Below are 72,089 nucleotides of genomic sequence, written 5' to 3'. Positions count from 1 at the left end.
GTGTCAACCATATTACATGTCACGTGGTGCATCAAATTAATTAATATTGGAACATTTCAAAACTAAAAATAAGAGATGTAGTATGGAGTCCCAAGTTGTATTTTTCCAAGGGTTACTAGTGAATGTGTGTAAATTCTAGAAGTAGTTCCAATAGAATGTGTGTGCATGTCAATGAATCAATCTCTTCAACTACAATTACAGTAGTAATTAAACTCAACTCAATAACTTTTAGAAACCGAATTAGCATTCAATCCTCAATTGCAATCTAATCCAACAATTACACTCTAAAGCTCATTCACAAAAATATTGAATAGAGGTAAACAAACAATTCCTCCAATTAAGCATTCACAAATTTCATTTGATCACAGCAACAAAAGGATATCCTATACAGATATCAAAATCTAGCTAACTAAATCATCAAAACTAAATAAACTAATGTGAATTAAAGCTTCTAATTCAAAACACAAACTAGTTAGCAAACTAATCAGTAGTTAAACAAGATTCGGATTGCAATGATTCAAACAAATCAGAATTGCAAATAAAATTTCATAAACGTAATTGTAGAGGGCATGAAGTAAAGAAGAAATATCAAAGAAAAGACTACAGATAAGGAATGGAATCAGATCTGAGGATCTGAGCAAATGTGAGAACAAATTAAAGACAAAGTTAAAGAAAATCAAAAGTCTAAAGACATTCCTCAAACCAAAACCAAGCTCCACATCCTTCGCCTCTGCCATGGCACAGAGCTGCCTCAGGGAACGCCCTTGTGGCAATCACCAGCAATCCACTAAATAACCAGCACATTCAGGAGAAGTCCAGAACTATAGAGAACGCCCTAGTTAGCTCAGATTCACCTGAAATCTCCAGCCGACGAAGAAATAGAGCACTCTTGCCAAATCCAGAGACGCGAGGTGGAAATGAAGATGGATCGATCTCTGGAGAACCGGAGAACGCCCCTAATCCTCCAGAGAGAATGGCAGCAACTTAGATCGGAGAACGCCCCTAAATCTTCGCCTGGATGAAGCCCGCGGATAGCAAGATCACAACCGGAGAACGCCCCTAAATCGCTGCTCTACGCTTCGTCTGCTGGTCGCCGGATCACTAGAGGTTCGCCGGAGATGAAGATAAGTGAAGATCAGACCTGGAAGTGGAATGGGAGGCTGCGGCGTCGCAGAGAAGAAGGATGAACAGTGGCCAGAATCGCGAGATCGCCGAGCTCAAGCTTCACTGTAGCTTCTCAAAGGTTTTATACCCCTTTCAAATATGATCCAACGGTCCAGAATCTCCGAGCCTCGATCAACGGTGGAAAACATCCCAGATCTGGATCAAAACTTCTGGATCTTCATCTACGGTCCAGATTTATTCCTCATTAGGGTGGATGAGCCGGATCTTCAATGGATGGCCCAGATCTCTCAGATCTTCAATGGACGGCTATAACTATTCTGGAGCTTGATTGCTTCGTTTAAAACTCCGATCCGAGCACAACTTTGGTTCAGATTCATCCCAATCCAAGAACCTTTATGCCTACAAAATAACAAACAAATATTAGCATCAAATTAAGCCATAATAACATAATTTGCAATTTAGTCCAAAATTGATACAATGTATAAAAATGTAATGTAAATATGGGTTCTATATATGAAAACTACATCAAACCATGATTATATGAATGAGAATAGTATAGTAAAATCATGGTTATCAAATTCCCCCACACTTACTCTTGAACGTCCCGTGAAAGTAAAGAAAACTAGAAATCATCTCCATAGAAAATTCCCTAGCAATACCTAAAAGATAGTAAAAAGAATTTAACTAAGACCATATTAAAGATCACAACAATCATGAATACAATCCAAACAATAATCAGTATGTATGGTAGTTTCAATCCAATTGAAAAATTAAGCAAGTTGCATCTCACAAGGGATTTACCTAATCTATCTCTCACACTCAAGCATGTGTATAAGTGGAGCTCACTCAATGCAACTCACAACATTTTACTACCATAAGCTTGCTTATTTTCTAATTCTCCACCACTATAAACATAGAATACATGAATCAAAAGGAATTTATCATGAAGAATTGAAAATGGAGCAATAAGAACAATTTAAGTGAATGAAGTGGCAAAGGAAAAGGCTTAAATGAAGAAAATGAGAGAATGAGAGTATGGGAGGAATATACTTGATGAGTTGACCATTTGATGTGAAAAGAGATGAATACCATTTGTTTTTAACAATTTAACATATCAAGCTAACCTCCCCTTCAATTTGATGGCAAACAAAGAATCTTGATACTCTTTTGATACACTCTTTGAATGTGCCATTTTTCCTTTCCTTCACTGTGTTTACTGAATTTCCACTTCAATTCTATCACTTCAAAGCTAAAACCATCTCACAATAATTAATCAACAAGAATCCCCTCCCCCACACCTAAAATTTTGCCGTCTCGGATAATGAAACTCAATATGCTATCCAATGACTTGATACCTCTAGCCACTTTTTTTTATATTGCAGATTCTTGTCCATTCTTACTCTGTTTTTGTGTCAATCTGATATGGCAACTGAAATGTCCTGTTTTGAATCATAAAGGTCATGAAGAGAAGACAACACCAAATATACCAAGATATTAAATGTTGTGCATAAATTTCCTGCTAATAAAGAACTTGCAACCACGATTAGGCTCACTCTTTTGCTCAGCAATATCTTTCATTGTTCATGTATGTCTAAAGAAAACAAAGTCAGCAACAATCATAGCTGACACCTATCCTTTACAATCTTCTTGAATTTTGATTAGTATCTCAATGGTTCACAACCGGATTAATATGGAAATGGAACTTTGACAATTCTGTGCTAATCCAGTTGTGCAGTTTCAAGAATAACAACTGCATTCTTCCAAACTTTTGAATAAATAACATCAAATAACATTGCAAAACAGACATTGAACTTGAATTCGATTTCTACAACAGATTATGTTCAGAGACTCATTGGCACAGCTATCAACTTTCCAGAAATTCAATTTCAGACACTAGAATCTGTTCAGTTCAAATTATGCACCAGTGCATTACAATGAAATACTTTAATTCAGCTGACTTCATTTCCAGAATTTCAGCATTCCTTACCTCATCAGCAGTGAACATTCGAGCAAGGAACTGAATTCAGAATCAATTCCATAAATCATGTTTGAACACAAAACAAAACTGTATTTTAATTTTTTTTTTAAGCTTCAACTTCAGTGTTGATGATCCAAAGATATCTCATTGTAATCCATGAAAAATTTAGCTTAGAAGAGAACAAACTGCAAACATCATTTAACATTACCACAGGTTCAAGAATTCAAAGAGTGAACAATAGTCATCTGATTTTAGATTCCAAGGAGTTCATGTTTCACATCAAAAGAATTTGCCAAAGATCAAAAGTTGCAAATTGAATTTGCCACGTGTACTAGGTTCTCAACTTGATATACTTTCTTTGTGCCACTACAAAATGCAATTGGTGTTGATTCACTTTTTGATAGGAAGCTCGGCACAAACCGGCAGTGATTCATAATTCCAAACTCCTTGCTGCAGTAGAATTCCACCACTGCATATTTCTAATTCTAGCCAAGTAATTTTGTTCCCAATTCCAGCATCTCTTCCAAATTTGGCACAAAAATGCCACACTAACTTCTTGGTTTTTCTGTACTGTATATAAGACAGAATTGTAGATAATTCAAACATCCATGATTTTTCTCAACTTGGCATTCTAAGTGTGGGGAATTCAGCTGAACAAAGATTTCATCTAAAGAGGTATGGACTTAATAATATGGTAGTGCCTGGAACTAATTCTTTTTTGCTTCTAGTTTCTTGTCTAGCTTCTGTTCTTGTCTAGCTTCTATTTACAGCATTTCTGTGTTCTGTTTCAGTTTGTTGGACACTTTTACTGAGAGCAATTCAGAAATTCATACCTCTAAATAGAGCCAAATTGAATTTACTTACATCTCTTTGTGTGCCACTTACTCTTCACACGACAACTACCATCAGATTAGTAACGAGTTTCACTGATCAAAGAAATGCTTTTACTGCTATATAGCTTTATCCTCTGATAATAACATTGAATTCATATCAATGATTCAACTTCCATTTCTGATTCCTACAAATCAGCTTCAAAATTGGCACAGCAGCTTCATTAAGGTGCTTTTATACAAGCTCCTACATCCTGCTTCCTTAGAATTCTGCATCTTTTGATCATCTCTGAAATCAGATTCTGTGTACAGCTTCAATGACATTCAATAAGATTCAAGAATTGTAAATTGAATCCAATGGAGCTTAAAGAACTTCATAATAAGACCTGATCTAATTCAGATCATTGACACTGCCAAAGAATTTCAAAATTGAAGTTGAATCCTTGAGTTCATCAAATGCAGTAATCTCCATCAAGACAGCAAGTTGCAGACTTCTAATTTTCAGCATCCAACAAAGAATCATTGTCATACAATTTCCTCAACTTCCTTGCTTCAAATCTCCTATCTCAGTTGAGGATTCCCAATATCCACATTCTCCAAAAGCTATAACAAAGCTCTTGATCAGCAACTCCAACAGAATTTGCAAATTCAGCATTTTCAACACTTTCTTGCCACATAGTCTTGAATGTATCAAGATAGTATCAAGCCTCTAAATCCAAAGCAATTGTAACTTGCTCTTGACATGATAAAATTCAAGAAATTAATTCATTTAGCATACAATCTTAAGAGCACTCATTCATTGCAATATATTTTCAACATTTTCTAAAACAGTAGCACCCCAACCTAAAAATTTTGTCCATCATCAAACAATCTAACTCATCAAGATAGTCAACCAAAACCCTCATTGAAATGGACCAAGCAAAGGTAATCAAAGGTTAAAATACTAGAGGAAAATGTTCAAGAAAATTGTGGGGAAAGAAATGGAAAATATGATGGAACAAAAAATGACAAATATCCTTCCTTTCCATGCATACATATGCTATTATGACTTTGAAAAGAAACTAAGCAAGTTCTAGAGTTTCAATTGCTATGAGTGCATGCCACACAAGAATATAATAGTGTTTAGACTTAAAGTGGTCCTCTCTAGGTATTATTCATGCAAACAAGCCCAATTGATCAAATTGAAATCCACCACCAAATTAATCAATATCATATAAGTAGAGTATCCAATCATGTCACATGACCTAAATTGATGATCAAATCTAAGAAGCTTTTACCATCTTAAAAATATTACTAGAAAATTTCCATGGGAGAATTTATTCCAATTGAAATGCTATATACTAAACAAAATGCAAAACTGAAAACAAAGTGTGGAAGTAAAATGCAAAATGCAAAGTATGTAACTAAAGAAATGCATAAAAATGATTTATTAACAAAGCATGAATTAAAATGCAAAAGAAAATGAAATTAGAACCAACTCCCCTTTCATTCCGGTGGTCGAAGAAGATTTAGCAATAAAATCCACACCGGACATGGAGTAATTGTGGTTGCAAACAATTTCTTTTTATTAATCATTTTTCCTTTCAAGGCTTTTTCCGGAGGTCTGAGGCGGTTCAGTTCAAGCATCCACTCCGGAAGGTTGTGTTCTCCTACAACATCATGAAAAGAAAAAAACTCCCACACGCATGTGGGGTAAAACGAAAATAGGAGAGTATTAGTGTGGGTATAAAATATATCAAAGAATGCATCACAACTAATAAAGTCAACAGTCGGTACCTCAATTAAATTTTCTGAAAAATCACAAGACATACTCACCTTGTCAAGTTGATAGGTACCTGGAGTAGTGATTGTTACCTCCATTTCATCAAATAATGGCTCAAACTGTGGTTCTGGTGATGGTTCATCCTCATGTAGTGATTCTTGGGTGCTTGGCTCCAGAGCACAAGTCCCTACACTTACATCTTCATCTTCATCAAATCCAGGTGATTCTTGAGGTAATGCTTCCAGTAAGCAATCCCCTACACTTAAATCATCTTCAAAAACATGTTCAGAACCTGAATCACTAACAACATCTTCAACAACAATATCAGTAGGATCAGAAATTTACATAATCACATAATCATCACAAAAATTACTAGAAAAATCATGTGAAGTAATGGGAGTAGGGTCAGGTCTGACAGAATCGCTACTTTCCATCTCTCCACTGGAGTTTTGTGTTTTCAGCTGATTGATAGATGATGCAATTTGATCTATCTGACTCTGTATATTCTGTATCCTTAAAAACTGTTGCTCTTGATACTCACTCGTCTGTTGCATAATCTCCTTGAGTTTCCATATTGATTCATCCATTTGAAGTTCGTTTTGTTGAAAAGGTTGTGGGATAAAATTTGTTGAAACTTCTTGAAATCCATATGAACTCTGGTAAGCTGGATATGGCTCAACAAATGATCCTTGTGCATTTTCATACCTGAAACATGAATTATCCACCCAATTAGCATTAAAACCATTATGAAATGATGCATACCTATTTTGTTGATCCATGTTTGGGTAAAATTGATACTCAGGTTGAAAACACTGATAACTCTCCATTACACCTCCAAAATTCTGAAAATATGGATCCATGCTAAAGAAATCTCCTGTTCTTTCAAAACAACACTAACAAACAATATTAGAAGATTCAAAAGCATTAAGTTTCGTACACATGAAAACATGAACAGTAAAATAACTAAACATTTCAAGAACAACCCAACATGAAAATACAAAAGAGAAATAAGCAATCAAATCAATCAAGAAAGATGCTAACAAATAAAATCACTCAACGATCATTCTAAAATAAACACACTACTAGTTAGTTTCTTTCCCCGGCAACGGCGCCAAAATTTGGTGTCAACCATATTACATGTCACGTGGTGCATCAAATTAATTAATATTGGAACATTTCAAAACTAAAAATAAGAGATGTAATATGGAGTCCCAAGTCGTATTTTTCCAAGGGTTACTAGTGAATGTGTGTAAATTCTAGAAGTAGTTCCAATAGAATGTGTGTGCATGTCAATGAATCAATCTCTTCAACTACAATTACAGTAGTAATTAAACTCAACTCAATAACTTTTAGAAACCGAATTAGCATTCAATCCTCAATTGCAATCTAATCCAACAATTACACTCTAAAGCTCATTCACAAAAATATTGAATAGAGGTAAACAAACAATTCCTCCAATTAAGCATTCACAAATTTCATTTGATCACAGCAACAAAAGGATATCCTATACAGATATCAAAATCTAGCTAACTAAATCATCAAAACTAAACAAACTAATGTGAATTAAAGCTTCTAATTCAAAACACAAACTAGTTAGCAAACTAATCAGTAGTTAAACAAGATTCGGATTGCAATGATTCAAACAAATTAGAATTGCAAATAAAATTTCATAAACGTAATTGTAGAGGGCATGAAGTAAAGAAGAAATATCAAAGAAAAGACTACAGATAAGGAATGGAATCAGATCTGAGGATCTGAGCAAATGTGAGAACAAATTAAAGACAAAGTTAAAGAAAATCAAAAGTCTAAAGACATTCCTCAAACCAAAACCAAGCTCCACATCCTTCGCCTCTGCCATGGCACAGAGCTACCTCAGGGAACGCCCTTGTGGCAATCACCAGCAATCCACTAAATAACTAGCACATTCAGGAGAAGTCCAGAACTATAGAGAATGCCCTAGTTAGCTCGGATTCACCTGAAATCTCCAGCCGACGAAGAAACAGAGCACTCTTGCCAAATCCGGAGACGCGAGGTGGAAATGAAGATGGATCGATCTCTGGAGAACCGGAGAACGCCCCTAATCCTCCAGAGAGAATGGCAGCAGCTTAGATCGGAGAACACCCCTAAATCTTCGCCTGGATGAAGCCCGCGGATAGCAAGATCACAACCGGAGAACACCCCTAAATCGCTGCTCTACGCTTCGTCTGCTGGTCGCCGGATCACTAGAGGTTCGCCGGAGATGAAGATAAGTGAAGATCAGATCTGGAAGTGGAATGGGAGGCTGCGGCGTCGCGGAGAAGAAGGATGAACAGTGGCCAGAATCGCGAGATCGCCGAGCTCAAGCTTCACTGTAGCTTCTCAAAGGTTTTATACCCCTTTCAAATATGATCCAACGGTCCAGAATCTCCGAGCCTCGATCAACGGTGGAAAACATCCCAGATCTGGATCAAAACTTCTGGATCTTCATCTACGGTCCAGATCTATTCCTCATTAGGGTGGATGAGCTGGATCTTCAATGGATGGCCCAGATCTCTCAGATCTTCAATGGACGGCTATAACTATTCTGGAGCTTGATTGCTTCGTTTAAAACTCCGATCCGAGCACAACTTTGGTTCAGATTCATCCCAATCCAAGAACCTTTATGCCTACAAAATAACAAACAAATATTAGCATCAAATTAAGCCATAATAACATAATTTGTAACTTAGTCCAAAATTGATACAATGTATAAAAATGTAATGTAAATATGGGTTCTATATATGAAAACTACATCAAACCATGATTATATGAATGAGAATAGTATAGTAAAATCATGGTTATCAGTGACCCTCCTGAAAGAGGAAGGACGGATCAAAGATGAGACTATCAGCCAACTGAAGTGCGCCATCGATCTCATTAAGGAAGATCTAACTAGAGCTCAAGCTCATCTGGCCAGGAAGGATCAAGCCTCTGGATCTGGTAGCAATGTAAATACTTAAAAAATGCTCACCTTGTCAACGAAATAAAACATGTTTTTTGGATTCCGCTCATGGTGTAGCCCCATGTCCTCTTGCTCTGGTATCGTTATGTTTCTATAAAACACCTACATTCCTCTAACATTTCTAGCAAAAATAATAAGGATAACCTGCTTACCCCACCTTCCTCCTACCTCTTACCAGAAGATCTAAAGGCTTGAGCAGCTAAGACGCTTGAGAATCTGCCTGTCAATTTTCATATTTAGCATAAATAATGGAAATATGGTTTACTGACCGGTTAGGCATGAGAACATGGCTTGTTGTATTTTGCCCCGTCGAATGTAAAGGGTACCGACCGAGAGAGTCAGTGAACCGATCGGGAAGATCGTTGGGCGTGAGAGCATAACTCACTTATAACTCGCTCTGGGGCGAGAGTCTGGGACCCGACCTGGATGGTCGTTGGGCGTGAGAGCTTAGCTCACTTATAACTCGCACTGAGGCGAGAGTCTGGGACCCGACCTGGACTGTCGTTGGACGTGAGAGCTTAGCTCACTTATAACTCGCGCTGAGGCGAGAGTCTGGGACCCGACCTGGACGGTCATTGGTCGTGAGAGCTTAGCTCACTTATAACTCGCGCTGAGGCGAGAGTCTGGAACCCGACCTGGATAGTCGTTAGGCGTGAGATCTTAGCTCACTTATAACTTGCACTGAGGCGAGAGTCTGGAACCCGACCTGGACGGTCATTGGGCGTGAGAGCTTAGCTCACTTATAACTCGTGCTGAGGCAAGAGTCTGGAACCCGACCTGGACGGTCGTTGGACGTGAGAGCTTAGCTCACTTATAACTCGCACTGAGGCGAGAGTCTGGGACCCGACCTGGACAGTCATTGGTCGTGAGAGCTTAGCTCACTTATAACTCGCACTGAGGCGAGAGTCTGGAACCCGACCTGGACGGTCGTTGGGTGTGAGAGCTTAGCTCACTTATAACTCGCACTGAGGTGAGAGTCTGGGACCCGACCTGGACGGTCGTTGGGCATGAGAGCTTAGCTCACTTATAACTCGCGCTGAGGTGAGAGTCTGGGACCCAACCTGGACGGTTGTTGGGCGTGAGAGCTTAGCTTACTTATAACTCGCACTGAGGCGAGAGTCTGGAACCCGACCTGGACGATCGTTGGGCGTGAGAGCTTAGCTCACTTATAACTCACGCTGAGGCGAGAGTCTGGAACCCGACCTGGATGGTCATTAGGCGTGAGAGCTTAGCTCACTTATAACTAGTGCTGAGGCGAGAGTTTGGGACCCGACCTGGACGGTCGTTGGGCGTGAGAGCTTAGCTCACTTATAACTCGCACTGAGGCAAGAGTCTGGAACCCGACCTGGACGGTCATTGGTCATGAGAGCTTAGCTCACTTATAACTCGTGCTAAGGCGAGAGTCTGGAACCCAACCGGGACGCCATGAGAAACTCTTCTTGGCTGGTCCAGGAATCGGGATAACAGTGCAGACTAGCCTATGAAGCTTTCTTGAAGTTCCTGCCCGGGTGATATACTCTAGATGGCCGACCAGCAATGCTCTTCGTGTGATGTCTCCTGCACATATCTCAAGCAAATTCCAATTAGATCAATATTTATTTACTTCTTATCTGAGAAGCGCCAAATTCAAATTCTTGTCTTTTCATCTTCCTTCCTCTTTCCCGAGGTAGCCTCCTACTCATGACGCATGGTCTTGCTTTTCCCAAGGCAACCGCATGGCTGCCTTTCTTGTTGACGTATGATCTACGCGCATCGCAATGATGCCTTACAAAAATCCCTTTTTATGATTTCCTTATCACATCCATCATTAAGACCTTTTTAATGTCTTTCCTAGAGAAGAGACACGTGTCCCATGACCGTATAGCATTACTGTAGATGATCAGCACCTTTTAGCACACTACCCTAGATCCGATGACTCAAGTTACCGTGTCCTCTTCCCTTCTTTCGATGTTTCCGAGGGGTCTCTCTTTATAAGCCCTAAAGGTCGTCCACCGTCACCTTCTCATCTTACTGTCGTTCTCTAGTTCTATCACTTATTGTTCTCTCTCTCAAGCTCGTCCCTGATCGTTGTTCGATAACACTTCCCCTCCCCGTCTTCATCTTCTTCCCTACTCTAGTTTCCAATGGCGGAAAGTAACATAGCACCTTGGTATACGTATTACATTTCCGACATAGATAATAGTGATTTGATGATGATCCGGGAAAGTCTGCATCTTCCCAATGAGTATCGACTGTGTGCTCCCAGACCGACAGAGCATCCTTCGTCCCCTCCTCAGGGTTTTGTAACCTTTTTCAAGGATCAACTTTTGGGAGGTCTTCGCTTTCCCCTTCATCCGATTTTCTCTTCTTTGAGTCAGTACTTTCAGGCTCCTCTTTCCCAGTTCACCTCGAATGTTATTCGCGCCATCTGTGGCATGGTCATCCTATGTAGGGTGTACCGAATTTCTTTGACTCCCGAGCTCTTTTATCATTTTTATTTGCTTAAAAGGTCCGAGCCTGGGGTATTTATGGTGCAATCCCGAGTGGGATGCAAGTTTTTCTCCGATATACCTTCCTCCAACAAAGGTTAAAAATCCCGCTTGTTCTTCATCAGACTACCCGAATTAGTGACTTGGCCGACCCAATGGTGCCCTGCTCTTCCTACTCCTTTGGAACTACCGGAGCATCGCCATCAGCCAGAGTGTCACACGGCTTCCTCGCAAATGAAAGGAGTCAGCCTTCTCTTGTCTATAATATTACGAGAAGGCTTTTTGTACTTCTTGGGACTCAGCCCAGTCCCTACCGCCATAGGAGCTCCCCTTGGTAAGATGTTACTTTTCCTTCCACTGGTCTTCACTAACTGAAGTATTTCTTGTTTTCATTGCAGAAGCTGCTATGTTCAGGGCCTACTCGAAGGGATCAGCTCGGATAACCAGCAATCTCCTGCAGGCTATGGGTGTCGAGGTTGCAAGGAGCCTAGCTGCTCCTTCTGCTACTCTCTCTCACGAACCATCGGAGGAACCATCAGCATCTTCCATCCCACTGCCTTTGCTGTCAGGTCAATCTGAAGATGTCCCTGCAGCCCTGGAGCCCACTGAGGAAGAGAGGGCTCCTTCTCCTTCGCCCGACAAACGCCTACGGGTCCAGCGTAAATGCAAGAGAGTTGCTCCCGCAATCCAATCTTCTCCTCTTCACCCACTCAAGCGGGCTTCTTCCCAGTTTCCCCCAGTCCAAGTGGACACACCCAGGGTTCTCGCTCAGGAATCTCCTCCTCCGGTAGAAGTTCTAGCCCCTACTCCAGTCCGGGTCCTGGCTCAGGAGCAGGTCGGTCCTTCTGCTAGGGATCAACCTGGGAGCTCTGCGGTCCCTTCCATTCCTCCAACCGCTCCCTCACCTTCATCTGCACGCACCAGGCCGCGCCCCAAAAGGAACGCTCAAGATTTTATGACCTCTTGGCGCCTGCCCTCTGTGGCCGAACCAGAGTTAGATCCCGCGGAGACTTCTGCAGTAGATGTCCCCCCAATCCGTGGCAAGATCCATCTTCTTGGTGACTTGGCCACCTTTTGGCGATCAGCCAATGATCAATTTTGTACCAGCTCTTAATGGGAAAGTCTAGACCTAGCTTCCCAGCATATTATATCGGTGAGTTTTTCTTTTCTCATCCTACTTCTGACTTAATGTTGATTTTCTTCTTTTTTATTGGGCAGGCTTGCTCCAGCGGCCTATGCTTGGCCCATTTTGCTGCTGACCTGCACCGGGAAATTGAATCTCTGAAAGCTCACATTCGAGAATTGGAGTTGCCACCGACTCCCCGGACCCCTTTTGACCCGCTAAATTCTTATCTATACGCGGTTGGGGAATCGGTTCAGTCTGCTCGAGACTTGGGCCATGAATATGCCAAGAAGCTAAAAGAGCTATAAGCCACTGTGCAGACCAGCAACTCCAAGTTGGCTACTGAGGAGCAGCGTCACAACTAGATGGCGGAAGAGTTGAGGGAGAAAGTCTCCAAACTGGCCACTCTTTCTACAGACCTGAAGGCACTCTAGGAATCCACCAAGAGTATACAAAAAGACCTGGAGGTTGCTCAAGCAGACCTGAGTGCCAGCGCTGACCGGGAGAAAGCCCTTAAGGCTCAGCAGGAGAGGGATAAGGCCACCATCAAATCTCTCCAACCAGATCTTCTGAATGCCCGGGCGGAAGCATCCGCTCTAAAACAGGAAAGCACTCTAGCTCTGGCCACCACTGATAAAGTAAAAGCAGAGTTGGAGGAGTATCGATCAGGTGAAAAGGATCGTCTTGAAGCTTATCGGCTCACTTATGTTAGGTCTCCGGTCTTCCAAAAGAAGATTGGCGATTTCTCGGATCTGATGCTTTGCTACAGGGGTGTGGGAGCAGTGCACCAGCCGTTTGAGCACAAACTTCTTCACTTTGCCCCCCCCCCCCCCAACTGACTTCCTAGACCAGGAGCGCCTGATGAATGAAGTGCCCGACGAAGCCTTCCCGTCCTTCATTGCAGACAGCAACTTCTTGACCCTTCCAGCCCCTCTCCCGAGCGATGTACCTCCTTCAGACCCTCAGCCCTAGTGTAATCCTTTATGGAAATTTAGAATTTAACAGACCTGCTCCTGTGTCTAAACTCGGGGAATTCTTTAGCGAGTATTTCTGTTAAGAATTCTTGGTTGCGTATTTTCTGATAGGCATTATTTATTTTTCATTCCGGGACATGTTTTCCAGACCTACTGGTTCTGTATCCTTGTATCTGTTTATTCCTCTTCCGGCTGTGTGTTTCCAGACCTGGGCTTTGCTTATATCCCGACCTGGAACTCATTTATTTCTCGGCCTCCTATGGGATCCCTCCCTGACCTATGATCTACTTGTCTTTCTGACCCGGTAGTTGTTTTGGTTTTGCTGACGCTCTGACGTCCGGGCTGTGTGTTTTCCAGACCTGGGCTTTGCTTATATCTTGACCTGGAACTCATTTATTTCTCGACCTCCTATGGGCTCCCTCCCTGACCTGTGATCTACTTGTCTTTCTGACCCGGTAGTTGTTTTGGTTTTGCTGACGCTCTGACGAGTACCTCCGCCCTGGATCTTGGCTCGCTCCATGTCCCGAGTCGGCTTTCGATCAGGGTTTGCCCTTAGACTTAACCAATGTGATAAATACAAACAGTATAGCGTAGCCCCTAGCGCTTCGTGATATGGCTTGCTCTTTCCTGAGGCAACTAATGATAGTCCTCGTACTTCGTGCTCTTTACTGTCTCCCACTTCGCTTTCTGTGAAGATCCAATGGCTCACCTTACTTTGATACACTGCACCACCTCTACTACAAGCCGTTGGATGGTAATTTGACCATTTTGTCCTTATAGGTTGCAACTATAAATAGATCATCGCCGCCACATCGTGGAAGCCTCTCTTCTGTGCCTCCTCTGTTTTCTCCTTCTTCTCCTCTGCTTCCTTGCTGCCTCAGTCCTTCTGCTTTACGCTCCCCCTCTTTGTTCTTGGCTTCCACTTATCCTTCTTCTTTATGCTCCCCCTCTTTGCTTATGGCTTCCACTTAGGTTTTCCCCATGGCTTTCCCCAACATTATTTTTCCTCCGGGAGTTTCCAATTTTGAGGGTATGGATCTAGACGATCTTCTCTTTACCTATAAGATCCCTAGAGACATGCACATCATTATTCCCACCATCCTGCACCAGGCTTCTTCACCTCCCATAGGCTATGTTACCTTCTACAAGGAACAATTTGTGGCAGGCCTTAGATTCTCCATTCATCCTTTCTTTTCCGAAGTGAGTCGTTACTTCCGCATCTCTTTGGGCCAACTGACTCCCAATTCGATAAGGATTTTGTGTGGCTTCATGGTTCTATGTGAAGTTTGTGACCTTTCTTGGTCCACCCGTCTATTCCACTACTTCTTCACTCCTAGGCAGCACAATGAAGGTTTATTCCGCTTTCAGAGCCGCACTCGGACTACCTTCTTTTGTCCTATTCCCTCATCTGACCCGGCCTGGAAAGAGAAGTATTTTTGCCTCAAATTCCCTTTTGTTGTGGAATGGCCCACTCGCTGGCAACTGATCCTTCCCGTGATACCTGATCTGGGGGACTATAGTAATGACCCCCTTTTCACAGATTCTTTGGCTCAGGTGGGGTGTTGGCGATTAGACTTAATGAGACTAGTATCTGAAGAGGTACTGTCTTTCTTCAGGCTGAGTCACATCCCATCCTCCGAGTTACCTCGCTCCTTAGGTGAATTCCACACCCTTAAGATTATTTTATCTTGTTTTTTGGTCTATGTATCCCGACCTTGATCTCCATATGCAGCTGACACATTGCTCCGCGCTTTCGAGGTCCAAACTCTCCCTTTGAGTGAGTAGGAAATAATGCGGCGGGGTCGGGTCATCCTGGATAGAAGACTTCTTCCTCATTCAGCTCTCGCTCGGCTGGGAGGGCCTGCTGTTGCCATGCCCCATTCAGCTCCTCGACCAGTCTCTCAGTCGGCTCCCTCTACATCCTGTGCAGCTACAGGATCTTCCTTCCAACCAACCCCCCGACCTTCCTCAGGCTTAGCTGATATTCCCCCCGCCAGTCTGTCTTTTTGAGCAACTTCCAGGGCCTCCTGGCAAGCACGCCTTGCGAGGAATCCTCCCAGAACTACCACTCCCCCATCACTCGACGAGCGCGATCTTCTCCTGGAGGTTTAGACTCAGATGATCAGTCCTTAAGATTCCGGAGAAGATGCCTTCGACGAAATCCAGATCAGGTTGTTGAGGACGTTGGCCCCCCATCTACCAATCCAGTTTCCTACTCTTCCATTCCCCGTGCACCTGCCACCCAGCCTACGACTGAGGAAGCTCCACCCACGTGTGCCCAGGAATAGGCTGCACCTTCCTCTGAACCCATCAATACTCCTTCCCAAGTACCGAGTGAGGCAGCCGGTCCTTCAGAAGTGCCCCAGTCGGATGAATCACGACCGGGCCCCTCTCGCCCTTCTTCCCAAGTATCGGATGAAGCAGCTGGTCCTTTAGCAGTACCTCGGCTGGATGAATCACGACCAGGCCCCTCTCACTCTGCTTCTCATCCCCACCCTACAGCCTCAACTTCACAGCAGCAGGGCTTTTCTTATCGTCGATATTACTCTACCAAGCCTTCTGAATCGGGCTTGAGGCATCAACGAGATGCTCCCACCAGCCGTCTCATGCTGAGAGGCAACATGGCCACCTGCTGGGAGCAAAGCTTTCAATTGATGGAGAATCTGTCCGTGCCTGACCGGATGGATAGGTTTTCTGAATTGTACGTCCAGGTAAGTTTTACCTATTCATGCTACCAACCTTTCTTCTTTTTTCTGATACTCTCTTTCTTGGCTTAGGCTCATGCTGAATCAATGATGATCAATCAAACGCTCCACCTTAATTATCATTGCAATAAGGTGTTATCTGATAGAGTAGCTGAGCTGGAGTTACAATTGAATGATCCCGCCGCGGCTGGCCGCGCTCAAAGGGCTGGAATAGAAACTCTGAAGAGATCCAATGCCCAACATTACCAAGCTCTACGGACGACCAACCAGGAGAACAAAACCCTTTGTGATGAAAAGAATCAGGCTGAGGGTCTTCATAAGCAAAATGTAGATCAGCTGACTCAAGACCTACAAGCTAAAGAGGCCCTCCTTAAGGAGCAGAGCCAAACTATAGAATCCCAGGCCGCTGAACTGCTGACTCTGAAGGTTGAACTAGTGGCTTCGAAGGCTGAGCTATCCCAAGCCCGCTCTGGCCTTTCAGGAGTCTCTTCAGCTCTGGAAATATATAAGGCTGGTGAAGAAGAGCGATGTAGGCAAAGCCGGGAAGTCTACCTTCATTCTCCAGAATTCGAGATTCAGGTAGGAGATCGCTTCATGGTCGTCGTATCTGCTGGCGCGGCTGGGGCTCTGAAGCAGTTATGTGAACAGGGGTATCTCAAATCTGCTCCTCCCTTTAACTTTTTGGATCATCACCGCATTCTGGACGAGATACCTGATGAAGTTTTTTCTGCTTTCAAGTGATTTGTATGTGTACTGGATATAAACCGCACTAATTTCTGTTTAATGTTCTATCATAACTTGTGTTTCCTAAGTGTTAGCCTTTTATGCATGAGCTTTTGCGTATGTTCAGAATGGCTTTGATGATGTACAAAGAATAAAAATAACCCTGGTCAGGCACACATTCATATCGGCTGGCCGGGTCAGTACTCGCGCTCTGGTTTGTCCTACCCTTAATAGCCCTGTGCCTATGTTCGATAAAGCCTAAGGTAGTTAGCACTCCAAGGCCGTTCCAGATTCCTTCCCTAGTTATGTTGCAAGTAGTGCGCACCAGACGCCAACTTTTTAATGACTTTATAGGGCCCATCCCATTGAGGAACTAACTTAGTCACATCCCCCACGGGTTTCACTCGCTTCCAGACCAGGTCTCCTTCTCCAAAGAAGCGAGGGACCACCTTTCTGTCATAATTTTGTCGCATCCTTTGTCGATAAGCGAATAGCCGAGCTGTTGTTTGTTCGTGAATTTTGGTAATGAGATCCAGCTCTGTCAATCATCGCTCAACATTTTCTTCGTCATATAGAATTATTCTGGTTGAGGGCTCCCCAATCTCCACAGGTACTATTGCTTCACTGCCATAAACTAGGTGAAAAGGAGTAAGGCTTGTGCTTTCCCGAGGCGTAGTGCAATATGCCCATAGAATGCTTTACAGCTCTTCTACCCAGTCTCCTCCCACATGATTTAGCTTAAAATTCAAGCCCCGCACGATTTCTCGATTGATAATCTCGGTCTACCCATTGCTTTGTGAGTAAGCCATAGAAGTGAATGCCTGAGTAATGCCGAACTCTCGACACCAGGCCTGGATCTTCCGACCTTGGAATTGTCTCCCATTATCCGATACCAATTTATGGGATATGCCAAATCTGTTGGTTAAACCTAGGAAAACGTACCGGTTCCACTGTATAAAAATTTTTGTACAAGTGTCGAACATTTCCTTAAGTAACCTATTGTGTTCTTTAGAAGTTAAATTAGGAATCGCAGACGGAACTTAACATCATTGATTCCAAATTTAACTTATCTGTTCTTAATGGTTTAGATTTGAATCGCAAGCGGAACTTAACACTATTGATTAAAATCTACCTAAATTATTAATTTCATAAATATTAATTTCCAAAATTAGCTTCCAGGACTGTATGGCGAGGCACATGACCTTCTTGGATATGGGAGCAACCACCACCGCCTAGGCAAAGCCTTTTAAGGAAAGCTAATATTTATTTCCTTAAATAACTTTAGGTTAACCAAAAAGAACAATCGAATCACAAGTTCGAAAAAGAGGAAAACACAAACTCGAAAAACTATTTCGAAAAACTAGATCTAATTACCTCTTGTATTTAGAATTCTTACAAAGAGAAAAACTAGTATGATGCGGAAAATAATTGCTAATTATACCTTCTCTTTGTATGCTAATGACCTCGAGATCTTCTGCCGTATTCCTCGCCTCGCCTTAGACGTCGTGTGGGCGACGATCCTCCAAGATGAACACCACCCAAAAGCTTCCTCCTTCTTCTTCTAAAATCCGGCCACCACCACCACCAAGGAAAAGAGAGCAAAGGGAGAGGAAGAAGGGAGAGGGCCGACCACCAAGAGATCACCCAAGCAAAAGAATAAGAGTTGTGTCTCATGAAGCCCCCTTACCCCTTCTTTTATATTACTTGCCCAAGGCAAATAAGGAAAAACCTTTTACAAAAAATAAAATCATCAAAGAGTTTTTCCTTTTCCCTTTTTATTTTTCCTTTTCTTTCCTCTTGATTGAATCAATCACCAATCAATGGTTATGATCAATCCTATTTGATTTAGGATTGAATTTGGTTTAATCCTATTGGCCGGCCCTTGCTTGGGCACCAAGCAAGGTGGCCGGCCACAATTAAAAGCAAAAATAATTTTTTTAAAATTTTACAAGAAGAAATCTTCTTATAAAATTTACAAGCTCTCTTTCCTAAAGTAGGAGTTAAAAAAGGAAAGTTTCTAAAAATTAAAACCATGTTTTAAATTTAAAAACTCTCTTATAAAATTTCCTTTTTTAACATGGTAATAGAAAATTTAAATTTTAAAACTTCTTTTCCCTTTTTTCTTAAACCATGAGGATGGTTAAAAAAGAAAAGTTTTAAAATCTTTTAAACTCTCTATTTAAACATGTGGCCTAATTCAAATAAGGAAAATTTTAAAAATTAAAATCTCTCTTTTAAAACTTATAGTTTTCTACAAAGAGAAGATTTTGAAAATTCAAAACAACCCTCCCTTTTTGAATTATTATGGCCGGCCCCTACAAGCTTGGTCACCAAGCTATAGGGCCGGCCCCTTTCAAGAGGATGTGGCCGACCATTGCTTGGTCACCAAGCAATGGTCCAGCCCCTTCTTGGACATCAAGAAGAGCCTTACATTTGGATGGATTTGAGGCTATAATGAGGCTACGACAGCAACCTAGAGGAGAAATTGGTTTTGGCCTTCCGATGAGCTTGAGTATCCCGTGTTCGCCCTGAACACACAACTCAAGTTCATCGATAATAACTCATTCCACTAGAGATTTATTACCGCACTACCGCACCAAACCGAAATTACATTATGGGCTCCTTCTTATCATGAGTATGTTAGTCTCCCTGTGTTTAAGATTATGAATGTCCACTAATTAAGTAAGTTACTGACAACTCACTTAATTAATATCTAGCTCCAAGAGTAGTACCACTCAACTTTATTGTCATGTCACTACAAGAAAAAAGCTTAACAACAACGGTTTTTCACCGTTGTCGTAGCCTCTTTCGGACTGTTGTTAAAGGCTGTGTTGTTAAAAGGGGTACCCAAAGACAACAATTTTTAACCGTTGTCTTTGAAGGCAAAGACAACAGTTTTACAACGGTGAAAAACCGTTGTCTTTTCCTTCAAAGACAACAGTTTTTCACTGTTCACTTTGAGCGTCTATCGTTAATAACAGGGTCTTCAACAACAGTTTTAAACTATCTACGACAACGGTGAAAAACCGTTGTCTTTTTTAGATAAAAAATAAAAAAAATTAATACACAATTTTCCAATATTATAAATCATTCAAAATACTAAATTTCAAAATAAAATTTAATATACAATTTTCTAACATTCAAAAATAATATCTATAACATTCTGAAGAAATTTCATAAGCAACCAACAAAATTTCATAAGCAACCAACAAAATGATAACATTATTAAAACAAAGGTAGAACAATATAACACGAGATTTTCTAATCTGTTTTGACTGTTGAACTTTTGCTCCTAATCTGTTTCAAGGACCGCAGCGCTGCTACAGTGCTCTTCATGTATAAGCTCTGCATATATTTAATCTCCTCCAACTCCGGAACCCTCCCACCTGATTGTGCCGGCTTTGGCACTCCATTTTGTCCGTCGCATTCTGCTGAAATTGACAGGTTGTTGCTGGGGAAGAGGTGGTCGAGCATAGCCACACACTCCTTCACGAGTTTGCATAGGAGATCAGTTGTAAAGAATGGCTGCTGCAGCACCTTTTCGATGAAGGGCTGCCTGATAAGTGCTCCTGTTCTTTTGTCATACTTCTTCAGTATTTTCACTAGTCGACAGGTCCGTTCTCTCAGCTTCCCGACAAGATCACCCTACATTAGGACATTCTCAAATTTAAAAGTTGTCTTGACTAGATTCGCAAGTGCCATAGCACCAACAAATGATTCCTGCATAACATCAAAAGTTAAGCCATCAACAAAAGAATAGTTTTGTTAAAAAGATTATATGAATTTACACATACAGAGAATTGATCTTCTCTAGTCTCGAACAAGTAATCATGCTTCCAACTTCTATCAATTAATGAGTAAAAAGTAAATAGATTTGACGTTGTCCTGAGGTTTAATATGCTCATCTAGTAATGATAATGCCAAAAAACTTAACATCACACGCTTGGTTGCAGGAGCTATTCGGAAAAAGGTTTCCATCCTCATCAACATAGTTCCACTAAAATATGCAGAGTTATTACTACAATAACAATAAACCATGTAATTATTGACTGAGGAAATAAGACAAAAGATGCTAATTTTACTAAATTTAAAATGCAAAAAAATCTAAAATTTGATAGAACCTATAATCAAACTCAATCTGAGATTCCTAAGCATATAGGAAAACATTAAAAAAAACATATCAGAACTGTAGAGTAAGCTCGATCACATAAATTGAGACTAGTGTTAGTTTAACTAATTTTTTTCTACTAATTAAATCAAATATATAGCATTCTCACACGATCTCCTTTCTCCTCGGTAGCTTCATCTGTAAGTAATCTCGCATTTTGAACAGACAATAATAACCAGAGGATAAGATCAAAAAAAAAGAGGGAGATATTATCATAAACAACCGCAACTATTATTACAAAGAATAAAAAAAAATAGAAACTCTAGTTGCCGCCATTATGCTAGACCAATGAATCTGAGAAATCTAGCCAACCTGTAAATATGGAGGAAAAAAAGCACCAAGATGGGGCAAAATGAAAAAAATGGACTGGCGATTACACACGCTTAGGTTCCTTGGCGACTTCTCAGATAGTGAGATCAAAAACCCTATAGCGACGAGCGGGATTTGTGATTCTTCTAGGCAAGGCAGCTGTAGCGGCCGCGCGACACAATCAAACTGGCAGACATCACCACTGGCAGTCGCAACAGCATACGGGAGGAAGAAAGAGAAGAAGATTAGGGATTTAGAGAAGGGTCACAACAGTATACTAGACGTTACCAGTAGTAGCCGCAGAATCATACGGGAGGTAGTCGCACCAGTGAGAGAGGTCTCCTAAGCGCCGGGCGAAGGAAGCGAAGAGACTGGTCGATCACCTCAGCGTTGGGATCTACTGCTTGACGATCGAAGGTTTTGGTTCGGCGGTAGAAAGATTTCGGTGGACGGAGTTTAGGGATCGAAGAGGGTTTTGGTTCGACGGTAGATAGATTTCGGTGAGGGAGTTTAAGTTTGCCAAGGGTTTTGTTGGTTCGGCGAAATGTTTGGGCGGAAAAAATTTGACGAAGGGTTTTGACAAATAGATGTTTTGGAAGACATAATTAGATGCGGCAGTTTAGGGATTTAAAAATTCTTAAATTTTTAAAAATTATTAACAACTCACAAGTACATTGTTAATATTTTATAATATTTATTGATGACATATGTTTTTCACACCATTATTTATATTGTATAATAAGTATTAATAGTGTATTTCACACGCGGTTAATATTAAATTTTAACAACGTACTCTGTAAACTGTAGAAAAATTTATTGATAACATATTATTTTTGCACGTTGTCGTTTGTATAAATATTATATTATCCGCAACGCATATAATTGGGTGCGCCATAAAAACTATTATTAATAGCGTGCTCTAATCGCACGTCGTTGATGATGCGCTGCGAAAAATTATATTTGTTGTAGTGGACATGTCAATCAAAGTCGGCGTTGATCGGAGCAAGGCACGACTCAATGAGGCTTCAGCCGACGTTGAGTAACTCTTGGCTGGTGGTTATGTATGCGGGGAGAAGAAGTCGATAGGCGGCGAGGATCAACGTCGGGTTGGGAAGGAGGGGAAAGGGGAATCGGCAGTGGTGACCTAGCCTCACGCGAACAAAAAAACTCTTTGTTCGTGAGTTTTTTTTCGTGAAGTTAAAAAAAACTATTAGTTTTTTGGGATTCAACTACATTCAATAGACAACAGTTTAATAAAACTGTTGTATATTATCATGTAAGCAACGCTAAAAGATAACAGTTTTTTAAAACCGTTGTCTTTGACATACATTAGACAACAGTTTTTTAAAAACCGTTGTCATTTAAAAAAAAATTATGGTGAACAACAACGGTTTTCAATAAAACCGTTGTTAAATGGCAAAAAGACAACAGTTTCTCGAAAAACTGTTGTCTATTAGGTGTGGTTAAATCTAAAATTTCTTGTAGTGTGTTGGACTAGGTCCACCTGCAGGGTTTAACATGACAATCCTTATGAGCTCCTCTTGGGGACATTCTCAACCTAGATAACTAGGACACAGATTCCTTCTATAATCAACAACACACACTATAAGTAATATCATTTCCCAACTTATCGGGCATATTGATTTATCGAGCTAAACCTCACCCTTTGATAAATCAAAGAAATAAATATTAAATATATGTGCTTGTTATTATATTAGGATTAAGAGCACACACTTCCATAATAACTAAGGTTTAGTTCTTTTACTAAGTCAGTACAAAAAAAACATACCTAAATGATCCTACTCAATACACTTAAAGTGTATTAGTGTAATTTATTAGTCAAGATAAACTAATACTTAATTACACTATGACTATACTGATAGTTTGTTCCTTTCTATCTTAGTCGCGAGCAACTGTTTATAATTTATAGAGAACCGACAACATGATCTTTTGAGTGTGACACCACACTCCATGTTGTCTACTATATAAATTAATTGAACAATTACATTAAATAAATACAGGTATTGACCAATGTGATTCTTTTACTTTAACAAATAAATGTTTACAAAAGCTAGGCTTTTAGTATACACTCTAACAAAATCGACATAAAATGTTCTTCCACAAAAATTAAATAACCGCCTGCTCGGTAATCCTCGCCAGAGCTTCGACTTCCACCCACTTGGAGAAATAATCTATTGCCACCAGTAAAAATCACCTTTGACCAGTTGCCATAGGGAAGGGTCCGACGATATCCATACCCCATTGATCAAAGGGGCAAGAGACTATAGAGGTCTTCAATGACGAGGTAGGCAGGTGCATCAAGTTTTGATGCTTCTAGCAGGACAAGCAAGTGTTTACCAATTGCTGAGCATCCTTCTGTAGAGTGGGCCAAAAATACCCGGCCAGCAGCACTTTCCTAACCAACGTTCGGCCACCGGCATGGCTGCCACAGCATCCTGAATGCATCTCTCTCAAGACCTGGTCTGCCTCTTCTATACCCATGCACTTAAGTAAAGGCCTGGAAAATGCCTGCTTATATAATTGATCTCCTATCATGGTGTATGCGTGAGTCTTTTTTCTGATCAGCCTCGCCTGCTCCGGATCTATGGGCAAGGTACCTTGTTGAAGATAACTAATCATCGGTGCCCTCCAGTCGATAATCTCGTCCTGGTTATTCTGCAGATCTATCTAAATTATGAGCAATGTCTGGGCCACTGACCTGTCCAATACCCAAGTAGTTAAGGAGCTAGCTATTTTAGCTAACTCATCAGCACGGCTATTTTCTGCTCGAGGAATCTTGCTGACCGTGACTTCCTTAAAATCTTCTTTCATCTTCAAATAGGCCTCCTGATACACTTGTAGCTTGTCACTGTTGGTCTCAAAGTTGCCACTTATTTGCTGAGTCACTAGCTGGGAGTCTGAATAGATGGTCACTCGGGAAGCTCCCACATGTCGAGCTGCCTGCAGGCCTGCTAATAAAGCTTCATACTCTGCCTCATTGTTGGTAGCTCGGAAGTTAAGCCGCACCGCTAGCTGCAAAATATCTTCTTAAGGGGATATCAGAAGAATTCCAACCCCGCTCCCTTGTCGTGTAGCTAAACCATCCACATAGACTTTCCAAGTTTCGTCTAGGCTAGCTTGATGAACTTTAGTCAAGAAATCAGCCAAGGCCTGTGCTTTGATAGCAGTGCAAGGTTGATAAGTGATATTGTACTCTCCCAATTCAGTTGTCCATTTGATAAGGCGACCAGCCACCTCAACATTGGTAAGAGCTTTTCCCATAGCGCTGTTTGTCAGGACCGTGATAGGATGAGCCAAGAAGTAGGGCCTCAAACGCTGAGCCATCAGTACCAATCCATAAACCAACTTTTCTAGAGCTGTGTATCGAGACTCAGCTCCTTTTAATAGATGACTGAAAAAATACACTGGCTGCTGTACATTGTCTTGCTCTTTCACCAGTACTGCCCCCACGACCTCAGGGGTAGCCGATAAGTAGACCCAGAGTGGTTCTCCTGTGACAGGCTTGAACAGAGAAGGCAAGGTCTCCATATATGTCTTTAATTCTTCAAAAGCCCGGTTACACTCTTCATCCCACTGGAACTTGGAGGCTTTTCTGAGCACTTTGAAGAAGGGTGCCGCTTTATCTGTTGATCGGGAGATGAATTGGGATAAGGTTGTAATCCGTCCAACCAACTTCTGAGCCTCCTTTAAATTCTGGGGAGCTTTCATATCTCGAAGCGCTTGGACTTTCTCCGGGTTGGCTTCAATTCCTCTCTCAGTGACAAGATAGCCCAGGAACTTTCCTCCCTTAGCTTCGAATAAACACTTCAAAGGATTTAACTTTACCCCATACTGTCGAAGAGTGTTGCAGGTCTCCTCTATGTCGGCTATCAGGTTTGCAGCTAAAAGAGATTTGATGAGAATGTCATCTACATAAACTTCCACATTGCTGTCGGCCTGCTCCCGGAATATCTTGTCCATCATCCTTTAATAGGTGGCTCCCGCATTCCTGAGCCCAAAAGGCATGATGGTATAACAGAAAGTACCATCAGCAGTAATAAAACTGACCTTCTCCTGATCTTCTGGGGCTAAAGGGATCTGATGATACCCCTGATAGGCATCCAGCATGCAGATTCTCTCACATCCGGCTTTTGAGTCCACCAGCCGAGGCAAAGGATAACAGTCTTTGGGCTAGCTTTATTGAGATCCCGGAAGTCTATGCAAACCCTCCACTTATTATTGGGCTTTTCTACTAAGACAACATTGGAAAGCTAGGACAGGAATTGTACCTCCCGGACATGTCCTGCTTTCTTGAGCTGGTCTACTTCAGCTCTGATAATTTTATTTTGGTCAACTGAAAAGTTCCTCTTCTTTTGCTTAACTGGTCTGGCGTCAGGAAGGAGATGCAACTTATGCTCCGCTACTTCTGGCTTGACCCCTGATAGTTCTTGGGCAGACTAGGCAAAGACATCCTTATTGCAAATCAAGCACTGGGTCAGGTCTTCTCTCAGCTCTGGTGGTAGGTCCCCAGCTATGCGAGTGAGAGTCTCTAGGCGCTCAGCATATAATTGGACCTCCTCACAGGGGATGAGCTCTTCTGCTATAGGCATAGGCTCCTCCTGGATGGCATGAATAGCCCCATCCTGAGTTCTTTGTGCTTTGCAAGCCTCGACCTTTACCATATTGATGTAGCATCTTCTAGAGACTTTCTACTCTCTTTTGACTTCCCCAACCTGTTCGCCGACCGGGAATTTTATTTTTTGATGGAAGGTGGAAACGGCAGCCCTGAACTCGTGTAAGGCTGGTCGACCGAGAATAACATTATAGGAGGAGGGTGAGTCCACCACAATAAAGGTGCTCCTCTGGGTCCTGACCAGTGGCTCACTCCCCAAAGATATAGCCAGCTTGATCTGGCCCATAGGCTTCACTTCATTACCAGTGAATCCATATAGAGAAGTGACCACCGGCTGCAGCTCACTGGCGTCGATCTGCATCTCTTCGAAGGCAGATCTGAATAACACGTTTACCGAGCTTCCCGTGTCAACAAAGACTCGGGCCACCCGGCTGTTGGCGATAATAGCCTTGATTATGAGGGCATCATCATAGGGCAGCTCCAACCCCTCCAGGTCTTACGGTCCGAAGCTGATGACCGGGCCGATAGCTTATTGCGGACTACATCCTACAGCATGAATTTCTAAGCGATGCTCATGGGATTTGCGCGCTCGGCCTGAATCTCCATCGGTAGGTCCTCCGGAGATCATGCCTATGTCTCGGATAGCCATGTTGCCTCGATTCTCTACTTCGCGGGATTCCCCATGCTCTCTAGCGTGTCCTTGTGGCCGGCTAGGTCCCTCCTGGTCAGCCTGTGGTCGGCTGGCCTGTCCTGCTGGTCCTGCTGGGTTGCACCTTTCTTCCATTATTCGCTGGACCTGAGGTGCTAGCTCAGGGGGTGGCAAAGCCCAGCTCAGCAGCACGTCGCGAATCTCGCGCAAATTGGTAGCAGTCACTGGTGGCATGCGAGTGAGAGCGATGATATGTACAGTAACGCGCTCGCCATGGTCCAGGTCGAGGGACCTGAATGGCAGCTACCCGTGGAACCGGTCGGGCATCCTGACCAGGGTGGAAAGTTGGTCGGGCGTCTCGAGCACATGGGAGAGGTTGAGCAGGAGGTGGAGGTGCTCTCCTCTCAGACTTATTCGCGGGAAGAGGTTTGTCTGTCTTCCTTCTTACCGCCTGAGCTTCCTCTACGTTGATGTAGCTAGCGGCCTTCTCCAGTATCTCATCGAAATTCTTCACAGGATTTCGGATGAGATCCCTAAAGAATTCTCCCTCAGTCAAACCATGGGAGAAAGCACTCATAAGTTTTTCAGGTATGGCCGAAGGAACGTCCTGGGCCACTTGGCTAAAGCGGTTGATGTAGCTCGTCAGTGGTTCAGCGGATCCTTGCTTGAGGGCGAACAAGTAGTGATCTATCTTTTGGTACTTCCTGCTGCTGGCGAAGTGGCGCAGGAAGGCGATCTTGAAGTCGGAGAAGCAAGTGATGGACCCATGCGGCAATCCATCAAATCATTTTTGGGCAGAACCCGACAGAGTGTTCAGAAACACTCGACACTTAACAACATCGCTGTATTGATGCAGCAGAGCTGCGTTCCTGAATTTATGCAGATGGTCTTTAGGATCTTTGCTACCATCATATTCCCCGATAGCTGGGGGTCGGTACCCTTTTGGTAGTTTTTCTTCCAGGATTTTAGAGGAGAAGGGCACTTTCTCTTCTGGTTTCGACCGTCGTCCGTCACGCGGGATGATAGCCTTCCCCTTCTTAGAATCTTTGGGTAACGAACTTTCAACCATAGAAACCTGAGATTGCTCCTTGTGGCTATAATATCCAAGCTCAGGTTGATAGTAACCCTGGCCCGACTCCCTATAAAAAGCAGGCGAAAACTCCAGAGGTTGTTTCCGTTTGGAGCCTCGATCAGAGGCGTGAGCAGGTTCTTTAGAAACCTCCGGTAGCTTTTTTAGGCGAGAGGCGGTAGTCTGTTGTTTCTCAGAGGATGCTCTCTTTTTGGCTTCTTTGAAGAGCTAGTACTCTCCAGCGGTCATGGTCACGTTGATTCTGCCCGAGTCCTCCATCCTCACACACCGGAACAGGCAGGGAGTTTCCCACAGACGGCGCCAAATTTGATCCCGTCCGGAAGCTGAGTCGGATGTAGGCGGGCCTCGATGTACTGGAGGTTGACGGAAAGTCACTGTGGTGTCCGATCTATCTGGCACTCTCCGGAAGGGTTCACACGGGCGGATGACGAAGGGTGATGACCAGGATGATGACGCTAGGGCTCTGCACACACTCAGACGAGCCCACGAGTCGTTAGAGACTAGAAACCAGGGAAAAAATCCCCGGGTCAGGCCCTCCGACGCTCAAGTCAGGTACTTTTTCCCCAGAAGCACAGAGAAAGAACGAAAAGTAAAGACTAGTAAGAAATGACGAGTGAGCGTACCTGCGTAAGGGACAAAACATCCCTTTTTATACCACAACGGATTCTTCTGGAGTCTGACAGGTGTCAGGGAATGTCAAATGTCAGGCTTTGTCTGGCGGTGGGTGACACGTGGCGTCTTCTTATAGGTTTAGGAAGGAATCAGAGTGTTATACGTGCCCGACCATTAGCATATTCTCTGACAGGTGATTATTCTCTGACAGGTGATTACAATTCCTTGGACTGCTTGTCGCGTAGCGCCCGGCCTTCTCCTCTCGTTATCCCTGCACTGGCTCTCGGTGTTTGCTGATCCCGATCTGTACGCTCTGTCTTGTGCCGCAAGGTTGGATGTCCGACCTGTATCCTTGGTCAACTAGTCCCGACCTGTATCCTTGGTCAACCAATCCCGACCTGTATCCTTGGCTGGTCAATCCCGACCTGTATGCTACATCCTGTGCCACAAGGCTAGAAGTCCCGACCTGTACGCCAGATCTGCATACCAACTTGTTTCTGTCTTCTGTTATCCATGGCTTATACGTTCTGACCTATATGCCCAGTCTGTATTCAGACTTGATTATGTCTGCTGTTATCCATGGCTTGTACGTTCCGACCTGTACGCCAGGTCTGTATTCCGACCTGCTTCTATCTTCTGTTATTCATGGCTCATATGTTCCGACCTGTACGCTTGGTCTGCATACCGACGTATTTCTGTCTTCTGTTATCCATGGCTTGTATGTTCCGACCTGTACGCCAGGTCTGTATTCCGACCTGCTTCTATCTTCTGTTATCCATGGCTTATACGTTCCGACCTGTATGCTTGGTCTGTATTCAGACTTGATTCTGTCTGTTGTTATCCATGGCTTGTACGTTCCGACCTGTACGCCAGGTCTGTATTCGGACCTGCTTCTGTCTTCTGTTATCCATGGCTTATACGTTCCAACACTACAAGAAAAAAGCCTAATAATAACGATTTGTCACTGTTGTCATAGCCCCTTTAGAACTTGATCCTATCCGAACTCTGATTCAATGGACGCTGGGCACGTGGCGCTTCCTGGCTGTTAGTGTGGATCTTCGGATGGCGGCACGAAGCTCCGGCGAACCTGCACAGAAGTCGAGCCGGGAAGGGGTTCCCGGCAGCGACCCTCCGACGCTCAAGTCAGGCGAAGCTCAAGGAATAAATAGTGGCTTCAAAACGCGTAGAATGCATACCTCCGGCGAAGAATGAGGGCGTTTATATAGGGCAGCGAAGAAGTGAGTGTACACCTGCCGAGGTGTACACGTGTCCATGGCCCATACCCCAGTAAGGACTTGTCAGTGAGCTTCCCTAACCCATACTGCTACACTCGATGGGACAGCGAAATCCCCTGTCACAGGATTTGGAGCATGGCCTACACGTGAAACATACCTGCTGTCAGAAAAAGACGTCCCCTGTCCTTTTCCCCATTGCTCCAGATCGGGCGTCCGGGCGGACAACAACCTCAACATCCGGCCGGACATATGTGGTGATTTACTTGGGGAGATTTTCCATCATATACTTTGTGGAGACTATTAGCAGTGTTACCTTATGGCTTTGGTCGAGCGTGAGGTCCGCTCGGCACCACGACCTTTTCCACTGAGCGCCGGAACCCTAATTTCGACAGGGTGCCTTTCAACCATCAGCCGACTATTGTCCGATCGGGACGTTCGATTCCACCGGACGGCCGGCCTACCGCCCGGTCGGACCCAGCCCTGTCGTCCAGTCGGACCCGGCCCTCTCCGGATGGACAACTACCACTGTGACTTCTACGTGGCGTTGACTCCACAGGGTGGGGTCCCCTGTTCTTACTACCGGATCAGAACTGTTGTTAAATGTCGTGTTGTTAAAGAGGATGCCTAAAGACAACAGTTTTTAACCGTTGTCTTTGAAGACAAAGACAACAGTTTTACAACGGTAAAAAATCGTTGTCTTTTCATTCAATGACAACAATTGTTCACCGTTGTCTTTGAGTGTATGCCTTTAATAATAGACTCTTCAACAACAGTTTTGAACTGTCTACGACAGCGGTTAAAAATCGTTGTCTTTTTAGCCAATGCCAACGGTTTGACAACGGTTAAAAACCGTTGTCTTTTTAGCCAACAATAACAATTTAACATCAGTTTGACAGTGATTTTTCACCGTTGTCTTTTAACGCCATTGACAACAATTTAACAATAGTTTTAAACCGATGTCTTTAAGTGCTTTAGACAATAGTTTCACATATTTAAACTAATGTCTTTAGGTACAATATACAACATTTTGACAATAAATAAAAAACTAAATCTTTTCCATCATTTTATAACCATTATTTTATTTAAATAATATATCTACAAAATATCATTGATCAAGAACCTACAATCTAAACATCATCATCCAGTGTAAATTTCATTAAAGTACCAAACATCATCATCCAAACATCATTAAAGTACCAAACATCAACATCTAAACATCACCAAAGTTTACAAAACTAAATAGTTCCCATAACAATATATCACACATATATATGAAGTCCAAAATATCTTGTTTTGTTGGATCAAATCTTCTCTACTTGTGCATCTTCTAAACACCCTTATACTTCCTATGAAAATAAAAATCACATGATTTTAATCCAATTCAACAACAACAAGTCTAGCTAGTCTCCAGTTATATAGAGCTTTAGAGTTTGTAAAGTATATAACAAAAACTGGCTAACAAGGTTTGTTATTTTCTTCATTGTGATATACTCTAAATTAAACTTCTCATATAGTATTTTCATATGGTAGATCCTAAAAAATAGACGTTGGTTTCCTATGTTGAAACATTGGCAATTTGTTTCAATTTAACTAAATATTATCATTTTCAAATGCAATAAGATGAACTCATGTATATACCTATTCATAAATATGATCTTGTATGCATTCAGCTATCTCAGAGCGCACTTCATCAATTTCTTCTTGAGAGTACTCCACTTTTGTGAACTGTGAACACACATAAATTATATGATCTTAAAGAACAAAATATAATTAATTAGAAAAAAATAATAACTAAATAACTTCTAATTATTTGAGATGATAAAGATAATATTACTATTGATGGTAGTGTATCCCCCCGATCATTGCAATTTCTTCAGTAATTTGTCTCATAAATCTCATCACATAATAACCACATTGTTTCGCATCTGGTTGCCTAGGAGCCTACGTTAAAGGCAATTCATATTGTTAATGATAAATATACACATTAAAATATTTGATTGAAATAGAAGTACTCATACCTTGATTACTTCCCATTGTACATGCTTTCTTCCTTTCCTTCCTTTGTTCAAATTAAACAATCTTAACACCCTTCATATATACATTCAACATAGTTGATATATAAGTGTTTTACGACTAAATTAAATACATAATAAAAATCATATATAAACTCACATTTCCACAACATATTTCCAATCTTCATCACGAATGCGATAACTTAAAGAATCCAACAAGTAAACAATCTCCTTATGAGGTTTAATGACAGTGAAATTCCAATGGAAACTACACACAAACACAAAATTAGTACATACAATTCACTAAAATAGTCAATTGAAAATGATATTAAAGATGTTAATTACCTATTGCAACTTGGCACCAAAACTAATTGATTAATTGATGCACCACTCATCCTATCTGCTAAAAAACTTGCCCTCTGGTTCAACCGTTCAATTTTACCTATTTTGTCTTGTGTGGTTTTTTGAAAGTTTGGGATGCTGTGTGAATTTACAAATATGAATTTATCAATCTTATTTTCTTTTACCAACTTTTTATAAAGATGCCTGCCAATTGAAATAAAAAAAAAAATCAGAACTACATTAGATATTAAATACTGAACTAATAAAGTATGTGCTTCTTATATACTAAATTAATAAAAGAACAAACAAAGTTTAAGGTAATTCGAAGACTTACCATATGTAAACAACCACACAATTTCTTGAAATTGGCTCCAAGTGATACAAAGAACTAATGTCCTCAAGATGCAAGTTCAATTCATAATCATCTTGAAATACCTCATGATCTAAAAAAATTGACAATTTCCTTCCATTCTCAAGAGCATGCTTACAATAACAATACAACATGCGCAACGATCTTGGCACACTTGATGACAAAGTCTGGTTATTTTCTACATGAGCCGTTTTCTTCATTTGACGCTTCTAATAATTGTAATTGTAAACTTTTTAGATAGGTGCAATACTAAATAATTTCACAGATATTTCCTTTGAAATGTTATCTTAGATGTACCTCATGTCGTAGCATTAGCAGGTGTTTTGGCCAAGCCACATGGGTTACAACAGCATCACCAATAGTTTCACATTCATTGGGAATCGGAACTGGCAAACGTGCTGATTTTTGCATTGCTTCATTGATGGATACACGCATACAATTCTTGGGTAACGGAACACCATGGAGAAAGTGATTAGCTCCATTGACCTCAACAACTGTTCCATATGCAACAATATCTGTGCTAGAATCCAATGACAAAATAACTGATTTACCCTAAAAAATAAATAATTGTGTCATTGAATTATACTAACTCTTTATTTTAATAATAAATATAACCACAACTTATATACCTATAAAGCAACTTCTTTATCCACAACTTGCATTTCAACATCATTAAACTCTTCATAACTGGGGAAAATCTTATCGGTTTTCAGTTTATTGTCATTTTGTTGAGGTAACTTTACCGAGCAACTGCCTTTGTCATCAATATCACTGCCCCATGCACCTTTTTGTAGACAATTGCTTCAAGTTTTTGAATGCGTGTATCTTGTTCTTGAATTAATTTTCTAGCCTCCACCAACTCTCTCTTTTGCTCAATCATTAGCTCTCTATCAACATCGTCAGTCTTCCATCTACTAACATTAAAGAATAATGTTGGAGTGATATGACCTCCAACAGCCCTCACACGTCCACCATGTTCTCTTGAATTGAGTGCTTTGGTAAGAATATCTTCTTTTGTCCCATTTATTTCGAGTGTACCCTCATGCTTCTGTTGTATATAATCATCCTGTCATCCAAATAAAAAAATTACTTTAAAAGGTTTCATTGAAATACAATAATTGATTTTTACTCATAGCTTCTCACAATCTTGTCTATTGTTTTTTTCAACTCTTGGCCATCAAATTTACCTTCTTTATTAACCCCTCCTTTCTTCCAAATAATAGCTCTATTGATTTCATCATCGTCACATAATTCATTTGCCTAAGAACAAGAATAATTGAATGATATATGTTTAACAGGAATGATTACTAAATGCTAAAAAAAACTGTTATACGAATTTTACAATGCCAATAAGAAAAATAAGTCCTATATAATGAGGAATTTTGAAATATACTTACTATTTCTTCAGCATATCGTGCATATCCTTTATGAGCAAGGCGATGGGGGTATATGTTCTTCTTTCTTTTCTCATTCTGTTGATCACTTAGTTTCTAGTCAAGTGAAACATTCCACATATCAAATTTACTAATTAATCATTTACCTTAATATCTACTTATTTTGAAAGAACAAAAGACTAAACTTATAATAAAGTTGTCAAACATGCGAGTCATGACAAAAGAAATCCAATCATCTCTTGCAAGACCATAGCCACTAGGTGATTCATCCAACTCTTCGGGTTTGTCAAGCTTGTTTGAAATGAATGTCTGAGTGAGATGAGATTTAAACTAACATCACTTATTACTTGCTGAATTCAAACATCCCTTCTTCCAACTTGGGGGAACATCATATGTCAGCTATAAAACACAATTGGGAATACAATAAACTTATTAGTACCTGTATTCATCACTGACACCATAAGCAAACACAATTTCTGGAAATTGTTCTAGCATTGAAACAATATACACATTCATTAAATTTAAGGCATTCTCATCATTGGGCTTTTCAAATGCATGTTCTGTAGAAAACCTATCAGAGAGAGAAAAACATATTTGATATGTGATAGAAAAATAGAATGGGGAATGAAATGAGAAGTCTCACTACCTAATTGAGTGTTTGTATTATCCATGCACTATATATGATTTAGTAGTATGATAATAATTCTCTAGAGAAATCAAAGACAGAAAATGACTTCCTAAAAAAGGAACATTGTTCAGCCAAAAAAGTAAAAGCTAGAGAACATATGGTGTATCAGATTATCAATGTTTGACAAGGTGGAAAGGAACATAGTGGAGTTTACAATTGACTTCTGAATTTTAAAAAATTACCTCTTAATTAAATATATTGTGCTCAATTTTTAAACAAGAAGCAAGCCCTACTAGTTCAAGCGAAAGAGTTAATAAGTGATGTAAGATCCCATAAATCAAACCAACTGATGAAATCAAAGTACACTATTCAATGTCAAGCAAAAAAGGAGTAAAGCATGATATAAACATGAAAAGTTAATACAATTTTTAAAAGCCATAAGATGATGACTTGGGAAAGCTACTGACATTTTTGTCATAAAGCTTATCATCTTCACTCTTTCTATGAAGATTATCATCAATCAAATTCTGACCTTGGATGTTTCATTTTAAAAATTTTCTAGTCAATAAGGGTCTGCGTACAGATTCTTCATGTTGCTGATATCTTCACGTAGTGATTGCCCTAAATGTACTAAGGAATGCAATCTATTTTACAAGATAAAGAATGCTTAGTGTGATTATAGAGCACATACTGTTTTACTATCTTTAACTCATCTTTTCATTCATGCCATGATATGACAATTAAATTTTGCAACATGATAATCGACCGGAGTTTCTTTAACTTACTTACATTAACTGATTTCCATATCAATTCTTTAACTTCATTTGGAACTTGCTTCCACGTCTTGTAAGATATCTTGACCTTTTCTCGAGCAAGCAAGCCAATGTAACTTTGCATTTCAATTGCAGCTTCTCCCACTGGTTGTCCAAGTTTATTAAATCTTACCTCCTTTCGAATTCCTTGAACCCTTTGTTTATAAGTAAGCTTATCCAGATGGGTACGACCTCTAGATATTCTTGTTGTTTCAGTGTCTGTAGATTCCAGCATTGTCTTAACCTCTAAACCGTTGTTAGTGGATGTAGATGTAATTTTTTCTTTGCCCTTCCCAATCGTTGCAGGTTGTCCTATTCTCTTGATCGAAGCATGAATTGTGTCATCACCATCAGACTTGATTTTAAGCTTTCCAAAGGATGCCATAGAGCTCAAATTTAATTTATTGATAAAAAAAGGTGAAACAACATATCAATATTGAAAAAAATACACAATAAGAAATTCATCTTCAAAAGAAAATCAGCATACATAGATAAAAATTTGAAATACCATATTGTGCATAAAATCATATTTAAAAACAAGATACATATCAATATTGTCTACAAATACATCTTCAAAAGAAAAATATAATTGGTTAAATATTGTCGACCCAAGTCCCATCACAATCTTCACGAAGGCATTGGGGTTCATTGTCATCTACTCCGTAAGCATCCATTGATGGTAACTCTCTGGTAAAAGATTGATAGTGGACTATAGTGTCTTCCAATTCATCCCCATTTGCGTATCCAATTACTCTCTAGTAGGAGTTGCAAGTACAATACTCCATACAGGATCTTCAGGATCTTCAATATAAAATACTTGCTTCGCTTGACTTCCCAAGATAAAAGAATCTGATTTGAATCCAATTCGTTTCAAATTTACCAATGTGAAACCAAGATCATCTACTTTAATACCATTATTATTCTCCACCCAATTACATTTAAACATTGGAATTTGAAATTTGTGGTAATCAAGTAACTATATTTCTTCAATAACTCCATAAAAAATCATGTCCGACACAATTGGATTTTTATCCTTTGCACTGGCAACTTGCATTGTCTTTGCGACTAAGCTTACTCCAGAGTTTTGAGCAACTCGTACATCATCACGTTCTTTCGTAGCATAAGTAATCCCATCAATCAAATAACTAGAATACTTTAACACTTTCTTGCTAGGTCCGCGCGCTATCCACTTTAAGCTTTCAGATATTTGAAGGGTCGAATGGTCAACCGCACGTTCAACCTATAGTTAACAATATAATAAAATTTAAATTTTTGCATAAGATACCAAGAGTTGTATGTATGCTAATACATAGTAATTTTGGAACGTACAATATCATGCAACCAGTTAATAAACGTTTGGTTATGCTCATCTTGTAGCCACTTTTTGGACTTAGCTTTATGAGGAAATCTTGCTCTCAACTCCACCATGTGTGCCCTAATAGAATTATTTTAAATAAATAAACCAATAGAATGAATTCAAGTTGCATAAAAGTATTGATAAGTTAGAGAACTTACTCGATATAAGGATCAATCTCATCATCATTCGCCAATATGTAACGATGTGCTTGTTGCAACTCATCATGCCTAGTGGAGTGCACTATTGCACCCGATAAAGGCTTAGTACGTTCTACTTTGTGATGCCTTGATGGTATCCCAATTGTGTGGACATTAGATAGATAGTTTGAGCAAAATTCGACAGTCTCTTCAGCAATATAACATTCGGCTATAAACCCTTCAGGCCGATTGTGATTGCGCACATAACCTTTCAAAATCTTCATGTATCTTTCAAATGGGTACATGTGTCTATACCAAACGGGTCTGCATAATTTGACCTCTCGCACGAGATGAACAGTTAAATGAATCATTATATCAAAAAATAAAGGAGGGAAATACTTTTCAAGCAAACACAACATCATTGCAATCTCTCTTTGCAAGTCATCCATCTTTAAGACGTCTATTACTTTACTATATAACACATTGAAGAAGAAACACAACCGAGTGATAGTATATTTGGCATGTTTTGGCAAGACACCACGAATAACCATTGGAAGCAATCATTGCATTAAAGTGTGATAGTCATGTGACTTAAGGCCAACAAGTTTCAAATCCTTCATCGACACAAGGTTTTTAACATTAGATGAGTAACTTTCAGGGACCTTTATTCCTGACAAAGAATTGTAAATACTTCTTTTCTCATCTTTACTTAGAGTGTAACAGGCAGCTGGCAGAAATGTTCTTTTCTCCCCAATCCTTAGTGTCAGTTCAGTTCTTAAATTCATTTCCATAAGGTCTAATCTTGCTGCGACTCCATCCTTTGTTTTTCCTGGAATGTCAAATAATGTATCGATGAGACTTTCACAAATATTTTTTCAATGTGCATCACATCAAGAACATGTCAAACATGTAGCTCTTTCTAATACTCAAGTTCAAAGAATATTGATTTCTTTTTCCAGTATGTTTCTCCATCATTCCTCTTTGACGATAGATTTCCGTTGATTTTTTCCAAATGATAATTAATTCTTTCAACTCTTTCCAAAACTTCATGGCCACTCAATGGATTTGGTGCAAGGTTAAATTCTTGATTCCCATTAAATGTCTTCTTTTGCCTTCGATAAGGATGACATAAAGGTAGAAACCTTCTATGGCCTGTATATGACATTTTTCTACAATGCTTCAACCTTGTCAAATAAGTTTTTTCTACACAAATAGGACATGCACGAAATCCCTTCACAACACATCTTGACATGTTCTCATATGCAGAAAAATCATTGATTGTCCATAGCAGAACAGCTTTAAGAGAGAAACTTTCTTCTCGATATGCATCATATGTTTTGGCACCTTTATCTCATAAACATTTTAAATCATCAATCAGAGGTGCTAAGTAAACATCAATATCATTTCCTGGTTGTCTAGGACCATATATCAACAAAGTGAGCATAATAAATTTTCTCTTCATACTCAACCATGGTGGAAGGTTGTATGTGATCATTAAAACTAGCCAACAACTATATGCAGAACTCAACAAACTGTGGGGATTAATCCCGTCTGCTGATATAGCTAATCTCGATTTCTGGGCTTAGAAGCAAAATCAGGCCACATGCGATCAACTAATTTCCAAGAAGGTGTGTCAGCTGGATGACGTAAGTATCCATCATGAATTCTTTTATTAGCATGTCAGGTTAATTCTTTGGATATTGCCTTATTCCGAAACATTCTTTGAAATCTTGGCATGGGTGGGAAATACCATAAGACCTTTGGAGGAACTCCTTCTTTTATCTTGGATTTGTTGCTTAACTTCCACCTTGATGTCCTGCAAGTAGGGTAATTGGCAAAATCTTCGTACTCCTTCCGATATAAGATACAATCATTAAGACAAGCATGAAGTTTCACGTAATCCATCCCTAGTGCATGTAAGCTTTTCTTTGCGTCATACAAAGATAAAGGTAATTCATTATCATCTGGAAGCATTTCTCCAAACAAAATAAGTAAATCGGTAAAACTTTTATCACTCCAACTATATTTTGCCTTCAAGTTAAATAATTTCACAACTGCAGATAACTTTGTGAATTTTGTGCATCCAGGATATAAACATTTCTCAGCATCTTCAAGTAGCTTATTGAACTGGCTTGGATTCTCAGCATAACTATCATATAAGCTTGCACCATATCTATAGGCTCCTCGGCAAAATATTTGTATTCATCTTGCCCCACTCGTCATTACTGTTCATTGAGTTTTCTGTCATAGTTCTTTCCCCATGCCATATCCATGTATGATATGTCAAATCTATAACATTACAATACAAATGTGTCCTTATAGTTTCAACATTTTTCTTCTTTATATTACCACATCTTGCGCATGGGCAAGGTATTGCATTAGGATCGTTAGCGTTTTCCAGTGCAAATTGCAAGAAAGACTCTACTCCAATATCATATTCACTAGATAGTCTATCCTTTGACATCCATTCTTTGTCCATTCTTGTTATAAGTACTAATCAACTAGAAATGAAATAACACCTACTTTCAAAACAATTGTACAGTATACAAAAAGATCTTAACACAACGAACAAGAAACATAAGATATTCTTAGCATACAATCTATACAATCAAGTAACTAAATTATTAAAATAAGTGACTCTGCTAAGAGAAAAACTATCCATGGATGTGAAGAAAGGGAAGGGTTTAGTGCAAAAACGTGAAGGGTTCAAAACCACCTTAGATGAAAAAACATTTGAAATAAACTATAACGTGAACTCTAGCTGAAAGATATGACTATTAATGAATACCAAAAGCAGATCAAAAATTTGTCAAGCAAGCAAGCATATTGAAAAACTTGAGGCAACTATTGTTTCATTGAAGAATAAAGAAACAGGAAGCTAGTCTGCAAGCAACTATGAGAAACTTGAGGCAACAATTTGTCAATTAACATTCAATATATGGTGAAATCCTCTAATATTCAGCATATTGAGAAACTACAAGAGGAAGCTATTCTACAAGCTAGGAGGTTGTCTAGTGCCACTGAAACTATTAAAGCATTAGAATAAGAAAAGACTAAAATTTGGCAAAGTTTTTGTCAAGTAGTAATTGAAGAATATATAAAACTGTATGTTACTCCAGCATGTTCTTGCTACATAATGTTAACCCTACAATCAAAGAAATCCTTTCCATGGATGAAAATGATAAAGCAGATGTATATATGGTGCTTCATAATCCGAAACAATTCTCAACAATCAAGACAATGTCATATTGCATATCTTAGAAAGTAAGTCAAATGGATAAAAACATATTACATAGATTGCTTGACACTTGTTATTTTCCAATATCATACTGATCTTATTTTGCATTCATAGATAACCAAAATCTTGTGCCTATCATGTTTGAACAACATCTAGTGGAGGTATATAAGAGCAAATCATTGACAAGAAAAACAAGCTCATGACACATCTTGAAATAAAAGAAGATAATGGAAATTCAGTGGAAACCCTAAAGGAAGCTAGGCAGGAACCATGCTCAAAGAAAGAGTCATCCATGTCTCAAAAATTTAAATTTGGACTGGTAGTTGATGAAGATACAGATGAAATTGGAGGGAACTCAATGAACCGAAAAGGAACTGGAGTTATGCCATATAAAGAACACAATAATGCAAAAGCAAGCAGTGCTTTCTCACAAGATTGCAATGAATTCAGGGCAAATCAACTACCAGGTGAAGACCAGAAGTATGATGAGATGCCACAGGCAGTTCATGATCCTTGTTTGCTGGAAAAATCTATGAAGCAAACAATGCTGCAAGGAGACAAGGAAGTTAGCAGAAATGAAAAGATTGAAAGGATCCTTGCAAACCCAGCAAACCCAGATGTTTCAGCTAGCAGTGACATTTTAAACATAGATTCAGATGCCAGGGGATGCCTTCTGTTCAAAGATTTGGATGCCCACCCAGAAAATGATGATGATTTAGAATTACAATTTGCTAAAGATGCTGCACACATTGAGAATGTTGGGCCCTTAAAGTTTACTTCAAACTTTAAGAAGACAGAAGATAATGAAAGTGGAAGAATGGAAAAAGATATGTAATACATGGCACGTAGGTTGTAGGAAAGATATGTGGTTCATGATGCTTTTGATGATGTGTTTTTTGGCAATGTAGAGCATGTTTCAGTGATCAGAATTGTATATGATTTCAAGGAAATCATATACAATTGACTAAAAGAGAACAAGACACTTGTATGCTTCCGAGCAACAATGGACTAAAAGAGAACAATCAGAAAAGCGATGATAGTTGGGAAATATAAAACCCAACGAAAAAAATTGCAAAGAAGAGAGAAAAGCATTCGGGAGCTATGATTCTTCACCAGATTAGAAGAAGAAAAACGCACCTCGGGACAAAGCCTAGTCTGGGCTGCTGGCAAGCCACGGGGATTGCGAACTTGTGACCGACGTGGACTGGAAGGAGAGAAGATGGCGGTCGCCGTTGGGTAGAAGATCGCGATTAGGGTTGGCGCGGGTTTTTGGTGGCGGTGTGATGTGGTAAAAAGAAAACGAAATTAAAGAAGAACAATTGTTGCAACATATAGTTTGTACAAATTTGCAAATTTATCCTTACTATTTGAATAAATCCATCCATCTTAAAATAGACCACAAATTTTATCTTAGAGATAAACATTAAGGGATATAAATTTCACTTCATCAATGAAAATAAGCACAAATTAGAAGATAATACTATCCATGAAAATAGGCAAATAACTATGTTTGACCATTTTTTTAAAAAAATAATTTTTAAAGACAACATAGTTTTAGACACCAAAATATGCACATTAACATGTAAGCAATGTTAATAGACAACGATTGATTAAAACTGTTGTCGTATGCCAAATAAAGATTTCTCATAGAAACAATTTTAAAAAATCGTTGTCTTATGCATGTCAACGACAACGTTTTTTTTTAAGTTGTTGTCTTTTTTTCAAAAAACACGACCAACAATAATAATTTTCAATAAAACTATTGTTAAATGAAAAAAGACAACAGTTTTTCAAAAAACTGTTATCTATTAGGTGTGGTTGAATCCTAATTTTCTTGTAGTGCGACCTGTACGCCCGGTCTACATACCGACCTGCTTCTGTCTTTTGTTATCCATGGCTTGTACGTTTCGACGTGTACGCCAGGTCTGTATTCCGACCTGCTTCTGTCTTCTGTTATCCATGGCTTATACGTTCCGACCTGTATGCCCGGTCTGTATTCCGACCTGCTTTTGTCTTCTGTTATCCATGGCTTATACGTTCCGACTTGTATGCCCGGTCTGTATTCCGACCTGCTTCTGTCTTCTGTTATCCATGGCTTATACGTTCCGACCTGTATACCCGGTCTATATTCCGACCTGCTTCTGTCTTCTGTTATCCATGGATTGTACATTCCGACCTGTACGCCAGGTCTGTTCAACTCCAGACCTTTCCTCCCGCGCTCTTACCTGGCCTTTGGGCCCGGTCTTTAACTATATCTGGCCTGTGGGTCCGGCCCTTACTTGCCAACGAGGCTGGCCCTTGTCCAACCTGTACTCTTGACCTTTGACTGCCCCGTCAACGGAAGCTTTGACCATTGCCACGTAAGCTTGACTTCTGACCAATACGTAAGCTTGACTTTTGACATCTTGTGGTTTTGACTCATGACCACCTCATCTCACCAACCCCCCGATCATGCACTGTATCAAATACCATCCACAAAAATGGATGAAGGTATTGAAGATCATGAATGTTCCGTGACTCAAGGCATGAGGATTGAAACAGATGATATACATCTCGAGAATTCTGTGGTTCCTCAATATTAAGAGCCCATTTTTGATCAACAAGTCATTACTCCTCGGGTTACAACAAGAAATACATCTCGTTTCTGGTCCGCGTGAGGAAGCGAAGCAGCGCTCCGCGTCGATACATCCGCGCGCGCTCCGCGTCGTATGAGGATGCGATACAACGCATCCGCGCGTGAGAAGAGGAAGTGCGTCCCTTCCTCTGCACTGTTTCGAAGTGTATAAATGAAGCAAAGCATTTCTTCTGCCTTCTGCTTCTTCTTCTCTCCCCTTGTTCCGAGTTCTGAGGCTTGGTTTGCGATTTGAGGTTGAGTCCGAGTGCGGTGCTCATTTTGGAGTGCACCTACGAACGATGCGAGCAGTTGTCGGATCTTGGGAGGATTTTGCCGGAGAGCCTTTGCACCGTGGACGGCAATCAATTCTCTAAAGACAGTCGGCACGTCCGACGCTTCGACCGGAGATACACAATTTCCTAACCCTTTACTGTTATTAAAGTTTATTGCATGCTCGTCGTTTATTAGTACAATTAAATATTACTATTTTAGCATAATTAGTTCTATTACAGTTTTTACAGATACAGCATTTGAGACACCAAATTATACTGATGGTATTCAAGGTATGAGACACCAAATTATACTGATGGTATTCAAGGTATGAGTAAGAAGTTCCTGATTGGCAGAATAGAATCCGTGACAGAGTCCCTTGATGGGAGTGTTGCCAATGAGTTTGAAGGCTGTGATACATTGAATATGGATGAGCTTAAAGCTGCTCTAAAAGCAAAACGAAAGGCCCTGAGTGCATTGTATGCTGAAGTTGATGAAGAGAGAAATGCCGCTGTCATTGCTGCTAACCAAACTAAGACTATGATGACCGGGTTTCAAGAAGAGAAAGCTGCTATGCAGATGGAAGCATTGCAATATCAGCGAATGATGGAGGAACAATCAGAATACGACCAGGAAGCTTTACAGCTTCTCAATGAGCTCATGATCTATCACTCTAGCTTCATTGTCAACTTATGTAATGTACATAAATCGAAGGTAATCTGTCCTCTCGGATAGATCTAGTGGCTAGCACATGAGGTGTTATCACAATGAGGTCTGGGGTTCGAATCTCGATAAAAGTTGAGGTAAATACTTCTCTTATGTGCTAGTCACTATTTCAAAGGCTAGTAGTCGCCCGTGATTTATCTCTTCCATGTTGGCCACGGATTCGTGGGAGCGCTGAGGGCGAGCATATTCGTCTTTTTGCCACAATAAATCAAAGGTAATGCCAAAGGCTAGTAGCCGTCCGTAATTTACCTCCTCCGTGTTGACCTTGGGATGGGTTGGCGGGATGCTGGGGACGAACATATTCACCTTTTGCCATAATAAATCGAAGGTAATGCCAATAATACTTAACCTTAGATTAAATTTTCAATAAACTTCAGTTTAATTAGGATAATCAAATAGAGTTTTTTTTAGTTTAACTAATTTATCCTATTAAAATATTAAAAATATAATTCTAAAAAAATCAAATAAGTTTTATATATTCATATAAATTTATTTCTTATGAATTATATTATTATTATTTAAATAAAATATTCAACTAGGTTATATATACTAAAATCTTTAAATAAATAAATTTTTATTACATTACGGGCCAAATAATATTAGATTATATTTTGTTTTTCATAATTTAGTTATGTGATTATCTAATAATCATATAACTATGATTATACATGATAATCTTAAATCAAATACATCTTAAAAGTAAATTTTAATTGGCTTAATCTCGAAATTAAAAAATAAATAAATAAATAAAATACTATCAAGTACTCTAAATATATACCTTGTGAGTATATAATTTTTTTAGTTTGAATACTATAATATAATTAAAATTTAATTAGTTTAATCCGGAGTTTCAAAAAATAGAAGAATTAAAAAAAATACAGAATTGGTGGATGCGTTTTTTTTTATTTTTTTTGTTTTAATTTTTTTTTTTCCCAAACAGATTTTATTTAAGGTTGGGTCATATTACTAAGTAAAAAAAAATTCAAACTCAAATGTTTGAGCTTTGCACGGTAAAAACCTTAAGTAACAAAACCTATATATATAGCGTCACAAATTAAAGGAAGGAAAGTAAATCAGACGATTATGGCTAACCGCCTCAAACACGGCGATTGCGCTAGACGTTATCATATGCAGTTTGTTCCTAATTTGTTTCTCGAGCCTTTCCTAATATATTATTTTACTATCGACCCGTGCTTTTTTATTCCTTTCCCTCCACGAGCGCAGGCGCATCGCCCCAATCCATCGACAACATATCCCCTTTCTCTTTGAAACCCTAATCGCAGAGCAGCCATGCTTCTCTCCCCTGGTCATTCCCCTCGCCAGATCTCGACTCCCCCCTCCGCCTCCACCCTACCCATCGACGGAGCTACGCCCTCCTCCACCTCCACCGCTGTCAACCATCGGAAGCGTGGCGCTGCCGTCCTCGACGAGGAATCTTACGTCTCTGTCATAGAGCGCATCATCGAGCGCGACTTCTTCCCCGACATCCCCAAGCTCCGCGACCGCCTCGACTGGCTCGAGGCTGTCCGATCTGGCGACCCCGTCCTCATCCGCGACGCCCAGCTCAAGATCCTCGATCGCCGCGCTGCCGCTGCTGGGGGATCAGGCGCTGCCACCGCCTCCGCTCGTCGTTCCAGAACCCGCACCCCTGGGTCATCATTATTTCCCTCCTTCTCCGCCACCCCCTTCGGTTCGACGCCTTCGGCCCTTCATGCCTCCAGCGACCCTGCCGCCCAGATCGCGCCCGATGATCCCTTGTCTGACATCGACACATCTCTCTCACTGGATGACTTCCTCCGCCGGTACACCAGCGAGGACAACGAGAGCTTTTCTAAGATCTTGGAGAAAGTCAATCGAAAGAGGAGGGAGAAATACGCCCACCTGCTGGAAGGCGAGAAGGAGCCAGGTTTACGAACCCTAGAAGAGGAGAAGAGAGACCGGATAACCGATGGGTACGGCACCTCTGGGCAACCTGTGAGCACGTTGGAGGATTGGAAATACACGGCTAAGAATCTCCTCATGTATAATCCTGAAGAAAAGGGGGAGGCGCCACTGACGGAGGAGGAGCGGGCCGAGCGCTTGAAGGGCCTCACCAAGCAGATCGAGCGTTCCAACACCCGATTTCATGGGAAATCAGCACCCGAAGCTCAGCCGACAAAGGACGAGGAAGCGGCTGCCATCCTTTATGCCCCTGTCGCTGGCACCACTCCTGCTGGTGCTGCGTGGCCGTTTGCTAATCGAGAGGCTGAGAAATCAAAAAGCTATGACTTGGAAGATTTGAGGAAGACACCGAACCCCATGTATGTGGATTCCTCCAAGAAAGCTGAGAATGGATACAGCTTCGTTAGGACGCCTTCCCCTGCCCCAGGTGTTGATGAATCCCCCTTCATGACGTGGGGAGAGATAGACGGAACCCCTCTGAGATTGGACCTTGAGGAGTCACCTGTTGATATAGGAGGAAGTAGTGACGGGCCTCATTTTCGAATCCCACTGCCTTCATCTCGTGATGTGAAAGCTCATTCCTTGGCGAGGGAAGCTGCACGAAAGGTGAGGGAAAGGTCCAAGATGTTTAAGAAGCCGCCACTGCCATCGCCTGCCAGAGGAGGTAGTGCCAGCCCAAATGTGCGAACTCTTTCTCCAGCTGCTCAGAAGTTTGTGAGAAGAGCCATTGCCAAATCTTCAAGCTCCGTGGATGAGACTCTTCGAGCAAGCTATCGTGGGTCTAGCCCATTTTCTGGCACTCCTAAAGAGAAGTCGAGGTTTTCTAGAGATGGAAGCTTAGCATCAAGTTCCCCTCCATCAAGGCCAGGGTATGCTTCACCTTGGTGATGTAGACTTCCTTCCGCCCTAGGTCTACATAACAAATGCTTGTTTTTCTTTTCTTTTATGCCTACTGATGCATGATAGGCACATGACAAGAGTTTTCGCCTGTTCTATCACCATAGCAAGACTGCACTGATAGTGTCACTTGTAAATTGTGATTACTGAATTTTGTATATGAAGTTCGTATGCTGTGTACTTGCAAAAAAACAAAGAAAAAAAAACTTTTAAAATTAAACCATTTACTAATGCAATTACCTATTTGTATGCTTGTTGTTTTCAATTAACTTTTTGTCATCTTAAATTCTCTTGATTCTGAAGATTATCGAAAATATTTTGGCAAACATATTTCTATCTGTTCTGTAATCTTTTCTGGGCACGTTTTTTTTTTTTTTTTTGAAAATTTTGTTGATTTTAGAATGTTCTCGTGTGAGCTATCATCAAGCCTCTTTTTACGTTTTTCTTCTGTTCATGACATGTAAATCAATCCGTAGATGGCTAGCTGAAGTTAAAGAGTTTAAACTTGTGATTCTCATAGTTAATTGAAAACCCAGAAGCATAACTAGTTCACTGTGGCACACTACTAGCTTAATAATTACATTGAATAAGTGGCTTCCCTCTTTGACAGTCATGGAGAACAAGCTATTCAGCCTTTAGATTAATATTTTTACATCATTCATGTGCTTTGACTGTTTAGTTGTAGTTGTCCACTCTATGGAGGATTGAATTGGAGCATTCCTCTACACAAATTGTAGGAGCTTCATAATATCCCTAGCATGAACTGGTTGTAAAGAATAGTATTGATTGTCTAGATATTATAAGTCATGCATGGATTTGGAATCCTATGTTCTTATCGTAGGTATGAAACTTACTGGTGATTACATCCAACAATTTTTGGCCAATTAGAGCATAAAAGATATATCGGCAAATCATTAAAGTGTTGATGTTCTCTCGATTAAATATCTTCTATTTTGAGAGTTGAACTGAATTTATTCTAAATTCTACCAAAAAAAAAAAAAAAAAACTCTGTGATCATGTTTTCTCGACCACTCCAATTCATGAGTGATTCGACTTGGAAAACTCATCCGTCCATTTACCATCACACTACCTTATTATTACTGGGTGTTAATTGTCTTATTATAATCAGTAAAATTATTTATTATACAAGAGAAGCACTCAAAACTTTATGCACATTTGGTGTTGGAGTATCTTAACATTTTTAAAGGAAGAAAAACTCAAAGTCCAATGATAAAAGCAATTAGAGGAATAATTTAAAAAAAATAGAATTTAAATCCCAATAAAAACAAAATATTATGAAAGTTAACTTTTAAATATGTATAAATTGTACTTGTAGCTAGACTAATTAGGGAGAAAGCCATCTAACTATTATCAAATAATAATAATAATAATAATAATAATTTATATGAGTTTAGTGGGTACATTTTGGAGATTACATGTTGGACTGTCTTTTTTTCCCCAACCGTACATTTGTTCTCTGATCTGCTACCATTTCATAGTCAGCAATTTGCACCAATATTTCTCAGGCAATGCATCAGTAAATCATACTTGAGTAATTTCAACTGGATAACAAATGAACTAAATTTCTACAAGACAATGAATCCATAGACATAAAGTAAAGAAGCATGTCTGCCAAAAAGGTGCATCAATTCAATCACGAGAATCTATCTGGAAGAAATAGATCCAGTCATTAACATGGAAATGAGTCAATATAGGGACCTGTGGCAAACCGTGGGACTCCATCAGTTAGCTCACAAGATGATGAGTTAAGGAGCACCCTGCTACCTCCAGGGTTTCAAAGACCTTCAATGAAGGTGAGAACTGGAACAAATCACTTAGCCTTCTTGGCAAGAGTTGATGTCCTGAACTTAGCATCATTCTTGACAAAGCTCCACCAAAGATGTGAAAGGAATAGTGGAGGCATGCCACAAAGCATGGGCATCAACATATCCATGAAACGGAGGGCTCCAGAAGCACTGTGAGAGCACATCCGAATACAGCCACCCACAGCCTGAATCATGAGGGGTGACGAGTTATACCACCCCTGACTGCCCATATCAGAAGCTGAGAAATGCCCACCACCACAAGGCACACTTTCATGTTCCACCATGATGAAATAGAAAGAGATCAGACACTGGGGAGAAAGATATGTCTATGCTCTGCATGCATTTGCGCCTGGACTGTGCATGAATGCGCAAGACTGTTGAATTTGGAGTACACTAAACAATTGGTGGATATGGCACATTTTATGTTTCATGTTTAATATACAAGATATGGACTAATATTCTCAAGGGCAATAGTACTTTGAATAACCAGAAATTTAGAAAAAAAAAAAACATACAGACAAAACTACTTTGGATGAACCTGAATTTAGAAAGAATAGTCACGTTTTTTTCTAAATATTTGGAGATGATTAGTGTAAAAGAAACTTTAATATTACATGAAGCAATTAAACCAAAGAAAATATATTCGATGAAGTACAACACTCATTTTGTTGGTGTTTGCTACCTTACGGCCAAACTTGAACATTTAGTAGGTAATGAGTTTAATGACATGAAGTAAACTAATCTCAAATTGGATCCAAGATTCTTTAGAGGGGTAAAACTAAAGAACTGAATGTTTACTGAAAGAATATTCAGAAACAGAGCTGTCACTATTTGAATATTGGCTAGAGATTATGCATTTTACTAGGTAGAAAAAACTATTATAATATCTTCTGTGAAGCTAGGAGGATACATGTCCTAATTTTACTTTTATTTTTAATTTGAAAGGAGTGCATCTCAGTAAAAAGGTTAACAAGCGATTAGATTCGCATAAAGAAAATGAAAATGCGAAAGGTTAAGAATTTGCTATTAAAATGAAAGAAGCATGGAAGCTAAATTTAAACAATAGATGTCTCACCATAATCCATTTCATAGAAGTTGAGGTACAAAATATAAGTTATCACAAAAGGCTAAAATTGGGGCAGCAAACATGACTCTTGAAGCCTCATCCTTCACATTGAACACCCTCGGCAAACACAAAATAAGTGAATATCCGAGTACTGTGACTGCAGATGAATAATCCAACTTTTCTGTCTGGTCAAATATCTCTGCAATCATTGCCAACATCATCAGGTAAGTATTCATCAAGAGAGTAATGAACCGCTGTAAATTATGTGAGAATAGATCATATAGCGGGAATGAAATATTGCACTCCAGAACCAAGCATTCATGGATAAGAAGCCATATATATGCCATAAACCAGTGTATTCTTAGTTGGTCCCTATGAGGCCTCAGAGGTAATTTGTAATTTACAAGTATGAAAAATGTCAGCCAACCAATGAAATGCATCAATAAGTTGACTGCTGAAAAGATAGCAGAAATGGGCTCCTGCATACCAGAGGAAGTTGCTAATAAAGCATCTACTGAGTTCAACATTATGAATTTAATCTCTAAAACACCATGAATTAGCAAACCTGGAAAACAGATACATGTTTGAAAGGTCATTTTCCATGGTACTTGTGAGGACTTAAGCCAAGTTCTTCTCGTTCGTTTTCTCTCTGCACCATACAGTAAACCGACAGTCACTCCTGCAGTTCAGCTGCTTCCACTGCAAATAAAGTGGCTCTTGTATATACCATGAACTATTGAGGGATATATCATTGCTGGAATATAGGCATTGTTCAATTGTATGGTCACCAATTATGCCAGTTCTCTCACATTGCTCCTTGCAATTTCTGATGTGCAGGGATGACAAGAAACACAAAACATAACCTCATGTGTAAAGCATCTACTTCCAAGTAATTTAAGTCCAACCGTGGAATGTTAATTTAAAGTCAGACACACAAAAAAATTAAAAAATAATGAAAGAATTTAAAACAAATGATTAAGTCTCAACAATCAATAGTTAAGAATTGCAAGACTTCGAGCCATATTTGTTAAACAAAGTTGTATAACTCAATGCAGAAATAGAACATACCTTTCTGTTCAATATCTAAACCTTGTGAACCCATAGATTGTGAGAAATCAACATAGTGGTACTAAATAGATGAATGCTATGGTATCAAAATTGGATAGCTGTTATTTTTTGTATTATGCTAGTATGAAGTTCCCAAAAGATGTGCATGCACTAATGATAAATCAAAAGGATAAAATGAATGTTCATCTCTATTTCCAGACCCTGTGACTAACAAGATGAAACAAGAAGAAAGAGTTGAAATTCTGGAGTACATTAAACAGAAGCATCAACAGAATACAATGATGGAACAAGTTAATTGCATGCTATTTTAAACCTTTAATTATTACTATTATCGATAGACCATTCCACAAAGTATCTATTTTGGTTCCAACTTCACAGATGCATATCTTGTTACCTGGTCTGTAACATCTTCAAGGACATTCCATGCAATTGCCTAGGGTAATGTAAAACTAAGTTGCTAAAATTGATATCAAGACTTTTAGTTTCCTTGGCAGAATATTATGTTTTATGTTTATTGAAAGCACAACTATGATAACTCAATCAAGCCAAACCCAAGTGCAAGTTTCTTTTCTAGATCTTCAGGTGGTGAACTTGTCAAGTACTGATACGTTCATCTATGAAGTGGTGCAAATAAGGAAACCTTTAAATCAAGGTCCAAAATAAGCATTCTAAAGGGATGAAATTTTTTTCTTAAAAAGTACAAATGATTGATATGAGAATACACCAGCTGTGAAGTTCAAAACAAGAGAAATATCTTACTGTTTTGTTGCATAGAATAAAAGCAAAGCGGATTCAAAAGGTAGATCCTAATCATGGATAAAGAAAGTGGGAACCTTTTGTTCTCAACTACAGGAAACTCTTAAAAGTGCATAAATTTCTAAACCAATCGACCAAACTATGAATGACTTTTGCTCCTAAATGATGAAAAGACCAGAGTTAAAAAAAAAAAAACCTTAATCTCTAAATACTGTAAAAAAAATGATTCTTTTATATTCATATTAATGATGCCTTGTTCTCAATCTATTTCTTTTAACCTATGTTTATCTTGTTTGCTCATTTATTTCTCAATTTGAATTTGATGCAGATTGCATCAAGAATGTGCGAAGGAAGACCAGTGGTTCAGATTGTTACATAATTCTGTTAAACTGTTTGCCTTTTTTTCTTTAGTCAACATGGCGGATTTGATCCTCTGACATGGAAAATTTCATCCAGGCGTTAGACTTTGTAGATAGTGAACTAATTTCACAAGTAATTTGTTATAAGTCCTAATGAGAAATTAATTAATGACGCACTATATTCTTGGTTATACAAAATACCATACAGCTGAATATGAGCAGTGTTAGAATCATAGGTCGCCATTAAACTGGTTAGTTCTTGGAGACTTTGATAATCTGTGCGTATAATCGTGCCATTAAACAAAGAAACATTTCAAAGGCTGTATGTGCTCAGGAAGTTCTCGTTACTGGGTAATGAAACCCTAATCAAATAAGGCCAAGATCTGTTTTTGTTCACTCCTCCACTAATTTACTGCGTCGCAATTTAAAAAAAAAAAAAGACTTAGAAAACCCAGGTCCAGATTAATATTGGTATATCTCATGCAAAATATCGCATATATGTGCAAACTCACGGAAGAATAACCGCATCATCCAATGAATCACATCCTCGAGACAAATCTAAGAGCGTCGCATACCTATAGACCGGATCTGCGTCGCCGGCGCTGGCATCTAGTTGGTTGAATAAGAATCCAAATTCCGAACGCAACAAGAGAAAAAAAAAAACTAAGGAAATGCACCCATGTCGCTAGAGAAGGGATGGGCAACGGCTCGCCTCGCGTGCTAAACCAACGGAACTGGAGACAAGAAAGACGTCGAAAGACAGGCGACGAGAGAAATGGATGACGAAAGTTCAGTCCGTCGCAAGCTCGCCGCGGCTGCTCACTCCCCCTCTCTTGCTCACGGACCAACGAGTTCGATTTTGGCAAATATTCACTCACGCTTTCCCAATGTTTATTTTATAAAAAATAAGCCCTTTGGATTATGTTGTATCAGTCGGATATTCAGGTTGTCATCCAAAGAATGTTGAAAGAATGTTGAGTTTCTGGATTATTCATTCGAGCGCTTCCTAATTTATTCTAGTGACCGATAAAAAATTTACATAGAATCAAATTCATCATACAATATTATCTAATCTGATTAATCAACTATATAACAAATAAACGATAAAGGTTAGAAGAGTGTTATTTTTCAATATTTTTTAAAACAATTATTTTTTTAAATCCGCTGCTGTCATTTTATCGCCCACCTAAACAAATAAAATCGGGCAGCCGAAGTCATTTAACTCTAACTAAATTTATAAGGTAATTTGGATCTTAGTTGGTAGGATCCGATCCTACGCTCGATTTGGAATGGGATCGGGGGATTGGATCGTAAAATTATGGTACTTTATTAATAATCTAAAAAATTATTTAAAAAGATTATTTATCTATAAATAAATTAATAATTTTATATATACATATAACAGTCGAGATAGATATTATTATTATCTGACGTTAGATACATCAGTGATGATTTTATAGCCTAGTTTAAAATTAAAAAAAAAACATCGAACATAGATAATTATTCTTTTCTTTTAACTGACAAATAAAAATAATATTCTAATAATAATTAACTAATTATTTAAATAGTCTCAAAACACTCTTAAATCATAAGACTCCTAAATCATAACTATGCGAAAAATAAAAATAACCTTAATAAAAGAACTAAAATTTTTTTGAAGTTAAATGATATTTTTTGGGTTTAAATTTGAATCGTTACACCCTGTAATAGATATAAATATTTAAATAAGTTTTAATTTAATATTTTAAAGATTTGTCAAAAGTTACAATCTTTTAAAATTTAATTAATCAGGCTTTGATTCTATCGATTATACTCCGATTCTATTAATTCTATTGATCTTGGTCCAATCACACTAAGAAAAATAATCCCAAACACTCTTAGTTCCTCTTGTAATGCTTCAATATAGTCATCAAGATTGTCTTCAAAACTTGTGGTGACAATATTGGAAAGAGTTTGTAGTTCTTCTTTTAATTTTTGTATATGCTTGCGTGTATACTCCTGGATATGTATAGTATCCTGAAAGGTTTCAGCAAAATTATAATATTCTGGCTCATCTAATGCTTCCTGAATAAGCACTGCTTCTTGTGCCTTGTATCTACCGCTTTCATCAGGATGATATGTATCTGCACAAATTGTACAATCACAACAATTCTGAGCAAAGGTTGTTAGTCATTGTTGGTGTACATATATTTTTTCTAGTAGAGCCAAAACCTTGTATTCCTCGTTGAGTGGTTGTCTCAAATTCTTGCACCAGCAAAATTTCAGGTGTGATGATTAATTCAATTATTAATTGTGCCACTTTTTCATTTTCTGCAAGGTGAATATTGATATTACTAAGATTAAAGGCAATAATTTTTCCTTCACCTTTATAATCAAAGTCTACGACTCCTCCTCCAATAAGGATTCCTCGAAGTGACCGTGGTGCAATTCGTCCATATATAATGTACCTTGTGGTAACTGTAAGCATACCCAGTGTAAAGAATAGTCATTCCTTTAGCAGGGATCATTTGTTGTTTGTACACTGCTAAGTTATATCCAGCAACTCCTGAAGTTTTTCTTTCTGGAAGTAGCACATCTGGATAAACTTTCTTGACAAGAAGAGGTGCTTCTTTTATAAGGACAGCTACAACATGAGTTCTCAATTCGTCTTCATCACTTTTTACTTCTTTATCTCTACTGTTGTACCTTGGCGGAGTACTTGCAGAAGCAGCTTAATAACTTCCAAAGTGTAAAGAAACACTTCCATCTAGTAAGTTTCTTGTATTTACCTCAGTAGGCTGCATAGAAATGTTGATTACAGATTGTCGTATAATCCAGTTTTGTCCTAAGACATCCCTGGTGTTGTATCTTCGTCCTGGAAGAGCTCGAACTCCGTGACTAGCGAGATAGTCAACTATATTTTCCACTCATAGGAAAATCCAACATTGGGTGTGTTGGATAATCTGCCCACTAATCCTCTTGTAATTAGAAGATTAGCTTCACCATGCTGCCAATTTTCATAGCCGCGAGCCAAGATAGAGAGCTGCACATTTCTATAAAAATTAGAAATTGTTAACATTGTGTCAGGAATAACATATACCAGTTGACTCCTGTGAGAAAGGTCTATTTCCATAGTGGAAAAAATTGTCTGGTCACCTTGCCATATTATCTCGGAATACTACTAGAGCTATCGTTCCTTCTTCTTGTCGGTGAAAGATTTGGATGCAAACCTGAATTACTCCTATATGAATAAATCGCATACCACTTCTTAGTAATTGATTAAAACTTTCTGGTTGGATGAATGTGCGATCCACTTGATTTGTAGTAACCAGGATTGCCTCTTCAGAGCAGTGCATATAAACATGATGATTGACATCATCATTCTGTGAGTGGTATAATACTTCAGCAGGAATTATGGATGCCCGTTCTTAAATAGAAAATCTTAACTGTACTTGAGGGTCCATCTGTTGTTCTAGTGCTTGATTGCGTGGACTTCTTCTGGTAATTTGTCGAGCTACTCTTTGTAGGGTACATTGAGCATTATATCTTCTTCGTTGTCCTTGACAATAGCTTCAAATTTGATCCACAAATAAAGGGGTTGCTTCAGTTGCTGTCCTTCTTGTGATTGTAGTAACAGGAGGATCTGAAGTTGAATGTCTAGCAGCCATAATCTCTTTCTAGCCTTTTCTTCTTCAAAGGTTTTGAAGGGATCTTTAAAAACTAATAATTTCCCTGATTTTTCCGTAGGCTTTTCAGAAATATTTAAAGTCTTGATTCTTTCGTTTAAGTTGTTGATTACTTCGTCAGGGATTGTAGTAGTGGTTGGTATTCTAGCCTCTATTCTTTTGATTCGATCTTCAAGAGACTCAAGCTTCTCTAAGATTGTTACAAGTAACTGTATTTGGGTGTTTGCTTGCTTAATTACAACAATTAAACTGGTTAAAGGACCTTTGTGTTCTGTAGGCTTGCAGAAATCAAGAGCTGGTGTTTCAATGTTTTCAGTGGCTGCTAAGGCTTCTTTGTAACTATTTGTTGCTTGAGTGTTTATATAACTCATGTAAAGGTCCAAGCCTCTAATTTTTGTAACAAGTTATCGATCTTAGTAAGTTTTCCTTTTAGATTTGTAAACACTCTCCCATCCTGCCTATTTTCTGCTATCAATATTTTAACGGCTTCTTCTAACTTCTGGTTTTGTAATTTGACAGCCTCTAATTCTTCTAACAAAGTTTTGAAATGCTTGATGTGAACTCGGCTAGATAAGCAAACTTTGTCATAAATGACTGAAAGGTTATGAGCTAGTTCTTTTGTTGTTGGCTTTGTTTCTGTAAGATCAAGGTACTCTAGGTTTGAAGTATGTGATTTAGTATACCATTCCTGAATAGCTTCTTCCCATTGTTTAGACATATAATCAACTTTCTAACAGACGAGCTTCTGGCTATCCACCCTTCTACCATGTTAAGGCTTATGGCTATCCACCTTAACGGAATTACTGGGCTTGCAGGCGTTCAGGCAATTCCTTTTTCCAGTTAATTATTTGGTAAACACTTCAAAAAGTAGACTAGCTTAAGGTCTTATTTTCTCAACTGTTTATAGCTTAGAGTATGGTGTAACCTTCTTTAGCTCATGTAGGTGTGCCCTTGGAATTATGGCCTCTTTGCCATTGTCCAAGTTAGGACCTACCCTTTTGCAATCCAGTTAACCATTACTGGTCGCCTTATCATGGTTTACCTTTTAAACCTTATGAGCTAGCATACTTTGGAGATACTATTAGAAAGATATCTGTTATTGAAGTCTGGGAATCAAGCTCATTAATTTACTAATTATCACAATTTAATTCTTACTAGAGAAACCTTGAATAGTTTTTACTCAGCCATAAACCTTGCTCTGATACCAAATTTAGGACGAAAATATCTTCTTAAAAACAAACTTAGATAATATACAAGAGAACTAGTAGAGAACTTACGGGACTAAGCTTGCCCTTAAGGATGCCTTTAAAGTAAGACTTGTAGGATGATTTCCTTTTTTTCTTGCAATGAAGTGTCTAGACGACTTATATAGAGATAAGGTGATGAGGTGATAAGAACTGGGTACTCATGGGGCCCCATCGTCATTCTTTACAGTTCACCATATCACTCTTTACAAGATTCTAGAGATCTTATCATATCAACTTAAAGCTACTTTTATAAAGTTACTTTATAGTAAATGGCTCCCTGAGACTCAATTCACTTTTATTATGGGTCCACCACTCTTTCACGGAGGCGTCATGCGGATCTGGTGGATTATCTCTTGTAGTTGTATATATGTCTTAAAGAGATTCCTTCGCTGTTCTTGGATAGCTGGTAGTCCTTTGCCCCACTGAGTGTCAGGGTCACTGCTTTGTTTGTTTCTTCGGAAAAGATATTCCTTGAGCTGGAGGATGTGCTCAAGTTCTCTGTATACGTCCAATAATTCTCCACGGGCTTGATATTCAATTTCAGCAAGTCTTTCTCCTTTGTCGTGTTCTTCTTTGAAAAAGATGTTTGTGGAGAGGTCACCAATAGTTGAGGAGTACTCATCATGGAGCTGATGATATTCTCCAAATGCTGTACTGTAACTGGGCTGGGCCGGCTCTTGACTTGTATGATTGCTGCTTCTATTTAGGCTAGAAGGCTTATCCCCTTCTCTTCGAGTTGCCATGATGATGTTGTAAGAAAACAGACAAGTTGTGATAAAGAGTCAGCAAGGAGGTTGTCCTTACCATCTATATGTTGGAAATAAACAAGTACTCCAAGGCCGGTAATGAAGTTAGTAAACGAAATCTATCTGACTCTGGAAGGCTTGTTTTGTGTAGATTTATTAAAGAAGCTTATTATGGCTTGACATTCAGTGCACACAATTAGCTCCTGCTTATCAAGATAATAGATTTTGAAAGTATTCAAGCTGTTCATAACTACATATATTTCAGCATCAATGGTTGATTTTATGTGATTGAATTTTCCGCTAGCATATGCACAACTTTTTTCTGCTATTTTTGAATCAAATGCAACCATCAAATTCTATAATAATAAAACAATCATTAGGAGGAAGGTCCAAATCAGGAAGTTGAGTAATTAAACCTTTTATCTTATGGACCAAGGTCCAGTCTTGCGAATTCATTCTCTTTTCTCCGGTTGGGCTGATCTTGGAGTATAATGGGTCTAATATTTTACCCATTTTAGGAATATAACTCCTAGCATAATTAAGTAAACCTAACCAGGATCGAAGGCCTTTTGTGATTTTTAGCTCTTCATCTTTGAAGTCAGCAATTTTTCGAATAATATGCTCTTGCAATTTTATTTTAGAATTCCCAATAGAAGCTCCCAGAAATTCTATTGTAGGGCTTCCAACCTTCATTTTGGTAGGACTAAGAATAAGCCCATTCTTTTTGCAAATATTGAGCATTATATTGAGGTGCTTCTCATGATCTTCAACTGTTTGGGAAAATACAAGAATGTCATCAATATAAACAGCGATAAATTGTTTCGTACCTTTGAAATAGAAATCCATTTTGCGCTGAAAAATGGATGGAGCATTTTTAAGCCCAAAGGGCATGACAAGCCATTCGTATGACCCATCAGGAACCTAGAAAGAGGTCCATTCTATAGATTCTGGGCTCATTGCTACTTAATGGAAGCCACTTTTGAGATCAAACTTTGAATATATTTTGCTTCGTCCAACTCTTTTGATAATGGTATTGATTCCAGGGAGACTATACTGATCTTTGTGTGTGTGTGTTGTCATTAAGTTTTTTGTAGTTGAATACCATGCACTCCTTTCCTTTTGTCTCCTTCTTGGTTATCGGGTCAATTGTGGTGCCCGAATATACTATAATGGTTGTTGTCCTATGGCGGATTTTGCTCGGTCTAATTACCTTTAGATCTAATAATGCATTTACATGCCTTCTGAATGAGTCTTGCATTATTGGGGTTACATGCTTGAGAGGTCTATCCTCAATAATTAGATCAGGGTTTTTTTATTTCCAAATGGCATTTAACTTGGTTTTGATACCAAAATTTCATAGGATCCTCTCCAATGTGACCTGTTTGAGTAAGGTCTTTTAATAATCTATTAAAACGTGTACCTTGTACTGGTGCCTCAATAATGTGAACTTGTTCCTGTATTTGAATATATTCTTCTTCTTCCAAGCTTAACTCTTCCTGTGCTGGTACTATAGCTATTTCTTGTTGAGTTTTAATAGTAGTAACATTCTTGTAGAATGTTACTTCATTGCCTTCTATCCTTAAGCCACCATACATTGATCTTATAAAGTTGCAGCCAAGAATCATTGAGATATTGCCTAATGATAATGGAAAGGCATATGTACAAAGAATACGAAATACATGATCATTTTATCTTCATACCTCCATTTCTCAGCTTCTTAGTGGCCTTGGTTTGTGAATTTATACCACTGAAGTTTACTACAAAGGTATTGTCTTCCACAGCTTCTTTTGGAATTGTTTGTTGATCAATACAACAAGTTGTTGCTCCTGTATCAAGTATAGCATTGACTTTGAATTTTTCAACCCCCGGTATATCTATTTCAACTGTCATATTATATAGCCCATTAGTTATTCGTTTGGGATGAGCAACTTCTTCAGCGGAAAATACCTTTTCTTTTTCTTCAATAATAATATTGATTTCTTCCTCAATTGTTGCCTAATCTTTTCGGAGGTCATGAACTTCTAATTCCAAAGCATCATTTTTGTACTTGAGTTCTTCAATTTCTGTGTCAAGCTCCATGCATTCAGAAGATATGTTTCTTAATAATGCTTCCTTTTCTTTAGTTAATTCTTGTTAAAGATTTTCCAATTGTACAATAGCCAATATTTTTAAGGAATCCAATTCCTGTCTTAACTTTGTATTTTCTGCTTCTAGCCATACTATATAAGCTTGTTGTCCATGAATAAGCGAGGTTGGGCTAAAAGGAATATGTTGCTCTTTTTCTACAAGAATTTTGATATCAAAATAATTGAGGGAGCACATACCACATGATGTAAGGGTACATTTTTCACAATGCATCCGATGTTTCTTCATAGAATCTCTTCTGCAACAGTGACATTTAAGAAATTCGGGAGCCAATTCTTGATTCATCTTCCATATGTGGTTGCAATCATGTTGTTCCTTGGTTACTTTGACCAATGGTTGCCAGCCACCGATTTTCCCAATCATATAATAATTATTCTGTTCAATGAAAACACATAGGTACTCATTAGTTAGTATAAAATTCATGTGTACCTGTTGATCTTCTCCTTCTGAAATGTTGTAAATAGCATCAGATTGTTCATCCCCTTCCTGCACTGACATAATTTCATAATCTTCAGGAAGTTCAAGCCCTTCAAACATTGCTACCCTTTTCATAGTTTTATATTCTCTTGGGCAGTCTCTAGCAAAGTGTCCCTTTTCTCCGCACAGGAAACATTTGCATTTCTTGTTCCGTATTAAATGATTTTTCTTTTCTATATGAGCATGTGAATCATGAGGCTTGCCTTTGTAGGTCATTGATCTTCTGATACCAAATCTTCTGGGAGTATTTTGATAATATCCAGGAATTGGAATTTGATTGCAAAAAGATAAGTCTTTGAGAGACCTGTTAAAAGCAGCCTTCTTGCATTCTTCCTCGAGGTATTTATAAGTGAATAAAATCCTTGGATGTATGTCAATTGTGTTTCCCTGATATTTTTCCTCAAAAGCCATTTTAACTCTTCGGCCAAGATCCTCAGGTAATTTGAACCAGAATTTTTCAGTAAGTTCAGGGCTAGTAAAAAGTCATCCAGTTTTTACTGCTAAATGCATATAATCATTCATAAAAGGAATTATATCTTTTATTTGTGAGCAAGATAATCGTTCTAAATCACGATAAGCATGGTCTTGCATATCTATGGATCCTTGGAAAGGATCTTCTAGCATAAAAACTCTTCTAATTTGAGAAATTATATTTTATGTACCATTTCTTCCTTCGGCAACATTAACAAGTTCTTGATATTCTGTGGGGAACACTATTCTCCATTGTATCCAGGTTAGTCTTTCTATTTCTCAAGTAAATTTTTAATAAAATCTGTTTTGTTCTGCGTATCAGTAAAGTTTTGAAGGGCTACAACAATTTTAGTTATACTTTCCCATCTGATGAACACATCATCCATTTTGCCGAACTATGTTTTTGGGGTACTTCAGAGGATTAGGATCATGTGATCCTACCACCTAGATTCAAATTTTACAAACTATATTCTAGAGCAACGATTAAAAATATTAAAAGTTATTAAAAATATATTTTTAAAATATAATTGAGAGTAAAGTGATATCATAATTTTTTTAATAAAAAAACTTAGATTTTAAAAATTTATAAAATAAGAAATATATTGACATTTGGTTTTTAGTAAGAGATTTAACATAAAATTAATATACGCCCTGCCCATGGTTAATTCTTTTGATTACTTAAAAAAATTAAATATACATAATTGATACAAAATAATTCGTAGATGGGTAAATCAAGAGAAACTTGTGAATAGAAAATATGCTCATTTATTATGATGTTAAACAATTTGTGTCTATATTTGATTTGTGATAAAGCATTTCATAATTTTAGAATTTGAGAGAATATTGTTTTTAATATAAAAAAACAGGAGGTAAACTATGAAAGTAAAATAAATTTCCTTATTTTTTTGAAATTATGTTTCAAAGAACTCAATATATGGTGAAACTTCTTGGGAGGAACATTTTGATGATTTTAAATACGAGACAATGTAGAAAAATGAATTTCCTTTTTCTCCTTTGAAATCACATGTCAAAAGAAATCGATACTTCACCGATAAAGACCTTCCACTAAATCAGAAAATTGATATGGCTCAGCTGTTGACAAGAGTGAAGAGTAGAATATTACATCGCCAATAAGCCATGAAAGAGAGCGCAGAGTCGTGCGACGATAAACACTAGGTTTCACTACAATGTTAGGTTTTGTATATTTCTGGCCAATTAAACATGTTACAGCACATCCGAAATAAAATAATCATCATACAAGCACTGCCATTCACACTTTGAACAGACTGCAAGGAGATTTATCTACAGAACTGAGCAGATGATGAAAAACCCATAAGCATCCATTTGCCTGCCTAAAGTTCACATTCCAGACAGAATTTACAGAGTTTCCCTTGCGTCATATATATTAAGGGCAGCTAAACGCAAAGGAATTTTTGAAACAACAATCAGTGAGAAACTAGCATTGTGACAATAAGGTCAGCAATCATGACGTAACAATGTACCTGCGAGAAATTGTTTACAGGGATAATAGAAGATCGAAGACCTAGATTTTAGCCCTTAAAACCATTTCCGAGCCACAAAGTGTGGTGTCCTCCGTTCAGGGTTGCAGCAATCAACTTGACTTGTAGAAGTGCTGCCAATACTTGAATTGCTAGCCAGCATAGCCATAAGACTCCCACCATGCACCCTGCCTTCTGGAAGAGAAACCGACCTAGAATCAACAGGTGTTGTAGGATGCACATATTCCTGAGTATTGCTCGAGAGAATGTTCTTCTCATTTTCCGTTTCCGCAGACCTAGCTAGGTCAACAATCTCTTTCATCTTCTCAGGTTTTATGACTCCTTGATTCTCTGAACCAAAGGCCAGAAGTTGGCCTTCTCCATGAACGCACTGGTCCTCCACTAGAGCAGTGTGTGCAGCACAGAGGCCACTCTTTCCTCTGGCAAAACGTTCACAGGGAGGGCTTTTCATACCAAGGCCTGACTCAGGTTGGCCCCATGAGCATCGTTTACCACCGCCATGGGCTTTACAGAAATCAGTGCTGCCCTGAGCACTCTTTCCACAACCCTCAACCTTGCATCTCTTTCCACCTCCATGACGAACACAGAAATCTGTCCTACCTCTTGCACTTTTAGTGCACTCTAATACAGCACATCGTTTTCCACCACCATGGGCCACACAAAATTGGGTGCCACCATGGACACTCTTTGTGCAACCACCTTGGAATGCACAACGTTTCCCTCCACCATGTGCCTTACAAAATGGAGTGCTTCCTTCAGCCCCTTTTATGCAACCCAAGTATGTGCACCTCTTACCCCCACCATGTGCCTTGCAGAAATTTGTGCTGCCTTGTGCACCCTTTGTACATTCAGGATATTTGCACCGCCTGCCACCTCCATGGGCAATGCATAATCCAGAATGCCCTTCTGCACTCTTTGTGCAATTCTCCTTTTGGCATCTCTTGCCGCCACCATGCCTTATGCATAGACCAGATTTTCCCCTAGCTGCTTTAAGGCAACCTTCATGGCTGCAACGACGTCCACCACCATGAGCAATGCAGTAGTCTGTGCGACCTTCAGCGCTCTTAGTGCAGCCAAGGTGTTGACATCGCCTACCACCACCATGGCCTTTGCAGAAGATGGTTCTTCCCTCAGCTCCCTTCTGACAACCAGCTTTACGGCACCTCCGCCCTCCACCATGAGCTATGCACAATCCAGAAGCACCTCTAGCTCCTTTGGAACATCCCGGAAACTGACAATTTTTAGTAGTGCTATTGGATTGTTGAGTTTGGGTTACACCAGAAATGGAAACTGAACTTTTCTGTGGTTGGATGATTGTTGATAAAGAGGCATCTGACTGCCCAGCTTGAGTAGATGCATTATGGAATGCTTTGTCAGGGGATACATTATCATGCTTGTCAGGACTATTTAAAAATGGTAATAACTTGCTCCTATACCAGTGAGATGAAGTTGATCCTTCATCAACAGTTGGCACCTGAGAGAAAGATAGCACGTTGTCTGATAAATAGTTGTCACTCAAGACTGGAGTCACACCTGTAACAACAGAATCAAATGAACCACCTACTGATAAACTCAACTGAAGATCAACTTTAGCCTTTCGAACATCAAGAGCAGGTTTTATTGGGCAAATTAAATTTTCATTACCAAGATTGAGATCAAAATTTAGTCCAAGATCCATGGATGACCCATCATCTGTTTCCCTTGTGGTAGACATGGTGCAAGCTGTAGCAGAGTTCTTACTGCTATCTGATGAACTTGCTGGATGGCCTACGCCAAGTGTTAGTGAAGAATCTTCTATACCACTTTCATATACATGACACAACTTCCTCTTTGTTCCTTTCAAATTAACACCATTCGAACAGGGGTGAGAAGAATAAATCCATAGTTTGTTGCCAGTATGAGACTGAGACAAATCCTTTGAAGTATTTCCAGAAGAGAAGTGTAAACCGAGCCCAAGATGACCATGCCTCTTATCCATAACAGATGCTGCCAAAATCCAATCACAATGAAATGTTGATACAAGTGAACCAATTGCCAGACTTCCAGGGATGTGCCATTTGTTCAGTATCTGGAAAGATCAGAGCAACCTCCACTAACAAAACCAGAGGTATCATCACGATCCATTTGCTAAAACTTTTTAGGGCTGTTAATGTGCTTATTAATTGCCGCCAGGCTATACAATCAGCAACTGGAACCAGTGAAAATTTTCTGCATAGAAACATGACTCAAATATAAAATACAAAAATCACAAGAATTTTTCATCAATATTCCAAAATAAATACAATGAGAAGAAGCATGAAAAACACCCTGTAACAGAGTACAACAGGCAGTCACAATTATCTCCACTAGATTCCACCTAAAGAAACATTTATTATTATTTGAAGATACCAATGTACTAAAACCATAACCTGTCTTACATCAAATGGGAAGTATATGCAAACTAAGTTTATACTTCGTTTTCTGTTTTAAATATACAAGTTATATGTAATAGCTTTATATATTGAATTTACACAGTATGCATGATAAAATCACACAACCAGTCATATTGCTACAAGATCACTAATTTTCTTCTTAAAGTTCAGCATAAAGTGATATACATGATTGGGAATAAGGCTAAGAAAATCACATACTATCTGAGGTCTAAAGAGAAAGAAACATACACAATGTCAAGTTGAAAAGAAGCAAGAGATTAAACATGCCATATACATGAACCAACACAAAGACAAACTGAGGGCATCTACTAGTGTGTAAGGGCTTATAAAATATGTCATTATTGATTCCAAACATTCTAAATTTTCACACTAATATGTATGGAATGGATGTGATATTAAGTTGGAACGTGTCATAACAAATCTATATACTTACATGATTTTGTAAATTGTAACTAGCTAAATACATGACTAATTTGATTTAAATTTATTAATAAATTCATCTAATTAGAGACATAAACAACTTAGGACAAATGGTGCAAGCAGTAGTGAGAATCTGAAAGTTATGACTTAGGCATTAGAATTCAAGGGAAAGAAACTTGAAATAGTACGGATCCAATGTTTGAAGTATGAGTGTGTTCCAGATAATGGTCAGTGATCTGATCAAACTTTTACTAGTATCAACCAACCTAACAACATAAGATGAGTACAATGAAGAAGTAAAAAAAAAGAAGAAATGAAGGAAGAAATAGGAAATGGCAGGAGGGAAAAGACATCAAGAAGAGAGAGTGAAGAATAAAAAGGCAAAAAAAAAAAAACTTAAAGAGTGATCCTGATGAAATAACTGGTCTGTTTAGCAGCGATGCTTGGTATCAGCTAGTATTTTAGAAGTTTCAACCAAGAAAAACAAAAACTAGCATTTAGAAGTAGAATGATAGTCACGCTTTATGGCTTGTTGGAAGAGCCATGTAGTTTTAATCAGATGAACTCATTAAAAACCTAGTCAACCTAATGTCGTTAACTATGAAATGTCTCCTACTCATCAAAAAATCGCTAATCTAAAGGAGGAACCTGTCAAAGTGGTGCACCACACACGTTCTCATCAAATTGCAAATAAGTAGGAAGTCTTGTATGATATTATCAAACATGCCATAACTGAGAGAGAATTAATTGCAGAAGTTTCAAATCAGAAACGATCAGAAAAAATCCAGGTTTACAAATTATGACAATGTTTAACCTTCTAAAACTACCAATGTTAGCTTAAAATCAAACCAATAATGAGGCATGAGTATTCAATTGTACATTGAATTACACTCATGATACTCATCTGTTGGATTCTCAGGATAAAGACGTATATAAGAAGCATCTCAAAGATCATGGAGCGCTAAAATCTCTGGAAACTCATCAAAATAACAAAATACGAAATGCTTTTTCTTTTTAATTAAACGAACTTAAACACACTGGATTTCTACTTCTAAGATTTTTTTGGTCCTTCAATGCATATTAATTAGAGCAGTTCACAAGCTCACAGTTGATAACTGCTAACCAGTTCAAGGAAAGCAAACAAACCTGAAAAACTTGATGGCTTGATAAGCAGTTGACAGCTCCAGATTTCAGTGCATCAACTCTGCAACAGATACAAAAAATACAGCTGGGCAGGGAAATCAATACTTTAGATTCGTTCACTACCAAATCATGTAGAAGATGGTCAATAATCTATCTAGATAGTTCATACACAGACAGAACACGTTCTGATCTCAATTCCCTACTTACAAATACAAACACAAGGCTGAAATAAAACAAGTTCAACCATGAACTTATGTTTTTACATTTTTCGCAGACAAAACCAATTTAAAAATCCCAATCGCAGATGGACGGACCAAAGAACTAAGAGACACCAGCGAATCCAAATCCAAATACGTAGACAAATACTTAGATCAATAAAAAAGAAACTATAAAACAAAAGGCAGAAGAACCCGTAAAAAATTAATGGAAAGATTTCTTCTCCTAGTCAATAACTTTCCTAACAACAGACCCACCAAATAAGGCGCAGAACCGACCGAATCAAAGCATGGAATTAGAAGTCACGTCAAAACATCATATGCCTCAGAACCGAGAAGGAAGCAGCAGAAGAATCAAACGATCCGAAAGTGCACTATAAATAAGCTATCCAAATATTAAAGATGAAGATAAAAAAAAAAACGGACCATCCATCATCGATTCGAGGATGAAACCGAAGAACAAGGAGCCGAAGATTCCTAAGATTCGGAGGTCCCAATCGAGGCGATAGAGACTAGGGTTCCATTCCTCTTCTTTCTTGTTTATTTTGACCTCCCACTCCCTCTGTTCTCGTCACTCTCGCTCTCGCTCTCGCTCTCGCTCTCGCGGACGGCAGCAGAAACCAGAAGTCTCACGCACACGGAGAAAGGCCGATGCACAAATCCAGGCATAAATGGAACTGGCAATTTTGCAAGCAACCCCCCTGACTTCTTGGTTTGCGCAAAAATTTCCATTTGCCAATTGCCATCTACGGCTCGACTCGTATGGTAATTGATTCAACAATTTCCAAATCAGTAAAAAAACAGTGGAATTACCTTTTCTCGTTTCTTATTTCCGTCCAAAATTTTCCCTTTATCTTATATCTTTGATTTTAGTTTTTTACGAGGCTCTAAATGAGTGAAGTCAAATTTTATGTTATATAAAATTATTTGATAAAATAATTCAATTAAAATGAATTAAATCATTAAAATAGTTAAACAAGATTGATTTAATTCTTGTTTAAAGAATTTGAGTTTAGTGTGAATTTAGTTTGAGTTTAGTTCCTTTATAAATAATGGAGCTTTTAATTTTTGATTATTTGAAATTGTTATATATTTTAATTTATTTAGTTAGGTTGATATTATAAATTTATTTTATTATTTTGAGAATTTTTTTATTTATTTATAATTCTGGTAGAGAATTTTATTAATGAATTATTTTTACAATATCATATTATAAATATTAACAAGTTGCATTTAAATTTATAGTTTAATAAATTATTTAAATTTATTTATTTAATTTAGTGTATATAATTGAGTAGATATGTGTTAAATTTTATTTATTTAGTTTTAATGAGTTATTTAGCTTTGTATTTAATGTATTTACCATCTTAGTTTTAAAATTTTTGGACAGTTTTTTTCCTACTATTAATGAGAAGAACAAGGGCAAATTTTTAAAGAGAAAGCAAAAAAACATTTTAGTGACTAATATTTTTTTTTTATGAAACTTTTAAATGAAACGGTAAATTAGAGAAAAATCCTTAATCACAATATTAATTTTGCATGTAATCTCCATGTCCAAAAAAACTTTGTTTCCACTCCTGCATGTAAAGTATAACTTGTTTCAACTCCCTCATTTAAATGTTATTACCTAAATTACCCCTCAGATTTTGGTTAAAAAAGTCCAAAATTGAATATAAAAAGTTCAAAAACGAGTATAATTCTTCTTAAAATCAGCACTTTATATTAAAATCGAGTATCTTTTTTATCAAAATTGTCCATCTTATTTTTTAGGAATAAAAAGTTTAAAAACAAGTATAATTCCTGTTAAATTCAGCACTTTACACTAGAATCCAGCACTCTATACTAGGATCGAGTATATTTTCTATCGAAATTAATCCTCATATTTTTCGGTACAAATAGTCTAAAAATGAATATAATTCCTATTAAATTCAGTACATTAAACTAAAATCGAGTATATTTTGAGGTGAAAAAAGAATCGTACTCAATTTGATAGAAAATATACTAGATTCTAATTTAATATACTGAATGTAAGAGGATTTATACTGATTTTTAGATTTTTTGTATCTAAAAATATCATAGACAATTAGGTTTGACTAGGGAATGAAAATAAAGATTTTCATGAATAGGAACTATATGTAAAAATTTATTTGTCAATAGGGACTATATGTAAAATTACCCTTAATGAAATTTAAGAATTGTTTTAAAAAAAATTGAAAAGGTAGCTACGTAAGCAGGTACGATTACGAGGCAGGGAATTGCCGTCCGCGGTCGCCGGGTCATCCCTGAGTCAGATTTACTTAGGTGGTGGGACCCACAATCACTGGATTTTTTTTTTTCTTTCACGTAGGTAAATATTATATATAATAAAAAAATCAATATAGTTTTTTTATTTATATAGGTGTGCTCGAATTGTTCTTTCCATCTCTTGCGGAAGGTGTGGGCTGCTTGAAGCTTAAGTCTACCTCCGCTGCCTCTTTCCAAGTTGCCTCCACCCGATCGAGCATAAATAGAGGTTCTGTGTGGCTTTCCAATTCGCCCGCCCCCCACAGTTCAAGTGCCCCTTCCCCGTTTTGCTTCTTAGGGGACTAGACTTTCTTTGATTGAGTAGAGAGAGCGCTAAAAGAAAGTAACTATCGAATCGCCCTTCTTCCTTTAGTTTCATGCCAGCTCTTAAGCATGACACAGTGATGAATCTACCTCCGAATAAGGGCACAATTCTTATGTTCGGAGTCCCAATATCCGAGGATGATTACCTGACTTATGACCGACAACGAGTATTGTTCTTCCTCACTTCCGCTTCCAACTACAAAGAAAGTGTGTAAAATGTAGAAGAGGCGCCTACCTATTCTTTTGCCACTAATCGCTCCGCACCTTGCTTCTATAACAAGAGAAGGTGGGTTCTCTCTCACAGCCACTACAAAAAAAATTGCTATTTAGGGACAAAATTTGGGACGAATTTGATAAAAAAATTCGTCGCAAATTTTTTTGCGATGAATTTTGGGACGAAAATATATTCGTCCCAAAAATGGTGTTGCAAAATGTTAGCAACAAACACATGATTTTCGTTGGAAATTTTTGCGACAAATTTAAATTTTCGTCGCAAAATTCGTTGCAAATCTGCAACGAACATTTATTCGTTGCAAATTTCATAATATCATATCTGCGACAAACATATACTTTTGTCCCAAATTTGCAACGAAAACTTTTTGTCGCAAAAAACATTGCCTAACTACAAATAACTAGAGGAAAAAAAAATCTATTTTCATCGGAAATTTGTGACAAAAACATATTTTCGTCGCAAATTTGGGACGAATTCAGATTCGTCGCAAATTTGGGACGAATTCAGATTCGTCGCAAATTTGGGACGAATCTGGATTCAATTTGCGACAAAAAACTTAATTTTGTCCCAAATCTGCGACGAATTCTGGGACAAATCTTGATTCATCGCAAAAGTTGTTTCTTTTGTGACAAAAAACTAATTTTTGTCCCAAATCTGCGACGAAATTGGGACGAATTTTACGATAAATTTGCGACAAAGATATATTTGTCGCAAAATTTGACCCAAAAATAAAATCCAGAGTTTTGATTTTTCTGTATTTCTATTTACATATTACAATTACAACATCTTTAACAAATTATATCCAATACATACATCCAAAAAAATCATCTCAAAACTAAACACATCATATCCAACACATCCATAATCCATATATCTTATATCCAAACAAATCATCCCAAAACTAAACACATCATATTCATATATACAACTAACCAAAATCCAAACAAGTTCAACAACTCATAATGTCAAACATGAAAGTTCTATAATAATCCAAACAACAAATGTAACAAGACATCCAAAAGAAAATAAAATACATATCATCATATCTCAGGAGCTTCGGTCACCTTCCGTGCTTCTTTTCCTGCGTCAAATTACAAACAGACAATAAGTAACATTTATAATTAAAAAAATGTATCAAACATATTAATGATATTTGTATCTAACATTTACATACATGAATGAAATTTGTTACTAAGATTGTTTGTCATAGCATGCAAAGTATCCAATACATCATGATATAAAATGTAAAGTATCAATGTGAAATTAAAGTTGTTTGCAATTCATATCCTTTGGTCATGCCTCATGTTCATATATACAAATAACCAAAATTCAAACAACAAGTTCAACAAATTATCCCAAAACTAAACACATCATATTCATATATACAACTAATTCCATTGGAACAATTTTTATGTGATTTAATATCACCAGATCAGTGATTATTCCCATTGCTATATACCTTGATGATTACCAATCAACTTGCTAATCTGCAATCATAATAAGCAATGTCCTCCCAACGTTGATAAGCAAATGTATTTGTAACTTTCTCTTGTTGATAAGCAATGTCCTCCCAACGTTCCTCAATTTTTTTCCGTGCTTTCGTTTTACAAACGGCCCACCAATCAACTTTGTCACGTTTCAGACTAGGATATGAAGCATAGAAAACTTGAATTGCTTGCTGTGCCAACACAAATGGTTCATATTTCTTGTACAATCTCTTATGATTTATTTCAACCAAATTATATCGTGGATGCACCTTCATCCCTCTGATAGGGTCAAACCAACGACACATGAAAAGAATTACTCGCATTTCTGGGCCAGGATATTCTATCTCTAAAATTTCATCCAGCAAACCATAAAAATCATTGCTTGCATCTCCATCATTGGATGACTTAACACAAACTCCACTATTCATTGTAGTTTTTCCCATTCCATAATTTTCAGTATGAAAATTATATCTATTTATGAAATAAGCTGGCCAAGTGCGTACCATTGCTTTTGGACCCCATGCCAGATGGATTAGAAATTCTTGCTGAAGGTTAGTTTGATTATCAAGAACCTAAATTCAAATACGACAATTATTACAAAATTCATAAGCTAAAACTAAATTTAAATAGACTACTTACATATGATTTGAACCATGGTGCAAATTCTTCTTGGCATAAGCGATCAAACTGTTGTGTCGATAAATCAGAATATAAGTTTTCAAAAATCCTACGATAAAAAAAAAATTATAACTCTAAATGTTATGACATAAAAAATATAATATATATATATATATATATATACTAACTCATAAAATGATGATACTTCTGGACAATTCAGTAAAATATATGTATGGGCTGCCCGCCATTCTTGACCAGTTAAATATCTCTGCTTACAGGGTCCACTTGATCTACCAAGGTAGTTAAAAATTGAGAATGAGTTTAAATTCGGATCAATAGGGCCCTCATCGTTTCTTCCTGGCCTTTGCCTTTTGCTCTGAACGTGAGGCTCAAAATAATATGATGCAAAAGTTGTCACTTCCTCAACAATGTATGCATTAACAATAGATGCTTCAACATGTGCCTTATTTTTGATTTTTTTCTTCAAATGATATAAGAATCTGATGATGATAAAAATAAATTGTATTAGATATTAATCTATAATTAAATGAGTAAATTTTTATGCATTCAGAGTATGGAAGTATAAAAGAAAAAAAATTTACCTTTCAAAAGGATACATCCATCGAAAATGAACAGGTCCTCCAACTTTGGCTTCATATGGCAAGTGAATTAAAAGATGTTCCATGGAATCAAAAAATGAAGGTGGAAATATCCTTTCCAAGTTACACATAATGATTGGAATGTCTCTTTCTAATTTCTCCATGTGTGATTGTCTCAAAACTGTGGAGCATATATCATGTAGAAAAATGCTTAACTCTGTAATAGCACCCCATACAAAATTTGGTAAGAGTTCCCTAAAGGCAATAGGAATGAGTCTTTGCATGATTATATGACAGTCATGACTTTTCAAACCAATCAATTTGCATTCTTTCATATCGACACATCTTCCAAGATTAGAGACATACCCATCTGGAAATTTTAATGATTTAATCCATTCACACACAACACGTCTCTGATCCTTATTCAATGTATATACTGCCTTTGGCTTTGGTCCCCTACTATTTTCATCGACATCAAGAGTGGGCCTTTTACAAATGAGTCGCATATCTTTTCTTGCATTCAAGTTGTCTTTGGTTTTTCCATTAATATCCATCACTGTATTTGTGAGATTATCAAAAACATTCTTCTCAATATGCATTACATCGAGATTATGATGAATCAAATGACTAAACCAATATGGCAAATCCCAAAATATACTTCGTTTAGTCCATTTATGTGTACTTCCATATTCATATGTTGTACCATGTGGCTCTTCAATAACAGATGAAAAGTTAACTACTCGCCACCAAATCTGTTCACCAGTTAATCTCAATGGTGGAGGGGTTCTTTCAATTTTATTCATAGTGAATTCATCTTTATTTCTTCTGAAAATATGATTTGGTGGTAAAAATTGTCTATGACAATCAAAATAACTCGGCTTTTTTCCA

At 38.5% G+C, this 72,089-nt stretch overlaps 4 protein-coding genes and 1 long non-coding RNA gene across 13 annotated transcripts in view; 2 read left to right on the top strand and 3 right to left on the bottom strand.

Annotated features, from left to right (window-relative positions):
* Nucleotides 1–39,946: 39,946 nt before the first annotated feature.
* On the top strand, nucleotides 39,947–43,273 carry LOC121979490 (probable myosin-binding protein 5). The gene is made up of 2 exons (XM_042531478.1): nucleotides 39,947–40,485; nucleotides 42,832–43,273. The coding sequence occupies exons 1-2, from the start codon at nucleotides 39,947–39,949 to the stop codon at nucleotides 43,271–43,273; spliced, it is 981 nt and encodes a 326-aa protein (XP_042387412.1).
* Nucleotides 43,274–44,440: 1,167 nt separating this feature from the next.
* On the top strand, nucleotides 44,441–46,282 carry LOC121980339 (splicing factor ESS-2 homolog). The gene has a single exon (XM_042532337.1). It carries the CDS (start codon nucleotides 44,555–44,557, stop codon nucleotides 46,091–46,093), a length of 1,539 nt encoding a protein of 512 aa, XP_042388271.1. The 5' UTR covers nucleotides 44,441–44,554; the 3' UTR covers nucleotides 46,094–46,282.
* Nucleotides 46,283–47,644: 1,362 nt separating this feature from the next.
* On the bottom strand, nucleotides 47,645–52,054 carry LOC121980338. 5 transcript variants are annotated; one of them, XR_006111503.1, is made up of 4 exons: nucleotides 51,753–52,054; nucleotides 49,560–49,820; nucleotides 49,004–49,193; nucleotides 47,645–48,321 (listed from the first exon to the last, which is right to left on the bottom strand). It is a non-coding gene; the product is annotated as an uncharacterized LOC121980338 (long non-coding RNA). The 5 variants fall into 5 exon arrangements; XR_006111501.1 differs by having other exon boundaries at nucleotides 49,560–52,054; XR_006111502.1 differs by having other exon boundaries at nucleotides 47,645–48,302; nucleotides 49,560–52,054.
* Nucleotides 52,055–61,245: 9,191 nt separating this feature from the next.
* On the bottom strand, nucleotides 61,246–66,316 carry LOC121980337. Of its 3 annotated transcripts, XM_042532336.1 has the most exons (4): nucleotides 66,085–66,316; nucleotides 65,447–65,504; nucleotides 63,093–63,656; nucleotides 61,246–62,981 (listed from the first exon to the last, which is right to left on the bottom strand). In XM_042532336.1, the coding sequence occupies exons 3-4, from the start codon at nucleotides 63,424–63,426 to the stop codon at nucleotides 61,486–61,488; spliced, it is 1,830 nt and encodes a 609-aa protein (XP_042388270.1). In that variant the 5' UTR covers nucleotides 63,427–63,656; nucleotides 65,447–65,504; nucleotides 66,085–66,316; the 3' UTR covers nucleotides 61,246–61,485. The 3 variants fall into 3 exon arrangements, with proteins under 3 accessions (XP_042388270.1, XP_042388269.1, XP_042388268.1); XM_042532335.1 differs by having other exon boundaries at nucleotides 61,246–63,656; nucleotides 65,447–65,528; XM_042532334.1 differs by having other exon boundaries at nucleotides 61,246–63,656.
* A 3,028-nt stretch (nucleotides 66,317–69,344) lies between these two features.
* The window catches only part of LOC121980336, a 5,077-nt gene continuing 2,332 nt past the window's right edge, over nucleotides 69,345–72,089 (bottom strand). For 2 of the 3 annotated variants that reach the window (XM_042532330.1, XM_042532331.1), the window contains 5 exons: nucleotides 71,205–72,089; nucleotides 70,791–71,102; nucleotides 70,624–70,711; nucleotides 69,957–70,556; nucleotides 69,345–69,578 (listed from right to left, as the gene is read on the bottom strand). The exon at nucleotides 71,205–72,089 is cut by the window's right edge. In XM_042532330.1, the coding sequence (XP_042388264.1) occupies nucleotides 69,972–70,556; nucleotides 70,624–70,711; nucleotides 70,791–71,102; nucleotides 71,205–72,089 (1,870 nt within the window). In that variant the 3' untranslated portion in view covers nucleotides 69,345–69,578; nucleotides 69,957–69,971. The remainder of the gene's footprint in view (nucleotides 69,579–69,956; nucleotides 70,557–70,623; nucleotides 70,712–70,790; nucleotides 71,103–71,204) is intronic. The other variant, XM_042532332.1, reaches the window with a different exon arrangement.

The sequence above is a fragment of the Zingiber officinale genome, chromosome 5A (assembly GCF_018446385.1).
Source record: "Zingiber officinale cultivar Zhangliang chromosome 5A, Zo_v1.1, whole genome shotgun sequence".
NCBI classification, from domain to species: domain Eukaryota; kingdom Viridiplantae; phylum Streptophyta; class Magnoliopsida; order Zingiberales; family Zingiberaceae; genus Zingiber; species Zingiber officinale.
The sequence above is the reverse complement of the archived record's forward strand: the minus strand, read 5'-3'. Positions and strand labels throughout refer to the sequence as shown.

Bases quoted from the DNA above. Each gene is read 5' to 3' on its own strand.
- LOC121979490 (XM_042531478.1), top strand. From the start codon at position 39,947: ATGTCTCAAAAATTTAAATTTGGACTGGTAGTTGATGAAGATACAGAT. The intron at 40,486-42,831 runs GTAATACATGGC...ATGGTATTCAAG, and splicing joins GGAAGAATGGAAAAAGATAT to GTATGAGACACCAAATTATA.
- LOC121980339 (XM_042532337.1), top strand. From the start codon at position 44,555: ATGCTTCTCTCCCCTGGTCATTCCCCTCGCCAGATCTCGACTCCCCCC.
- LOC121980337 (XM_042532335.1), bottom strand. From the start codon at position 63,426: ATGGATAAGAGGCATGGTCATCTTGGGCTCGGTTTACACTTCTCTTCT.